This window comes from Aptenodytes patagonicus, chromosome 1 (assembly GCF_965638725.1).
Source record: "Aptenodytes patagonicus chromosome 1, bAptPat1.pri.cur, whole genome shotgun sequence".
NCBI classification, from domain to species: Eukaryota; Metazoa; Chordata; class Aves; order Sphenisciformes; family Spheniscidae; genus Aptenodytes; species Aptenodytes patagonicus.
In genome coordinates this window covers 193,342,662-193,414,750 of record NC_134949.1, presented here as the reverse complement: position 1 = coordinate 193,414,750, position 72,089 = coordinate 193,342,662, and the positions used below count along the sequence as shown (strand labels likewise).

The following is a 72,089-nucleotide window of genomic DNA, read 5'->3' as shown; positions in this document are numbered from 1 at the left end:
CATCTCCCAGCAACCAAGCTCAAATTTATCAGCAAAGCCTATGGGCTGTCTGGTCATGGGGCTTAGATTTCTGAGAAATGTGGAAGAATTGTGACGGGTCCTAGTTGGATGACAGATATCCTGCCTCAGTGTCATAAGTGTAGGTTTGGACTTGTGAAAGCAGCGTTGAGTCCCACAGGTCTTGACTTATGCTTATGGAAACCCCACCCAAAGAGGCCACCCCAATCCTAAATTAATTTCAATAAATTGTTGGCCCTTTAAGTCCTAGAAGTGCAAGGGTCACTTCAAGCCAGTCCTACCTATATGCAGAAAACCGAAGTGCATCAGGCAAAGTTTTAAAAAGGTGGTGGAGCTTTCTGGCAGCCACAGCCAATCACTCAGACACACCTATGTTCTTCAACCATACGTCTGCTCTGGTACCACCAGACCACTCAGCTGTTGGCAAGCGGATAAGCAGCTGGCAAACTGTTTCACACATGCGGTCAGCATTCATAATACTACTTTTCTTGCTATTATTTCTATTACGTCTAATCCACTACTAACTATTTGGTTCATCTACTTATTGCATCTTACTTTTAGCAAAGTTTATAGGCTGAGGGCTGCTTTTGCTTCTCACGTGTACGATACACACAGCAAAATGAGGTCCTGTTTTGATAGCAGCTACTGAATGTTACAAATAATAGCAAAAATATAACTGCTGCTACTATTTGACATGACCTATTTCCAGATAGGAAATGGTCTATCATAGCATAATTGAGAAGATAACCCATTATTAACTCCTGTCTCCAAAACTTCCAAGAAGACTGATTATATGGTTCACCCTGAAACACTGCAATTTCACTAACATATTTGTTGGAGGCAATTATAATCTATACAGTACTTCATAGATCTTGGAATACAATAGCTTTAAATGGAGTAAATGGCTTGCGTGCCCTGATCTCAAATGAAATGTGACACTATTATATCTTCAGAGGTTTCCAACAAATCTCTTTCTCCTGGGTAAACAAAGAAAATCATGACGAGGAGAGAAAAAGAAAATATTTTGAAAACTTGTAAGCCCAGTTGCTCTCTGCCAACAGCTATGCAGACACTGGGGCTGACTTGTTGCCAGAGTCAGCACACTAGCTAAAAGTCTCACGTTCTGCAGACAGCAGCTTAACGATAAAAAAGGAAAAATGTTTCCCTTCTTGCTGCTTTCGGCAGATGACCCCAGCCTACAAGGGAGCCAACCCAAGTGTTTGCAACAGCAATTTGTCAAGTTTTCGGTCATTAAAAACTTTGCCAGAGCTTTACTCCATGACCTGACCGACTGGCTGACTGAATGCCTCTTCCCGGACTGAGGAGGGTGACCCGGAGAGGTGATACTATCTGTTAGCCTTATGTCTTAAAAGGGCAAAATGAGGGTTTTTCACCTCTCAGCCAGACAAGGCTACGATGCAGAACTGCTGACCTGCTCACAGGCACCAGGGGCCACCTGGGGCAGGGCAGGAGGTGCTGTTCCACCAGCACAGCAAGCAGTTCATCCCTTGGACACATGCAGCGAGGGCCCCGGTATGCTGCATTCAGGGGACACTTAAGACTAAGCAATGGCTTAGGAAACTAGAGAGTTATGTTTTTGTCCTCTCTACCTTTCACATCTCTTCCCCCAACTTTCACGGGCCTCGCTGTGCAGTAGCGTTGACCAGGAGGGCTAGGAAAGCAGCAGTGCAGGCAGGCTCATGGTTTTGACATAGCAAGGAGCAGGTCTGAAAACAAGGCCCATGTCCTGACTTCCCAGTCCTACCTCTAGCACTGGGCCAAGAGAAAAGAGCCTGCCCAGTATGGCTGCCAGGAGAGAAGCTGGCCCTCGGGAAAGGATTTAAGGCTCTGGACCCCAAGCAGGTGGAGCAGTCAATGCAACCAGTTGCTCCACACTTGTTGAGGTGATCAGGGTTCATGGAACCATAGAATCACAGAATGGTTTGGGACAGAAGGGACCTTTAAAGATCATCTAGGTCCAATGCCCCTGCCTTAGGCAGGGACATCTTTCATTATATAAGGTTGCTCAAAGCCCCGTCCAACCTGATCTTGAACACTTGGCTGGAGAGCAACCCTGCAGAAAGGGATCTGGGGGTGCTGATTGACAGCAGGCTCAATATGAGTCAGCACTGTGACCTGGCAGCCAAGAGGGCAAACCACATCCTGGGGTGCATCAGAGTATAACCAGCCGATCAAAAGAGGTGATTATCCCGCTGTATTCAGCATTGGTGCAGCCTCACCTTGAGTACTGTGTGCAGTGAGCCCCACAATTTAAGAAGGATGTGAAGGTCCTTGCTAATGTGTCCAGAGGAGGGCAACAAAGCTGGTGAAAGGGCTGGAAAGCATGTCCTATGAGGAGTGGCTAAAGACTTTGGGTTTGTCTAGTTTGGAGAGAAGGAGGCTGAGGGGCGACCTCATTGCGCTCTGCAGCTTCCTGAGGCGGGGAAGCAGAGAGGGAGGTGCTGAGCTCTTCTCCCTGGTATCCAGTCATAGGATGCGTGGGAATGGTTCAAAGCTGCACCAGGGGAGGTTTAGACTGGACATTAGGAAGCATTTCTTTACCGAGAGGGTGGTCAAACACTGGAACAGGCTTCCTAGAGAGGTGATCGATGTCCCAAGCCTGTCAGTGTTTAAGAGGCATTTGGACAATGCCCTTAAGAATATGCTTTAATTTTTGGTCAGCCCTGAATTGCTCACGCAGTTGGACTAGATGATCATTGTAGGTCCCTTCCAACTGTTCTGTTCTGTTCTATTCTATTCCATTCTATTCTATTCTATCACTCCCAATGATGGAGCATCCACAACTTCTCTGGGCAACCTGTTCCAGTGTCTCACCACCCTCATCGTAAAACTTCTCTTCCTTATGTCCAATCTAAATCTACCCTCTTTCAGTTTGAAACCACTGCCCCTTGTCCTGTCACTACAGGCCCTGGGAAGAAGTCTCTCTCCATCCTTCTTGTGAGCCCCCTTTATATGTTGAAAGGCCACAATAAGGTCTCCCTGGAGCCTTCTCTTCTCCAGGCTGAACAACCCCAACTCTCTCAGCCTTTCTTCAGAGGAGAGGTGTTCCATCCCCCTGATCATTTTCGTGGCCCTCCTCTGGACCTGCTCCAACAGGTCCATGTCTTTCTTGTGCTGGGGACCCCAGAGCTGGACACAGTACTCCAGGTGGGGTCTCACCAGAGCAGAGGAGAGGGGTAGAATCACCTCCCTCGACCTGCTGGCCACGCTGCTTTTGATGCAGCCCAGGATATGGTTGGCTTTCTGGGCTGCAAGTGCACATTGTGGCTCACGTCCAATTTTTCATCCACCAGTACCCCCAAGTCCTTCTCTGCAGGGTTGCTCTCAATCCATTCATCGCCCAGTTTATACTGATACTGGTGATTTCCCCAACCCAGAGTTCGATGACTATTACTGTGTGCCATCTGCCATCCCTGAATGAAGATCTGTTGGCTTAGCCATTCATCCCGCCACCTTCTGTCTGTGTTATGGGAAATAACATAGGTTTAGAACAAAATAAAATAAAATAAAATTACTATGAGTGGGGAGTCTAAGGCACCCCTTCATCCTCAGCCCCTCCTCCTGACTAGATGGAAGTAGCTCCCCAACAGCATGTTTGTTCCTGGATCCCAGGTGGAGGCCTGTAACTCCATAATACAGGATGCCCGGGGTGACCACCTCAGGATCTGGGCTCCTCTCCTGAGGACCAAAAGCTTACAGACATCTACATCCCTTTCCACTTCTGGTTGTTAATGTCTTCCCAGTGAGGAGGCCTCCTTTTTCCCAAGGCTTAATCCGCAGATGAGGGGAAGCGATGGGTTTCTGCTAGTAAACCGTGGATGGGGAGGAGGAGGAACCTAAAGAGGTGATGGCTGCTTCCCCCTTGGTGAAATAGATAAGAAAAGATGACGTTGTTCTTTCTCCATGAAGTATGATTTTGTAGCCCGCTTTCCAAATGTGTCAAGCAGAAGCCGAAGTCATTTGTCATGCCTCTTCCTGCCTGTCCACAGAAAGGTGAGCTGTGTGCACACCACGGGGCAGAACCTGCTAAGAGGAAACATAGGGAGGATGTGATCTACCACAGAGAGGCCAGGGAGCTTTTGGTGGTTAAGATACACACCTCTGTCATCAGTTCTTAGCAGAAAATGACAGTCAAAAGACCAAAGTAACTATGAAGTAATTTAGAGAAACTAAAAGGTCCTCAAAATAACAGAGGTTTGTCTCTGTAATAATATTGTACTGAGGAAATCCATTATCTTATTTATGGTTTGTTTTTCAGGGTCAGAGCGGACACAGTACTATATATTGTGAAATACAGGTTGCAATGTTGTAACAGGTTGTGTCACCACTAGGGGTTTGTCATACAGTCCTGTATAGTTTATTTTAACTGGTGTGTACTCATAGAGTATAAGAAATCAGTTGGTACTTTAATGAAAGCCAACATCAGCTGACTTGCAGTGTTTTAATTCCGTAAGGCAGTCCAAAGGAGGCTTTGCAAAACTGTTCCAAGAAACAAGAGCTCAAATTTAAGAGAATGGCAGCTAAAAATATTAGGGCACTTAGTGTGTTTCATCTGGTCAGGTGAGGAGCTAACCAATTTTATTGAAAACATCTGCAAGGGATGGGTTGTATCTGCAGGGCTGTTAAAACAAGATTCTCACATCGTATCAACAGCTATCAACCAGATATTGCCATTCACAAGCAAAGTGGCATTTTGCAAGCACATCATGTCTGCACAACAGGAATAAACCCAAGAAACAAGTCAGTGTTTATAACACCACACAAACTATCCTCTGCTTTCTCACTTGCTTTCACAAATGGAAATACCAACACTGACTGTGCCCTGCATCTCACCTAGCTTTAGATCAGTTCCGTGTAGTAGTCAGCACTTGAGCTAGCCTCCTACTACAGTCATCCACCCTATTCTTCTGGCCTACTTTACACGACACGTGAGATTAATGTCACCATAGAAGTGCTTCTTCATTGACCATAAAGGGAATCAGTGGTGATGAAGGTGACTGAGATCTGCTAACATGAAAGCTACAGAGAGAGATGAAGCATCAGTTCTTGGCTATCCAACTTGGGGAAGGTAAAACAAGAGAAAGTTCAGATGTGCCAATCCCCTGACTTTCCCAATGGCTTTTCATGGCAGCTTCTGAGGAGTCATTTGGACGTGTGGTCCTAAATGAATTGATCAGATCTTTTGAAACTGAGTGATTCCTTTCATAAATATATAGTTACATGACTAGGCCAGGATCATACCACACATCAAAGGACACAGCACTGTACAGGCAAATTGGGAATAGAGCTGGGCATGTAGCAGTATGCTACAGTTGGGGTGACAGAAGTCCGCCAGGTTAGAACAGCCACTGCAAATTCATTAAGCCCTTGGCAGCCCTTCAATGCTTGTCACCAAATAGCCCTTTTTTTCTGTTAAATTTTTAGGGTTTTAATCAGAAGGCCTTTTTTTGTTGTTGTTATTTGGCACCACCTTACTTTAAACATCTCTACTGAGAAAAATCCAACTACAAGAACATACTGCAAACAAGCAAAAAGAAGCAGTATTCAACTGAAATTTCATGTGCAGAGTCTTCATGACTATTTATGAGTGAAGGTAGTTTTAACAAATGTCTTAGGGAAAATGTGGATAACTACATTTATTTGCATGTCCAGGGAGAGAGAAAAGGTCAAGACAGAAAACCTTCAATGCCTTAAAATTTGGGGGATAAACACTAGTGTAGTCCAAATAAGCTCATGGGAGGCAAGGTTCAGGCTTGCACTCTTACCTTTCAGCAGCGACTCCTGGCCTAGCTATACTTTCAGTGGAGCTCCCCATTCACAGTACTCCATAGTGAACCTCAGTGACTTTCTTAGAGAAGCAATCACCACTTTATATCATCTGTGATCCAGGTAGAGTGGCCACCTATTTAGAACAGATAGGGAGTGGGAGGTGGGAAAAGGTAAGGAGCTCAAGCTACAGCTCCTTCACAGGACAGCAAATATTCAAGCATATGCAGATTAATACTGAGCTGCCACTAAACCAGCATTGATTCGTGACCACCTAGCTCACACCAAAAAAACCACCCCAACCTCGTCTCATTTGCCTTGCATTCATTGACTTAGTTTGTTTATTTGTTTGGGCAAAAGTCACCATTTCCCATCTTGAGACATCTCAGTGGCTGACTGAAGCCTGGTCTGTCAGCCTCCAGAGGAAGAGGCAGTCAAACAGCACCTGTGGGACAAGGACAAACACATTAAAAGGAAATTTTCATAGTCAGTGCTGTGAGTAATGGTAAGCTCTGCCGTTCTGCAAACAGGTCAGGTCAACATGACCCCCAAGGCTCTAGTATGTTGTCAGTGAAAATGCTGGAAAATAGTCCTTCTGGAGTGTTATTGAGAAATGATGTAATAGGGTTAAACTCAAATGGCTCTGACACAAACCCACTCAGGCCACATGCAGTGGCTGAGGGGGGGCAAACTCATGGCGATGGCAAACCATGCTCGTAGATGGGAAGCACACTGGTGAAGAGAGTTGCCAAACTTGTGATAGCCACCAGGGATGGGAAAAATGCCAGGACAGTGCGATGTCGCTACTTGGGAGAAGGCAGAGAAAACACAGGGGGGATGTTTCCTCTCCGTCTTGATCTTCCAGTCCAAAAGTTGAGGAAGGAGTGAACCCAAGAGTGTGCATATTTTCAAGAAAAGCATCCATCTCTCATCTTGGCTGTAAAAGCCATGCAGAAACACTACCTTGTTGTCAGATAGGCCTTCCCATCTCCCTGGGCAAACGTCCAAGCCTCTTATTGGTAACCAGCCAGCCAGAATGAGAGTGTGACAAAAATAATGCAAGAGGGGGGAGCAGAAAACTGTGGATATACCCAACCTACCTCTGTTGTGGAATAACAAGGAAGGAGATTTGTAGGATGACACCAGTGTCATCCCCACTGGATGACACAGTGGGGAACGATCAGTGATGTTCCTCAGCGTTGCATATTGCTTTGACCACTGGACTTGTCTTCTGAATGCAGTTCTGCTGAATAATAACAGTAACTATACAGCTACTTACTTCTTAAAACACACACAGCAGGCCCTTCCCATTTTACTCATGAGAAAACTGAGGCAGAGTGAACTTAGCAACTCCCTTACATTTGCCTGGTAGAAGTGTCGAAGCTGGGTCTACATGTGTGATCTGTATTAAAAGGGGGCAGAGAGATTGTAGAGGCATGGCTGCTCAAAAATTAAATTAAGCAAACCAAAAAACAACCCATGTTATGTCCAAACACAGACTTAAGAAATTGGCAGTATCTGAAGAAAGTGCGCAGCTGAACCTCTGGCCCAGAGGGCTCTGACATTGCTCTCTGACAACTTGGAAACAACAAAAAAAACCTCCTAAATGACTCTTGAAATATTGCCAGTATTTGTGGTTTAATGGTTGGGCCTAAGCATATTTGGTTTGTTTTCTTAAAGTCCCAGTCCCTAGAATCAGGTTATTACCTGAGAATTTCACCTACTTCCATTTGAAAGCCCTTGTAATCACAGGGGGAGCAAAACCATGAGGGAACAGAGGAAGGGGAAAGCATGTGAGAATAAGGGAAGAAAGTAAAAGTAGCCCAGAAGGAATTATTTTGGAAGCCTTATGATTTTTAAGCAAATGTCTTGATTTGCTGGAGGCTGACTCAGGTTTTGAGCACATGGCGCTATTGCTTGTCACTAATAATTTGACTGGTTCTCCCAGTCCAGAGGATTTTGGGGACCCCAGCCCTCTGCCAGGCCTCCAAAGATGAAGATGTGCACCTGAGAAACACGTTCTTCCATATTACCCAACTTCTCTTTAAAATTAATATCCATGGATAATCTAAAAGATGAGTTTCATTGATACCAGTTTGGCTGCTGTTTACCCAGAACTATTCCTTTGCTGACCCATGGTCTCTTCTTGCACGTCAGCACAAATTGCTACAAACATACCTCATGCACTGAATGAACTGGCACATCGAGGACGGAAAGTTTCCAGATTTCCTGCCACGAAGGACCATGCACCGCTACTGCCTTGGGGTGGCGGGTACATGGCATTTGCTGAATTTCCGCCCTCCCCTGCTGCTTGCTTTCAATCTGAGTAAGTCTGACTGATACTGTGACTAGGCTGGTTTCAAGCAAAGGCAGAGTGGGATGGGGTGGGCGGCTAGGGTAGGAATTGAGATACCTGGAAATTGAGTGTGAGATGGCTGGCGTTCACGTGTGTCAAAGACACCTTGTGCATCCCACCTTCTGGATGCAGCACTGTGTTCCCCTGAACCGCTAGTGCCTGTTTATAGCTGTTTTGGCACAGAGGTGTCCTGGCATGGGCAGAATGTGTCGCAACATGAAAAGAGTGACAGTGTGCTGAATGGTTACCTAAGCAATCTGTTCTTCCATCCATCTGGTTTACTGATAGCTGCCTCCAGGTGCATTGAAAAGTGCTGACTGAAGATCACCACCCAAGCCACAGAAGGCAAAGGCGGGGACTGGGAGAATGAAGAGCCGCCCACTGTGGGAGAACATCAGGTCCGAGACCATCTAAGGCACCTGAAGGTGCACAAGTCCATGGGACCCGATGAGATCCACCCGCGGGTCCTGAAGGAACTGGCGGATGAAGTTGCTAAGCCACTATCCATTGTATTTGAGAAGTCGTTGCAGTCCGGAGAAGTTCCCACTGACTGGAAAAGGGGAAACATAAACCCCATTTTTAAAAAGGGAAAAAAGGAAGACCCCGGGAACTACAGGCCAGTCAGTCTCACATCTGTGCCTGGGAAGATCATGGAACAGATCCTCCTGGAAGCTATGCTAAGGCACATGGAGGACAGGAGGTGATTCGAGACAGCCAGCATGGCTTCACCAAGGGCAAGTCCTGCCTGACTAACCTAGTGGCCTTCTAGGATGGAGTGACTACATCAGTGGACACAGGAAGGGCTACAGATGTCGTCTATCTGGACCTCTGTAAGGCCTTTGACATGGTCCCCCACAACATCCTTCTTTCTCAACTGGAGAGGTATGGATTTGATGGGTGGACTGTCCGGTGGATGAGGAATTGGTTAGATGGTCACATCCAGAGGGTAGTGGTCAATGGCTCAGTGTCCAGATGGAGATTGGTGACGAGTGGCATCCCACAGGGGTCCGTATTGGGATGGGTACTGTTTAATATCTTCATCACTGACATAGACAGTGGGATGGAGTGCACCCTCAGCAAGTTTGCAGATGACAGCAAGCTGAGTGGTGCGGTCGACATGCCAGAGGGACGGCATGCCATGCAGAGGGACCTGGACAAGCTGGAGAACTGGGCCCACGTGAACCTCATGAGGTTTAGCAAGGCCAAGTGCAAGGTCCTGCACCTGGGTTGGGGCAACCCCCGGTCTCAATACAGGCTGGGGGATGAAGGGATTGAGAGCAGCCCTGCCGAGAAGGACTGGGGGGTACTGGTGGATGAAAAGCTGGACATGAGCCAGCAATGTGCGCTCGCAGCCCAGAAGGCCAGTCGTATCCTGGGCTGCGTGAAAAGAAGCGTGGCCAGCAAGTGGAGGGAGGTGATTCTGTCCCTCTCCTCTGCTCTGGTGAGACCCCACCTGGAGCCCTGTGTCCAGCTCTGGAGCCCTCAGCACAGGAAAGACATAAACCTGTTGGAGCGGGTCCAGAGGAGGGCCACGAAAATGATCAGGGGGATGGAACACCTCTGCTATGAAGAAAGGCTGAGAGAGTTGGGGTTGTTCAGCCTGGAGAAGAGAAGGCTTTGGGGAGACCTTATTGCAGCCTATCAGTACTTAAAGGGGGCTTATAAAAAAGATGGCGGCAGACTTTTTAGCAGGGCCTGTTGCAACAGGAGAAGGGGGAATGGCTTTAAACTAGAGGGGGCTAGATATAGACTAGATATAAGGAAGAAATTTTTTACGCTGAGGGTGGTGAAACACTGGCACAGGTTGCCCAGAGAGGTGGTGGATGCCCCATCCCTGGAAACCTTCAAGGTGAGGCTGGCCGGGGCTCTGAGCAACCTGCTCTAGTTGAAGATGTCCCTGCCCACGGCAGGGGGGTTGGACTAGGTGACCTTTAGACATCCCTTCCAACCCAAACTATTCTATGGTTCTGATTAAGGTACAGAACTATAAATCCCTGGTTTGCCATTCAAAGCCTCAAGGAAAATAACAACCTAGCACTCTGTCCTGCAGACTTTGTCACTTTATGTTCCAAATGGACATCGATGTCTCAAATGGGCTATCCGTCTTCAGAACTATGTTTTATTGGCAGCTCCCTCTGATACACAAGGTCTAAGTGTGCATGCCTGGCCTTAAAAATACCTACTTGAAAGTTTTCTGAGAAAAGTTAAAACGTCTGCCTGGCTGGTGCCTTGGTTTCTTGCTCCGCTTACAGTAACTTTACATTTGCTGTGTTACTGGAAGCCTATATTTATTAGTCAAAAGGTTCTATTTCTCTTTGGAAAGTTCCCTTCCTTCTCCAGCAACCAACAGCCTTCCACCTTCATGGGAGGAGACCCCAGCCCAGCTCCACGAGAGCACCGGGCCAGCACTAAATGCTGCAGGTTTAGTTCAAACCAGTCTGTAAGCACGCTCTGCCACGGCAAATCAGGTTCTTTTCAATTATGTTTGCTAGTTGAATATTCAAGCTGCTGATGGGAGTGGCCACAGGGCCACAAGAACCAATGCCAGTGTAAGAGAGGGTGCAGGGAGGCCGAGGTGGGTCTGGCAGGGAGGGCAGCAGTGTGCGAGGAGCAAACACCGATCATGAAACCCCAGCTTTACAGCTTCCCCGGGTTAAACCAGCACACGCCATCTGCATGCACCAACTGTGCGAGTCCTTGAGGCTCTCAGATCTCTTCACAGGCACGCTACCAGAGCCAACAATGCTGCTGACTTTGCCAAGGCTTGTGAACCTATTTGCTCCCTACAGAAGACCAAGACAGGACAAAACAAAGGCCTCCCCATTCATTCGCTTCTCTCATGGCTCCCACGCCACATTGTAATCATCTCTGGTGTCCTCACAGACTGCTGGGGTGCAGGAGATCCTGATAAAGTAGCTCATTGCCTTTCCTCCGAGTCATGCAATTGTCTTTTCTTCCTTCTGCATCTGTTGCCTTTGATGCCAGTGCTTTGATCCAAATGCTTTTTAATTCTCTCCTGTGGGACTGAGCACTGGGGAAGATCCCAGTTTTAAAAAAAAAAATCATTCCTATGCATGATTCATTTTGCCTGTGTCAGAGTTTACTTCTTTCATCTTTGCAGATAGGTAAATGTGCATTTGCTTTTCAATCCGGCACTGTAGGCTCATCCTTTCTCACAATATTTATCAGCAAACGAATGGGATGGCTGCCTACTATCAGGAACTACCAATGTTAGTGGCAGGAAAGAGTGAGGATGAGGGTTTTCAGTGATGAACCAAGTTTAACTGTTGCTACTGAAACACAATGATAAAAGTGAGGCATATAAACATGTAATTCCCCCAGAAGCACGTGCATAATCTGCAGGTCAGAACTATGTCACTTCTTCTCTAAACACCATCCTTAGAATACGGTTGTCAAAAATGTTCCTGAATAATCTTTTTCTTACAGGCAAGAGTATTTCCAGCATAATGGCTGATTAAAGTATTCTCTAAAATGTTCTGAGGAAGGAAAAACCAAATGGGATATTCCTTCAAAATCCAAATGTTGTGTAGGGGCTGTGATAGGAAACCTTTGCTGCCCATGATACTAAAGAAATCTTTCTTCCTGACCATTTCTCTGCATTACTGTATGCCCAGGTACATGTCTGCTAGTTCTGTCAGCCCAAAGACAAGAGGCACGGCAGAATTCATCTCTGCACAGATTAACTCTTCCATCCCACAACAGCACCACTTCTTCCATGCTGTTTGTTAGCAACAGTCCCTTGGCCATACCATCCTCCAGTGCCTGGAAAGTATGTGCTAACTGGTACAGGTGTTGCTAGTAGGGAAAGCCCAGGTGATATCTTTAAGGTTTTTCATTTGATTTCTAAATTGCCAACAGCTAGCGATGAAAACAAAGCTCAAGAACTAGTATAAAGCTCCACAGAAAAGAGGTGGATCTTTCCCTGTGGTTTTTTTTTTTTTTAATTTCAGTAACTAACAGCATGTGGGAATCACAGGCAATATGCTTTTTAATATCACTACTATGACACTCAGTAAAGGTGTGAAACTCAAGGACAAAATTTTTCGGTTCCCAAGCATGCACTGAGGAAGGAGGGCAAATGCATCAAAGCTCAGCTAAGTGCACCAACTCAGTCATGGGCTGTGAAGTCGAAGGTTGAAGCTGAGGTTGAAACAAGGTCTTCCACTCTTGCTCAGAAAGGCTGGACCGCGTCAAAGCTTCCTGATAACATACAGCGTACTCAGCTGCATAAAGGCTCCAGCTATCCATGCCAGCGCAGTGTGAGATGAGACACAGCAATATATGCTGTAACATTTGCTCATAGGAGGGAGACGTTGGGACCCCGATGCTAGGGATCAGTCAGCGTGCCTATCATCACTTCACTTTAGTGATACGATACACATTTATGAATCTTCCCTTGATTCCCTGGGTGAAAAAAAATTATATAAAGGCTTCAATATGATTTTCAGCTGCTGCTGCACGTGCTATATAGGATGCCAGTGCAAGGCCTAGAGCTGAATTGCAGACACGACTATAGTAAGAACATTGGTATTTGGCTACTGTAATTATTTGCAGCAGTTAAAATCTATGCAGTATTTTGTGGACCCCATAATACGCTTGGTGACTTTCTATAAAATGAATCTTGAAAGAAGCTGAATATCATTAAAACCTAGGAAATTAATGGGAAATCAAGATAATAAGAAATAAGGGAAAAGAGGTTTGAAATGCTGTAGCCCATGTCTCTCTCCCACATCCACAATCACTACATCAGCTCCATTGCAGGGATAGGAAAGAAGAATCTCTCCCTTCAGAGCAAGGAAAAGCAAGCAAAAGCACTGGCCAGGTTGACTGTTAGCTGCGTGGAAAAGCAAGACACTTGTGCTTCCTTGGGGGGGGGGGGGGGGGGGGGGAGCGGGGAGAAAGAAAAATATCAGCTGCAGTTCTGCAGTTCTGTTTTAATTTCTCACCTGGTTGAGATCAATGTACCTCTTCCTGTATATACAAAATCTAAAAATACCTCATACCAATGAAAGCATGGGAATGCCTCCGCACCAAGACTTCCATGGCCCACGGCTTCAATTTAACAAGCTAAGTAACCTCTTCATCATCTTCCTGTTTAGTGAGTTTAAAAACCATGCTATATTTAGCCCTGGAATTAGCAGATGCCTGGTTACATCAGAGATTTAGTTTGTTGGAGTCAAAATGCGCTAATAAATAACGGACATTCATTCCCCATGGCTCAAGGTAACAGGGTTTGTTTGTATTTACAGAACATCCTTATATAGCTTACACAGCTTGCCTGAGCAGGGAGGAGATGAGCTGCCAGCGACTGCCTGTCCTCCTGACAGAGTGCCAGGACAGACTGTGCATCGCGGGGCGGAAAACGTAACAGGAGACACGGGGAGGATGTCATGTACCGCAGACAGGGCACAGGGTTTTTAGTGGTTAAGATGACAACAAATGCGCACCTCTGTCATCAATCCCTAGTAGAAAGCCATATCCATGGAGAAATTTAGAGAAACCAAAAAGGTCCTCAAAAACAACTGAGGTTTTGTTTTTTGAATAATGATAATGTACTGAGGAAAGCCATTATCCTATTTATGGTTTGTTGTTCAGACTCCCAGCCAACAGCACACCATACTCTGTGAATATATACATTCTAATGATATGATGGGGCAGGACACAGATGTTACGGGTTTGTCACACAGTCCTGCATGGTCTGGCTTAACCAGCATGTAATCACCAAGCATAAGAAGCATTTGCAACTTTTAATGACTGCCAGGCCAGCGTCTACTAATTGCTGTAACATGATTGCACATGACATCAAGAGAGAGGGAGGAATAAGAAGGAAGAGATGGAGGGAAGAGTTCGGGGTACCAGTCCAAGGAACAGAAAAACTGAACTCAAAACAATTCAAGTTGAAACCGCGTAGCAATTTTGTTCTGTTATGTTAAAGCAGAACTGTGACTAAACTGATTGACTAAAGGATGAAGAAAGAGTCTGATCTCAAATACTGTCAAAGACCATCCACTGCTCTTCTCTAGGGATGGCCAGTCAATAGGAAACCTTAAAGATTAGGATTATATATCACTTTGCCTCTTCCCAACAGAACCACTGAGGTGCAGATGGGTTTCTGAATCACCGTTCTCATCCTCCTTTGCTTGTGTGCTTTTGTAGCCAAAGTTTTCCAAGATTTTAAAAATTTGAGCATTCTAAATATAGGTGCCTTGCCTCTCATGCCCACCTAACATGTGACATCCTGAGCAGTGCTTTTAAAGGTGATAACTATTTGCAGTTCCCCTTGACTTTGATTGCAGATTCCTTTAAATTTTTGGTGTCTAGTCAGTCCTCCAAATATTGGAGGCGCTGAAAATTAGAGGCCACTGTCATCAGTTGAGTTTTTCATTAATAGTCCAGGACTACACAACATGACAAATTAGACAAATACTCAGAAGAGTTTGATTAGAAGACAAAAGGTGAATTGTTGATACAGCATAAGTAGGGATTTGCTTGTATTTGGGGATGGATTTCCAAAGAGCATTGAGTTTTGCAACATTTCAATGTTAGATTCCCACCTCTTCTGTACAATTTTGTGTCTTAAGAGATAAATGAAGAAAGGCCAGATGCCTGAACTGGGATCTGAGGTCAAGATGGACCTTTGTCCTCACTGCACAAATCTAAGCCCCCTTTATAGCAGGTTTGCCCTGGAGACAGCCTCTGAGGGATGTCCAGAACAGCGCTGAAGAGCAAGCCAACTCTTCAGCACTGTGGTTGCTTGGGGCTCAGTGCTCAAGCTCACTTCACAACTCTCTTTTTTATTTCGCAGTGTAGACATACCCTTAGAATCCTTCCACTGTCTGTGGAAATGGACAAGTACATCCAGAAGCCAATTCAAACTTTCCCAAAGTTGCCTTGTCTTCTTCTGGAGGTGCCTCTGTCCCTCCATTGGGTATAGTGGGAGCCAAGGCAATTTGGTGATTAAATCCTCTTGTAAATCTAGTCATTTACGAAAGAAAGGAACAAACTGAGATTCCTGTGGGATTTTAAAATATTTTTTTCCACAAATATTTGAAGAGCCATCACGTATATATGAAGATGTTAAAAAGTCAGTAACATTTCAAGCACTTTAGAACATATTAGCTTATCTGAAATTTTGACCAGAAATACATTTGTTTTCACTATTATCTGGCTCTAAGTGTTTCTAATCAGAAAAAGAAACTTTTTGTATGACTTTGATGGCCAAACACATATTGCCAGTAGGCAAAATGAACAGTTTTTCAACAATCTATAAGCAGAAATGTCTTTATGCAAACAGCTTCAATAGTACTTATGAACACAGCTGACCAAAAAGAGAAATTTCTGTCTAGTGAGAAAACTGGATATGTCCAAATCTCTTCACACTTCCAAATAGGGGAAGAAGCACGAAAACTGTATTTTAGGGAAGTTACAGCTCAGGCAACCATCTAGGCTATCAGGTCAGATAGTACCTCCATGCTGTGTGACAGCCACAGATATCGGTGATGCATCTCATAGGGAAGACAAATCGTAGTATGTCATGAGCCTTTAATGGCAACTGGAAACCTCTGCCCTTTGAAAACAATGGGGCTCTAGGACTCAAAAAAGAATCCCTTTAGCATTTCAGAGGACATGGATTAACAGTAATACTAAATTAATCAGATTTTTTTCATTTGGGTTCTATCAAGCAACTTACCAAGCATCCTGGGTCCTTCCAATTTGAGGCAACAGATGTTATGTGTAGATGGAAACATTTCAGAAAAAAAAAAAAAAATTAAACCATTTTCCTGTGGTAAATTTTGATTTTTAGGAGAACCACATTTTCCATTTTTAAGATAGAATTTCCAAGCAACTCTTAACTATGGCTAACAAACATATCCATAATCATCAGGAATCGTTGGTTAGCAAACGGAAAGAAATCTCAGGTTCAAAACAAACAATGTGGGTTTGCAACCTTTTGCGGTTTCATCATAGGTATCACGATAACTAGCCTTTTTCCCCCCTAACACCCAACAGCATGAATTCATTCACTGTCTCAAAATCTTACAAAGAAAACAAAAATGTGAGCCCTGAATGCTCAACCACCAGCAAAAGAATAAAAACAACACAAAACACATTCTTTGTACCTCTCTCAGTTTTGACTGGTTGGGGTCCTGACTCATGAGTGTCGAAAGTCTGGGGTTGCCAAAACTGCTTTTGTTTGTCACTAATAATCACTCATCCTGAGGAACATGTGGTTTACTGTCTCATGCCAGGCCTCCAATGCTAGGGGCTGAGGTTCCTTGGTGAGACAGCCTCTCCCAGCTCCAAGACATGTTCTTCCGCATTATCGGAATACTTTATTTTTTTTAAGCATCAAATGTAAAATAAATAGGTCTTTCTCTTGATAGACTTTATGATTTTTTTTTTTTTTTAAAGATTAACTTTGTTAGCCACAGAGGTTTTGCAATATTTCAAGACCACTGATAACTGAGCAGGATGGAAAAGAACACAAGTACATCCAGTCCGCTGTTTGTTTGGTTTTAATTACTTTCTTTGCTATGGCTAGAGACTTCTGGAATTGTCCTCTTGGTGGAAATAAAGTTAAACAGTTGGGCTTTTCCATCAAAATACTTAGCTGAGTCATAAGGGTTGGGGAAAAAGTAATGCAGGATGAGCTGACAGTTGTATTGAGTCATCTGGTAACCAAAGGTACATTCTTCAGAAGTGCCCAGATAAGTTGCATTTTCTAACGTGATTTCATTCTCTACTCCACCCCTGCTAGAACAGTCCCAAGACTAGTCACTTGGTTTTCAATATTGCCTCTTGCAGGCAGATTCAGGCTGTCTATAAATACCACCTGCCCCAGAGAAAGCAATGCAGAGTCCTTCTATGGCAGCCATTCTAGGAAAAAGCTCCCACAAGAAAAGACTCCAGTCCATTTTCTGCTTGACAGTATCTCTGCACTAACAAGCAAGTCCACTTCAAGCACTGACCACAATCGATATCCATTCCCTCCTCCCAATTTCTTCCAGGAATATGGTCATCTCAGAACTGGCCCCAAAAATAGTCCTACAAGCAGGTCATATAGACAGAAATTTAGTGCAAATACCTTATGGGACTGAGCAATTGAGCCAAAGAGCCAGATGCCCAGAGCGGACTCATCTCTGCTAACATCAAACAACTGCTATATAATCATCCCGATATAAGAAAGAAAATTATTACAGTGAGTACAGTCATTCACTGGAACAACCTCCACAGGGACGTGGTAGAGTTCCCATCACTGGAGGTTTTCAAGATGCAGTTGGACAGGGTGCTAGATAACCTCATTGAGGCTCCCTTTCCCATGAAAGGTTGGACCAGGTGATCTTTTGAGGTCCCTTCCAACCTGGGCTGTTCTAGGATTCTATGATACAAAACAACAGATAAGCTAGTAATCCAGACTCCTTTATGGTTAAAAGAAATAGAGCCCAATTCATTTGACCTGTTTTCAAATGTCTACATGAAAATGAGATTAATCATGCCCCGGAAGGAGACTTTTCTGTTTGTTTTTGTTTTCACTGACTACTACAGGGAACTTATGGCAACTGATTCCAACATATGCTGCAGTCCTCCAGCAAGGTGAGTCACCCCTACATTTCTCACAAACAACGTTTCAGCTCTGATAGGACTTTGCTTTTGAAGTAGGAGTCTTTTATTACATTGCAGGTTTTATGGTCAGGGTCTCAGCTATACCCCAAATCTCTGCTGCAGTTCCAAACTGGAGAGGGAAGGGCTCCAAAACCCTACTAAATTCACTAGGGAGGCCAGATCCAGTCTGCTCAAGCAATCCCTAAAGGACCTGGACTCACAGAGATCCTTTCAGAAGGCAACTGAGATGCCCCTCACTTTTCACATACTTGCTTCTTGGTAGGAACATTGTTCCCAGAAAGGATATGCCTACTACTAAGCTTGTCTTATCTAAGGGGGGTTTAAAGTGCCAAGGTCTTGCACTCCAAGAGGTGGTCCTCACTGCTAGACTCTATAGCAAAATTTGACTTTACAGTTTTAACCAAGCCTCATCTACTTGCTGCAAAATATCCTATGGATATCACGGAATGAGCACTAGAAATAAGAGCAGCAATCTGACTGTAACCCCATAAACCGGCATCTTCCCTAAAGACAGGCAGTGTCTTGGCCTCTTGTCTAGGCCTGCTTATGCAATTTTACACCTTCCATTTAAGCTGCTTTGGAGAAAATGCATAAACAGTTGCAATAGGGCTGCCAAAAGGCTGTCTCTGGCCCACTTCCAAAAATAAGACTTAAATGCTTTGGAAAATGTCTTTCCCTGTCCCTCTTAGCAAAAAGATCTTGGCCTGACTATTCATCTGGCTGGAGCTTTACTGTTGTCAGCCATACCAAAATGAATGAAGAGGAGACGTTATAAGACAATAAAAATATCCAGCAGCAGAACAGGTGTTTCAGCCTCTCCGCCCTTCAGAAGTTTTCAGTGGGGATGCCTGTCTGAACCAGACTCATGGCAGATACCCACCCTGTCCATCAATGGTCTCAAGCTGTCTTCATATCTGAGGACAAACGAACTGACAGAGGTAGTCAGTGGTGTGCCTTGGGCTGGGATGTGTCTGTGTTCCTCTATTGGGCTGATAATGCCGTCTTCAGCATGAAGCAGTGCGTGCTACTATATTGTCAAATACTGATATTTATACACAGGCTAAGAACATTGTCCTGCACGTTTCTGGAAAGTAAAAGTGAAGTGCTGTAAAAGTAGTCTTTAGCAGAAGAAACAGATTCTGTCTACATAAACACACAGCTTTTAAATCCTGCTAGTAATTTTTCAGTCTCATAAAATAAATCTGACAACATCTCTGTATGTTTATTTCTGACTCTGAACCTCAAAAAAGCCAATAACCCAGTAAGGAGTCCTAGCTATTTATTTTCCTCTGGATTCTTACCCATTAGTGTACCAAAGTGGCCATTTTCCAAACAGTCATTCATTTTGACAAATGCATTTTACTGACCCCTTTTACAGAGGCCAGGTATTGGAGGATATGTAGAAATTTCTGTAGAAAAGTACCTCACTGTTAAGTAGCAAGGACACCGGATGTCTCCATCTCAGCCATCCATAAGTCATCTTGATTTGTCAGATGCACTGGTTTTTAAAAAAGCTCAAGATAAGAATAGCCACCAGAATAACAAGCCTTGTCAGCTTCATTCTGATACGTTCTTAGCAACAGTCAATAACAAAGGTGTCGTCTTCCCATAGGATTCTTGTACTTCCAAAAACCTTCCTTTATTTACATAATGCAATCAGTCTTAAAAGCTTTTCCAATAACTAAGAATGATCTCACAGTTTAAATAATTGCTAATTGGAAATCAGTACCAAAATTTTCAGCATCCTATTTTGGCTTTGAAATACCTAGACTGCGACCATCTGTGATGTCTACACAAACGCATCTCTCCAAGTAACCCAAGTAACCCAAAAGCTCTGTGAAACTGTGAACTTGAGAACTCTGTTTATCTTCCTTCTCTCCCTATCTAAAAAATCCTGCCAAAAGCTGGAACTGGTGACACTGCACACATTCTCTAAAGAGCTAAAAACTGTGGACTGCCAAGCTTCCAGCTGTAGAGTCTATACCCTAGAGTTAGATATGCAGAACTGTGTTTATACCATGCACACATCTTAAGCTGGGCTTAAACCTGGGTATTTGCACATTCATAGCAATTCAAGCATTCAACTAAACATGAGCTTACGCTCATAGCCAATTTGAAGAACAAGCAGACAGACATAATGGAGATGATGCCAAATTTGATGACATAAATAAGCATGTTCATCTTTGAAAATCCGTTACTACTATTGGATTTTACTAGGCCTGTCGTTTTAACTTAAAACCTCCATCTGGACTTCTATTGCTGGTTCCGCAAACTTTCTTCTTTCGTTGTACACTGGCTGGAGGCGTGCATGTACAAGTTAAAAGATCCATACCTTTCTCCAAAGATTCATTAATGAGCACTCACCTTACAGCAAAGGTGTCTGGTTTCATTTTTGCACCAACACCTCTTTGTTGTTCCAGTAATCTCTGCCTTTCTGCTGACCCATATCCCTGCAATTTGGCAATCAAGCTATATTGGGTGCGCCACTGGTGCTTGTGGGTAACCTCATCCACCTCTTGGCCGACTGCTCTTCTCACTCTCTTGCAACACTGATCAAATGGGAAAATCCCCTTTGCAGAAACCAACCTCTGTCATCTTCGCAGCTGGGTAAATGTACATTTTCTTTTAAACCTGGCATCGAAATCACAACCTTAATCATAACATTTATAATAATTTCCTATATTCTGGAATTGCCACTCTCACTGTGGTGAAGAGAAAGGTGACAGGGTTTTAAAGCAAAGCAAGGGTTTTAAAAGTAAACTCAGCTGTGAGCCAGGTTTTACTGTCATTTCTAGAGCAAAATGATTAAAAGGAGGTGCAGAAGGACATAAAGAACTAGAAACGGGTCAATATTTAGAGGATATATGGTCCCTGAATATTGTTCATGAGATGTTGCTGATGCTGAGTCTCTCTGATATTGTTTTGGTACAAAATATTTTCTTCAAGGTCAAGTGGAATGTTTCTAATACAGGGTGGGAGGCAGGTGGAAGATGCAGAAGATCACTTAAGGCTACTGAAAATAAAGATGCATCTATCTCACAGATATGGTTCACGTGTAAGGATTTTATAGGAAAGGTTTGCTTCTTAAGATGTCAAAAAGCACAACTTTACTTTAGACTTCCAGGGTTGTATGTTCACCCTTAACGTAAGAAACACGTACATTTGAAACTTCCTGCCTACTAAGAGATCATAACTCCAAAGAAAAAAAAATCTGAGTAATCAGACAATCTTTCTATAGCATTTTATAAAGTCTTAATTTTGTGTCATTCTTCTCCTTAAAAGGCTGTCAGAATTGTCAGTGATTAGTGCAAAGATTAAAGCTGAGCAAAAGAACTGGTATAAAACCACATACAAGCTAGAGAGGTACAGAAAAATGGAGTAATATAAAATAACAATAAAAACCAGACCGGATGTACTCACTCATCACTAGACATGTTACATGATTAATCGCTTGTCCTCATTGTAACAACGAAGCCAGGAAATCCACAAAACCTCAGTATGTATGTAATAGTGCATTTCAAGCTAACAAATTACAGCTATCAAGCTAGAGAAAGAAGCAGGCACTACACTTAGTATAATTTAACATACTGGCCTTCTCTGAAAACCTGGCAAAGTTTGCTACCATGCAAGCCTATAGCATCAAAACTATATATTTCAATGAGGGTAAAAATTTGAGCGTTTAGCATTTACATGAGATTCAGTCAGAAAGACCAAGATGGCTCAGTGCAATTTGTATAAAGTAGTTCATCGTGAAGGTGCTTACGACAGTCCAGCTAGGCCAACACATCCATCACTAACCATAAAAACAGAGCAAACATTATAAACAGGTTGTGGTGGCGTTACCTGGAGCCAAAGCACAAGCCTGGCTGCATTTCATGTCAAACCACTGACCAGCCCTACTGCCCTTTGGAAAGTATGGCTGACATCCGATTGCGGGCCGCCCCGTGAGGTTCACCAAACCACCAGCAGTAGAGTGGTTATGCTGCTTTCTCCAAAACATTTTTGTGGCTTTCTTGAGGACACAGTATTCGTCAGGTGAGTAGCACAGCCAGGATGGTTTCATGTCCTTGTCGACATTATCTGTGCTTCAGTACCGTTTCAAGGGCCCCCCCTTCCGCTCAGCCGTATATACAGTGTATGAAGAACCATCCTCTGGAGGGGCTGCAGGCATGAGAACAAATTTTAAGGCTAACAAAGAGCATTTTCAGTCTGAACTCCCATACACCAAGCAGCAAATAGCACCTAGTTATTTATATAACTCTACTTACAGTATTTTTTCTTTCTTTCAAACAGTACTTAAATAACACTTTTACCTTTTAAGCTGCAATTTTGTGGCAATCTATAACCAATACTTTCTCAATGGGAGAGGACTGCAATCCTGAAACGGTTACCTTCAGGTCTTCTCAAGAGGTGGTTAATTAGCTACGTGCACCTCAATTAATCCTAACATGCCTGTTAACATCCATCTGCCACACTCTGCCATCCTCTGCTCCTGACCTGTTTCCCTGGACCCTCATCAGTCAAATTCAGCTTGGCAGGAGACGACTCCTTCACATGGAGAAGAGAGGGAGACCATTCACACCAGCTCCCTGCGCAAAGGGCAGTAAGCGTCAGTCAGCTTCACAAAATGAGAAACAAACAAGCATAACACAGGAGACTTACCCAAAAAACCTTCCAGGAGCCCCATGTCAGAGCTGTGTAGGGAATTCCCTTATTCCAGCCAAGCACAGTGTTACGGACATCATGCACCTTATCGCAGTCTTTACTGCTCTGGCTTTTATGCCACGTAATGCCCTTAGGAAAATGACACAAAGAGGGATAACATCATATGGAATTTCAGATCCTTGCATTTCTCGTGTTATCTTTGGGAACTCCTAGACTTTCTGGCCACATAGCCATGGGCTTGCTACCACCTTGAAGGTAAGTCATCATCTAGAACAGGGAGAGAGGCATTTCATCCTTACAACTCACCACAGAAAGGTTTCCAAAACAGAGTCAGGTACCTGCCTTACAATGTGATCAGCTTCCAAATTATGAGGGCTTTTCTACATGAGACCAGTTTGGGACAGTGTCTGAATGATTTCTGGATTTGCATGAGGAGGCACACAATTTTCAAGCTTTATTAAAGGAAAGAATCTGAAATTGTAAAATATTCGTTTGATTATATTTGGGAGCATAAGAAAAATGCTAACTATTGTGGTAGCAAACTGGCAAATACAAGGAGTGTTCCTCATTTTGAAAGTCCAAAACTCTTCAGAAGAGCCCGGGTTCATTGTTCCACTTTACAGAGGGGGACATACAATGGCCCTTGAAGTGCCCTTGAAGGGCACAGTTTGCCTCAGGTCAAAACAAGGCATCAGCAGAGGTAGGTACCGAACCCACGTTCACAGGCAAACTGAAAATAAAGCCCTTCAAGTCTCACGTATCTTGTCTGTCTCTCCTCTGACACAGTAAGCTAGACTGATTTTTGTCAGCCATGTGACTAAGCCTTGTTCGGTGGCAGTTCACTGTGCACATTTCGAGAGAAAGGGAGAGGCTGAGCAGCGGAAGGCTGGCTGTTTGCCTTCTCCTGGCTGCTACACTCCTGTCCAGACTGACTCTTCCCAAAGGAGATGTCACCTTCTTTGAGGGTATCAGACCATCTTCAGGGTTGGAGAAGCGTCTGGAATATAGGACCTGAGGTTGGGAGACCCTTTAGGAGCAGCGGAGAGCAGCATCGAAGCCAAGTCAGAGAAGCAAAAGGCAAGAGAAATTCCAGGTCTCAGAGTACCATGTGGGGTCAGTGCAACCTACAACCCCTGCTGAAAGGGGGGTTGGACTGGGAAGACAGACTGGAGAAAAAGTCCCACCCAGCAAGGACACCACAACCAAGTAGAAAGAAAATCTTTGCAACCTTTACTCTTCTCAACATCCCAAGACTGTAGAAACTGCAAATATAAAAACAGATGTTGAATTTATGACATGTGTGTTTGAACATTGGACTTGCAAACAGAAGACAGTTGGTAGGAAATTAATCTATGTTCACATTAAGTGAGCTGCCAGGGTCAAGACTGTTCATGACCACAGTTCATTCTCTCTCTTTTTCTCCTTGTTAATTAGATACAATTACATGAGCTTTAGCTTTAGTGCACTTCCAGTCTAATTATCAAAAAAAGGTTCACATTTTAAGAAAGAGAATTAAAAATTAACGATGGTAACAAACAACCTTCTCATTGCTGACGTGTATTCAGATTAATGGTTATTTCCCTAATTAATCTAAACCACTCATCCAGTGTGATTTGGATGACTGGAACAAGGGTGACTTCTCTATGTACTTAAATTTTCTCTTAACAGTTGTGGCAAGCTAATACACAGAAAAAAAATAAAGTAAGTCAAATTTTAAACACACAAACTACAAGCTGGGCATATACCATTAAGCAGTAGCATTCCAACACTTTAAGGAGAAGAAAAAAATCTCACAAAATTTTAAACAGAAATTACCATTACTCCTTCTCTGAAACCATGTCTCTAGGAGCCTCTCAAAAGCACTTTCATCATACTGATGAAGGCCCTCCAGACTCCTTGGGGAATTTTCAACACCTACCTCTATTTTCTCAGGCAGTCACAGGAAAAGGTTTTGTTGAAGATGCCAGCATGTACTAGGCCCATCAAGATGTCTCAGGCTAAACCCTTTCATGACTCTGACCACCCTGAAGATACTATCTTCACATTGTAGTTTACGGCATTAAATTAGGACATAAGCCAAGTCCCAAACCTCCCAAGCTAACAGGATGAAAAACGTGTATCATTTCTTGCTGCAGAAATACTAGCTAAACATCTCACAGTCCTGCCACAGTTAGCAGGAACCTCTCTTATGCCGAGTGCCTTTTAACTCCAATAGAATTAACTGTGAACTCTAACTCTTCTCTGATACATACCGCATAACATACCATAAAGAGTTCTGTTCAACAGGACAGCCGAGTATTGCCGTTTCTCGACATAATTTCTCTAAACAACTACATTCTGATGAGCTTCTTTCACAGTTTGCTTTCCATAGAGTCATATTCTAGTTTCCTAAAGAAACATTACACACCTCCTCTAAATCTACGACTTCCAGCGTGAAGTGATGGTTCTTTGTTGTATTTCTGTCCATACTGCGTTAGCATTTTTGTAGCAGCATGAACAGTATGTCTGATTTTGTGTGGTTAATCAATCCAGCTGCAACATCTGCTCAGAGCACAGTATTACGGGGCAGTAATTATGAAAACTCGTTCTTCTCGGAAACAGAGACACTGAGAATTGTGTCCACTGTTTGTTATTAAAGATTTCTATCTGTCTAAACTGAGACCTGATGTAAGTGGGTGAGACAGCTGGGATTTTGCCAGCTTTCAAAAGGAGTGAGTTTTGCCCTGTCTGTGTCTGGAAGCTGCTGTGATACAGCACACTGAATATACATCTGCATGAATAACGTAGTATGTTAGAGTTACATTATACTTCAGTATCAGCTTAAAAGTTACTTTCAGATCAGCATAAAATCTAAGGGTTTTGCAAGCAGTAAGCTGGGTTCCAAACCAAAGCGACCACAGATTACTTTCCTACAGGAGTGAAAAACTCAGCCAAAAGCAAGCTTAGCTCTTCTTCACTGCTTGATGATTTCTGGTAGGCAAGCCTTATTCCATAGCCTCTCAGCTAAGACGACTCTCCTTTCTGGTTTTTAACCACTTCCGACGGCCAAGAATGAGAAGGCCAGAAGTCACATCAGGACAACAGAGTAGGGTCAAGAAAGAAGCAGAAGATGACAGCCATACTACAAGACTGGACAAGGGTCAGAAAAAAGTAGAAACCAGCAACAGCCACAAGGAAAGTGTAGGAGGAGACTTGGAAGTTATACAAGGTGGAGACTGTACAAATTAAGAGACTGGCAGTAAGTGGGCTACAGGGGCAGATGGCAGAAAAAAATACCACATTATCACACCATTTCATTTCTCGATATTCATCTTATTCCTGACCGAAGCACTGGAACTTCAGGAAACCAAAGTCAAGTGACTCGTACAAGTGTTCTCTTTTGCCCATTCTTAATTAAAAACAAAAAGCAAACAAACAAAAAAAGCATACACCTACACAAAGCTCTTTCACAGTCCTAGAAGCAGTGGCAGCAGCAACTTTTGGAGGAATGAAGGCAAGACAGACTACATATTTTGACTACCTAGAGGCCCCAATTTCAGTCTTCACAATTCCTGTGGAAAGGTGTTGTGTGGTCACGGACTAGATAGCCAGTACCTTGACCACAGACATGGTCTCATGCTTGTCATGGTTAGTTCCCTTGCCTCAAGCAGTCACACGCTTTGTGGTTTGCCTTAACAGCAGGGGAAGAGACAGCATTTGATTAATATGGTGCTCAATAACCAGTAAGGTTAGTGCTCTGGGTACATTTCTTTGGCCTTGGCGTGACTCAGTTTCCGTAGCCACCTCCCAACCAGAGGCTCAGAGCAGTAACCAGCATGGAATTCAGTCACACCAGAAGCTCAGGCTAGGGAGCGAGAGGAAGGTCCCAGCAACAGCAGCAGGAGATGGAGTAGCACACATGTTGGGCGAAGACTATGGAATAGCTGGAGACTTAACTCTCAATTTAATACACCGAGGTTAAACAAAGTGCATGGATACTGTTCTGTGGTTGAATAAAGCCAGCCAGAACCAGACTGCTGAAAGAAAGAAAAATAAAGTCCAGGCAGGAAGAAAAAAGCTCAGACTAATCTTGCACTTGAATGCCCTCTTCTTTCCCTTCACAAAAATCTCTTTTTTTTGTTCCCAAACTTGCCGCCCGTCTTTTTTTGGCTGTACAACATTTTAAGAATAAGTTAAATGTTTACTCGCTTCAGTTAACGTATATTTTCTACTTGATTGCATGTGAGGCATTACCCAAACAAAAAAAGTCTTTGAAATACTTATGGTAATGAAACAAAAGAATGCTCCTTTTGGAAGTAATCTCATAAATACTGTAGAAACCTCCTTTAAACAACCATTGCAAAAACAAAGAATCAAGGAGAGTTGCGCATGCTTACTGATTTAAAAGTAACTCCAGCAAAAATTTCCTAGTTCTTGAAATAAAACCTTGTTGAGATTATTAGATTCACAACATACACATCAAAAACCATTAAGGCAGCTATTTGCAATGGCAGTACTTTTAAATCTCAGAAACCGTATCTGTGCACACATCCCTGCTCAGCATTACTATTTTGGGGTACTTGACAATATGCTGTTTGGTAGATTTCACAAGATACCAGAACACTTGAGGATTTTTAATAGGCCTACGAAATGTCATGTTTCATACAACATTTTCATTAGCAGTGTATTCTTGCATTTGCCCAGAAGACTCTAAAGCTGGCTTTTACACCGCTTCCCCAAATACTGTACCAAAGTACAGTACCAATACTGTGCCAAAGACCAACCCCAGTCCACACGGAGGTATCAAGCTAACCTAGCTTCCAGGCAAGATGAGATTGAGGTAGGCTGGTTACTACATCCTACTTGTGTTGAGATATTAGAGTAGATTTCTTGCCCAGTCTCTCCTCACAGAATCTATGCGACGCTTTACTTCATGTAACTGGAACTTCGTGTTTACCTTTCAACCCAAAGACGGTAAAAGAGTGTTCTCGCATTCTTCCTGGACACCAATTTAATTCTGTAAGAAGTATGCCATCTACTGATGCACTATTTACTATACCATTCTTCAAGCGCCTTCACACAACCACTGACCAAGACCAATCTTAGGTGTGTTGGCTGAAAAGAAAAATAATATTCCATGACTTTACAAGAAATGACAGCGCTCTTGAAGCCAGTGAAATGTGTTTTATTTTAAGCCACTGCTAAAACAAAGACAAATTTAGTGCAACCTGGAGTTCATAATCTGAAAACTGAATATAGTTAAATTACTAAAATGGCAAAACTCATCACCGTTATACAGTACAAGACCTTCATATTCATTGAGTACAGTTACATAAACATTTATAGTTATTCAAACTGCTTTTGGTATACAATTGCATCACTAACTGGGCTGTGAATTACTGTAACACTGCACAAATAAGCAGCAGTTCCAGCAAATTATAATAAATTTTAGTATTAAATACTACTCAGACATTACAACAGAACAAAGGCCCTCTAAAACTACGACTCCAGCTATACAATAGGAATGTACAAAGATGGTACAAAATAAAGTGACTACAGTGGCTGGGCTCTGTTACTCGCCTCTTCAGAGCTCAAGTACAGTAAATGCTCGACAGTAGTGGCTCTCGCTGAAAAGCCAGAATTCTTACACTAAAATCATTCCTGAATCTTGTATTTTTCTTTGCAAATCAACTGTGTAAAACTAGGGGGTTTTGCGCTGGTGACAGTGTTTGCTACTTACTGTGTTCCCATCTCCAACAACATGTGGCTCTTTATAGAAAAGGTCCCAGACAAAGTTACGTTAGAAAATGTAACGTTTAAAATCCGATACCATTTCTTGAGAGACCTAATTAGTCTCGGAATGTGGGTTGCTGGGTTTTTGGTTTTTGTTTGTTTTTTAAAAAGCTTACACATCTTTTAAAACTCAAGAACAAAGATATTACGCAAATTGCATTCAAGTACCTAGTCTTAGCTACTTTTTCACATCCTTATTTTGAGACAGCAAATCCTCTTTAATTTTAGCATACGAGTTTGAGTTTTGTTTGGTTTTATTTTAAGGCTTTATGCATACTTCTGTATTATTTATGTACCCCGTTCTGAATGTTTAAACTTGTTTTAAATATGGCCACTTTTAATTGTTAATTTATAGAGGGACTATTTTCAAAGTGCTTTTTCTACAGAATCTTACAAAACATCCGAACACTTCCATTTTTCAGAACACCGAATGTATTTATGAAGTGTTTGAGACAGTGTGTCTTCTGGAACAATAACACCATTATATATATATTTTCCTCAACTTATAAATTAAATTACCAAGTCAGGTTTCCCATACAGAAAAAATGCAAGATGAAACAAAGTCTACCTTATTATGTTTGTTTATAAAGCAGAGTTGTCTGGTTTAAATGGACCAAAATGTGGCCCTTCATGTTTTTACAGTTTTCATTTACACTTCTGTATTTGTGGTCAGGAGTTTTAAATAAACTACGCTATTAGTGAGTTTAAGACTCGCATTAGCAAAGAACAGCTTTCTCACCAATATGGCAGACAGCACCAGTTAGATATAGTCAGAGTAAGGTTTCCCAAAGATTATTAAAATTATTAAATTATAATAATTTTGCCAGGCTAGTTTAATGCTTTCCCAATTTTAATACCCAAGGAGAAAAGTCAAGTCATCCAGAACAAATTTAAAACAATTTGTGTAGAAAATTGGTTTGTTTTTTTGTTTAAGTGAAAAATGAAGTATTTTATGATATATTTTTCTCGTGTAAATTGGGAAACTATGCTACTTTCCTCAGAGGCTAATAAATCAATTTATTCCTTAATATAACACCAATCAATAGTTACATAATGTATTTGATCCAGTCTGAAAACAAGATTCCATTTATAAAAATCTTTTTTAGTGCAACTACTGTCTACTTAACTTTTTGAATAGTTGCAAGCTTTGGGAATCGCACAATCTTCTGCCTTTCTCCAAGAAAGTAAATAAAAAGAAAAACCACTTCACCAACTTCATAAAATCCAACGTACTGAATAAATCAGTTAAAAACTGGCTGTTCCTGTGGTGTGGTTTTGTTGTTTTTTTTTCAAGTGTACAGCTTTGTACATTTACAATGCCTTCAATATCTTTCTCAATTTGGTTTTAGACACGTACAGAGACACTGTACTAGTACTACTGTATCCTCAGTGTCCTGAAATTCCACTTGGTGAGAATGCACGGGTCCAAAACCCAGAGCAAATTTTAGTCCCAAGGCACTGTTTTTAGTATTTTATTTTCTTGACATTTCAATTTTATAGGTAAATTTGTACATTATTACTGTGTTAAAGGGAAGATGTTACAGCCAGAGAATGGTTTCAAATTTTTGTCTGAAACAACGTCGAAAGTCAACCTTAAAAAAAAGGAAGAAAGGAATAGGGGGGAGGGGCGGGGCAGAAATCCAGACAACTTTTGTACAACTCTTCAAAAAATATTTGTTACTAGCACCATCTTCCAAATACAGGAATTAAGATAACTTCCAACCCCCCCTACCCCAACTTTGGGCTCTAGAGAAAACCGATTCCTAACGCTTGGCATTATATAATTATATTACCTGTAACAAGACAAAAGACCTTGTAATGGTTTTTGGTCTTTTTGTCACATGGTATACATAGACCTTTCAAGCAGTGAAATGATATATGAAGTGAGGTAATAAACTATGAGCATAACAGAATTTTAAGTTAGTGGTAAAAATTTACATTGTAAGTTCATATTGGTGAGATCTCATACACATATAGATACATATACATATCTATGTGTGTATGTACATGTGTGAACACACATATGTGCATATACAGAAACGTTAAAAATCTTTAACTCCATAAGAAAGGTGAACTTTGTGAGATCCAAGGCAGAAATCCAGATGACAAATGAGGACTAAAACAAACCAGGTCTCCTTCCTGAAACACAAAAGATATTGCAAGAAGAGTGCTCTTGAGCTTACCAGTGTGACGCCTCATAGTAATTTAGGGGGTAGGGGAAATCAGAATTGTACACATTCCAATAAAATTCATGAATAGCTTCAGAGACTTTCTCTCTCCTTGTTTGGGATCAGAAACTTCTGCACCATATCAACAGTATATTTTTGTATGAAAAAGCTATTAAGATTCTTTTGTTCATCCAAAATAAGTAAGACTCCATGATTCTCTTGCAAGTGATACGAGTTTTGAGGTGGCAACCTTGTAATTATGAGCACGTGCCTTTTTCTCTCAAAGGTTGTATAAAAGAACAAAACCCAAAAAGCATTTTCAAACCACAGGATATGTGAAGGTCCAAATTTCCCTTCAGACAGAAAGGCAAGTCAGCAGCACTGGTGAGAAACCTGATTAGACTGCTAAAAAGACTTGATTAGGAGTGCCTTTAAAAAAAAAATTCAGTGAAGGTAGTTAAGAAAAATGAAAAATCAATTTGCGAGAAATTTCCCCTTTATGTTTTATTTAGCTTTCTTTGCTAAATGCTTAAGTGCTCACTGAGTAACAAAATTCTCTTTATTACTGACAAGAAAACTCATATATGGAGGCTAAGACATAAATAATTAGACTAGTCAAAAAGATGGCCAAAATCTTCAGAGGAAGAAGTTTCTATCTCCTATTTTTAACAGATCTACATGAAAGACTAACATACAAATTCTTCGACACAGAATTAATGCCATAGAAGTATCTGCATACAAAAAGCTTCAGTAAGAAATTTAGCAATTTAAACTTGACTGGCAAGCTCCAGGAAACCTTGCTGAAGAAGTATGTATGCTCAGCTACCCACTCTGCCCTTCTACCAGAAATTACCAGCTCTACAGTAGTCAACAAAAGGGAACATGCATTTGCACCTCAACAATTTCAGAGCACACTCTCACATCTTCACATAAAGTTAAACTTGATAAAGGTGGCTATGAAGCCATGTATGTATTAAGGGGCTGCTTGGGCAGGTCACAATTTTCTTCCTGGCAATGGTGCCCTTGGGCACATAACACCTAGCCAATGTCAGTAATCTTCTCCATTGTCTGCAGCAAGGTATTCCAGAACGGATTTTTGCAGAGCATCAGTGCTCTTAGTCCCTCTGTGAATATAGCACACGTACAAGTAGGAAAAAGAGCTATCCTGGCACAGCAGGGATCCTGAACATCATGCCTGAGACTGTCTCCTCTGAACTACTATCATAGACAAGGGATTTTTTTCATAAATATTTCCATGGTCTGAACACAGCAGTAAATACAAGTTATGCATGGGTGGACAATACCGATTATGGACTGAATAAACATACCATGTGCACAGTATCACAAAGCACAGCACAGCTATTTTGACTTTCACCTCGAAGTCTTTTAAATGCTGACAAGTACTTGAACATTCATTAGTTGAATTTTACTTTACATATCTGTGTTCTTCCTATCTCCTTTCAGAAGAGGAATGAAGTGAAGAGTGTTGTATCTTTGGATTTTTCAGACATTTTCCAGAAGCCAACCAACCAAAGACTTATTTAGAGCTTGCTCTCCATCAGACGCCTTCTCTATCATTTCACAGTATTTCAGCATTGCTTGCAAGAGATCTCCAACTTTCCAATCTCTTTCTCGCAGTCTTCTGGAAAGCTAAAGGGGAGACACAGGGGAACACAAAATATTTTGACCGGCACACCCTGATTAACAGTTACAGAAGTTATTCTTGAAACGTTAGCTCATAAGAGATCAATTGTAATGAGTTAATCGTTATTCCCACATCTATAAAAACAAAAACTTCCGCAAGAATCAGGCACTTTTCTTTAGGGCAGTTTTCACAAAATTTTCTTCTGGAGGGAGTGACATTTTCAAATGATGTGGTGCCACAGGTATGAGGCCTGTGGTTCATCAAGACTGCAGAAAACAGGAAATTCTGAACACAAGATTAAGACATTTGCCACCCCTCCCATGCCAATAATGCACGTATAAAAAGACAAAACTCAGTCTTAATAAAAGGATGTGGATTTTCCTTTCACAACATATAGTGTGGTTTGGGTGGCACAGATGCTACCCTCAATGAAAACAGCGTCTTCAGAGTTGGGAAATTATAACATCTTGGGGAAGAGGAAAAGGTGAGGGTTAAACTACCACTTGGGAGCAGAGATCAGTGTAGCTGAAAACATTTTTTTCTGCCCAGGAGTCCAAGCAAAAGTCTTCCTTTGCTTATGTGTCAAGCTCAGCTATATAGAGAAGAAAGCCTGCCCAAAGACAAGGATGAATTAGCCGGTTTGCCTAGAAGTAAAAAAATCTTTTAGTTTAAAAACAAACAAACAAAAAAACCCACAACACTCACACAAACAAATTTTATTCTCTGTAGCTTTCTGGACAACTGTCAATGCTGCATTTAATAAAGACAATTTAGACACCCTACTTATTCTTTGGAACTGTAAAATTTTATTGCCTTTTATAGTCCTTACCACGATAGTCTATAAATTAAGTTTAAAAAAACAGCATTCAGTGAAATCACTTTCACAGCTACAAAATTAAAAATTCATAAGGTTTCTTCTATGAGACCCATCAGATTGAAATATGAAATTCTATCAAAAAAATGAAAAGTAAGACTCTCTCTGCTTCTTCACCTAGGTGATGTTCCAACTGCAATAAGGCAGGTGATGGAACTGACAGGAAGACTGTGGGCATAAAAACACGTATAAAACAATTAACTTCTTGAGAAAACAAGATAACAAAATTAACTTGAACGAACAAAATATCCCCTCTAATCTTCAGTACAATATATCCTGCACTTTTTTCACTGAAAAAAATACGTATTTTCTACATAAAAGGGGACTGAAATCTGTAGTTATTTCTGTGAATTATTTCTGAATTTTAAAATAGAGCACAGGAAGCAACAGCTTTGTAGTCTACAACAGGCAATTTTGTAAATTATGTTTGTTGGTTTATAAAAGAATGGTCATTTTTCTTATGCCAGAGGAAAGTTTGGCTAATGTCCAAAGACCTACTTAAGCAAATACAGTGTAAAGTTTCTCTCCAAAGAAGAAGATACCACCATAGTAAGATGACAGATTTGGCACCTGGCTTCACTAATCTTTCTATTTTAATTTAGAGTTCAAATTCAGTCCCACTATTTCTTTAGCCGATTGACCTGTTTTTTACTATCAGACAAGAAAAATATTGGCGTTTACTCAAAATCGACACCAGGAATCCTAAAACAGCTACATAAGGTCTGATTAAAAATTGAACATATATGTTTTTTTTAATCCAGGCACTTGCATATCTACACTGTCCGGCTTCTCAAAAAAGTTAAGAACTATCTATTCTAATTTACTGGCTTCTTGTTCTAGCTCCTAACAAATGTATTTTGTTTCATACATAGGTATTCAACTTCTTTCTGCCTTGCTGAGCGTAATGTGTATCCTTAAGTAAGAGTTCATACCCAGCTGCAGCAAGTAATACCTTGCCTGATATAGGCTAGGAGTATTTTTGTCTTTTATACAGCCACATCACATCAGTGGCTCATTATCCTGCTGTGATTAGCTAACACAAGCCTTTCCTCCCTTCCAGAACTCACCAACTGCTTATAGTGAAAATTACTGTTTTCAGTGTGATCTAAAGCCCAGGTTCATTCCCCGTGTAACTGAGTTAACTTTCCAAAGTACCTATGAGATGATCAAAACTGGAGAGAGATCAGTATATAGAGGTCAGTTTAGTTTTCTGCTGGGCTGTACTGCCCTCTGGAGGTGCTTGTCTAGCTTTACTAGTGACAGAACTGAGTGACTATTGCTAATTTAAGACCCGCAGTTTGGGTCAGAGATCACCAGGATCAGGCTGGGACTAACTGCAAGACTTCGTATTTTGTACTACTAAATATCTTGTTTTTATTAATACAATCCTGAAAGAACAGTTTGTTTTCAAAAGGACCTTAATAAAATTACAAGCACCCTTTCAGAAACTCTTCATCCTCTGAATTCAAATCTGACAATTTTTGAAATCTATTTTAACTTCAGAAACTAATTAAGTGATACTTGTATGCATCCTAATCTTTCCTATACAAGATTATTCAGACAGAGACTGTGCTCTGAAAATCCTGTACTTTCTTTTCAACTCTAAGAAACGGTGAGAGATGCCGAGTCAGACTGACACAACAGGTAAATGTCTGGGGTTTGGCAATTCAGTTTAGATACAAACAGCACAAGGGACAAGGGCACAAGTCTGTAGAGAGACAGTGTTAGACATTCCAATTGGGAAATGGGATGGAATAAAAAACAGGTAATCCTTCCCTGCCTCCAGGGGGGGAAAACAGGATTTCAATTCATTTTAACGTAAGTGCAGTTAGAGAACTAAAAATTAATCTAAGTGAATCAATTAACTATTTTAACATTTTCAGGACTGCATGACTACTGCCTGCCTGAAGGTCTTACATTTTATCTTTAGGTGTCAACTCAGTACCAATTTATGACTGAAGTGTCAAGTAGAAAAATATCACAATTTTTTAGGAGTGCATACATAATAGACACTGCTATTTTCCAGAGTGCTCTTCTCAGCATATGCTTTTATTAGGGTAGCTAGAGTGGTGTTCAGATACACAACTAGCTAATAATATCTTTCCTGTGTGTCTTCAGGCATTGGCTCAAATAGTAGCATCACAACTTTGAAATCTACTAAGTCAGAGCTGGCAGAATGACAGCCTCAAGGAAAAAAAAAATCTAAAAAAAGAGGCACCTGCCATCTATTTTTTGTCTTACATGTGATGTTGCAGTGTAAGATACACGTGTCCCTCTCACATACACACACAAAGGAGATTACTATTAACACTTAAGGGTCCCACCACTATTCTGCCTAAGTATTTGCAACACTGCAATCCACATACGACAACATGAAATAGATGGGTAGATCTTCAAAAGATGGCAAAAATGACTCACAAGGTCAGAATGATTGTAGTCACTAAACTCAACTCATTCACATCAAAAGAACTTCAGAGAATGCTGGGGCAGGCATGTGAGAACAGAAAAAGTGAAGTATTTTCTTCTTCATGTTAAGACACTTATAAACCGTAACAGGGAAGGAACATATGAATATAAGGACTAAACCCAACAGTTTCAAATAAAAACAGAAATGGAGAAAAGTATTCTCAAACTGCCTTCTAGTTTATGAAAGTATGAAGTCCACTATAAGTGTCAGAAATAATGTACAACAAAACATATTTCTGAAATAATTCTAAATCAAACATACCAACCTCCAGAAAAGGAGCATAGAGTATATATTTCAACTTGCCCAAAAGACATTTCCCCAATTTTCTGGGTTATTTTAAATAAGAATGCAAGACTTCCTACTCTCGAGATCAAATACATATACCACACAATTACATAGGCAAAAGAAAAACAAAACTAGTATTCTTTTTCTGGGCTAGAAAGGGAGAAGCCACTCTTGGGAAAATTCAGCCCAGGTACGATCTGGACTGACCTCTAGGTACCTTTCACACTCTTAACACAAGTCTACAGTAACTAAGCACCACAGGTGCACACGTTCATCTAAGTTTGGGAGTCTATTTAGTCATACTGACCTCTACTTCCTGGTCACTCCCCTTTTCTCCTGAAATGATGATTTGAGCTTTGGAAAGCACCAAGTTGAAGACTCAATACTAAATTTTGGAACTGACAGCAAGCTTTTCCTTCCTTAATATATTGATACATACGTTAAGTTGTTTTTGCCAGATCTTACTTATTAAAAACATACTAATGGCATCATGTTAATGCTTTTTCACGTTACCAGGTCACAAGACAAAAATCTTTGATAATTTATCATTCCTATCACCCTCATCGTTAGAGACAATGCCTATATATCTGTTAAGTTAGCCTTTCAGTAGCCAGGTAATGTTAAAATAATTCCTTGGTAGAAGATTAAAAAAAAATAGGTCAAATGTAATAAATGCCAGATTATCATGTGCAGTTTGGTGTGTAGCCCAAATGAATGATTTTTATGATTTTATAGAAATAAGAAGTTTCTGTTATATGTTTGTGATGGAAACACTCAGGTCAGCACACATACAAAAATTCTGACCCTTCCCTAAGAGACGCTAATTAGAATCATAGAATCATTTAGGTTGGAAAAGACCTTTAAGACCATCAAGTCCAACCGTTAACCTAGCACTGCCAAGTCCATCACTAAACCATGTCCCTAAGCACCACATCTACACGTCTTTTAAATACCTCCAGGGATAGTGACTCCACCACTTCCCTAGGCAGCCTGTTCCAGTGCTTGACAGCCCTTTCAGTGAAGAGATTTTTCCTAATATCCAATCTAAACCTCCCCTGGCACAACTTGAGGCCATTTCCTCTCGTCCTATCGCTTGTTACTTGGGAGAAGAGACCGACACCCACCTCGCTACAACCTCCTTTCAGGTACTTGTAGAGAGCGATGAGGTCTCCCCTCAGCCTCCTTTTCTCCAGGCTAAACAACCCCAGTTCCCTCAGCCGCTCCTCATAAGACTTGTGCTCCAGACCCCTCACCAGCTTCGTTGCCCTTCTCTGGACATGCTCCAGCACCTCGATGTCCTTCTTGTAGTGAGGGGCCCAAAACTGAACACAGTATTCAAGGTGCGGCCTCACCAGGGCCGAGTACAGGGGCACCATCACTTCCCTACTCCTGCTGGCCACACTATTTCTGATACAAGCCAGGATGCTACCGGCCTTCTTGGCCACCTGGGCACACTGATGGCTCATATTCAGCCGGCTGTCAACCAACACCCCCAGGTCCTTTTCCAACAGGCAGCTTTCCAGCCACTCTGCCCCAAGCCCGTAGCGCTGCATGGGGCTGTTGTGACAGGACCCGGCACTTAGCCTTGTGGGACCTCATACAATTGGCCTCAGCCCATCGATCCAGCCTGTCCAGGTCCCCCTGTAGAGCCTTCCTACCCTCGAGAAGACCAACACTCCCACCCAACTTGGTGTCGCCTGCAAACTTACTGAGGGTGCACTTGATCCCCTCGTCCAGATCACTGATAATGATATTAAACAGAACTGGCCCCAATACTGAGCCCTGGGGAACACCACTTGTGACCGGCCGCCAACTGGATGTAACTCCATTCACCACAACTCTCTGGGCCCAGCCGTCCAGCCAGTTTTTTACCCAGCAAAGAGTACGCCCATCCAAGCCATGAGCAACCAGTTTCTCCAGGAGAATGCTGTGGGAAACGGTGTCAAAGGCCTTACTAAAGTCTAGGTAGGCAACATCCACAGCCTTCCCCTCATCCACTAAGCGGGTCACCTTGTCATAGAAGGAGATCAGGTTGGTCAAGCAGGACCTGCCTTTCCTAAACCCATGCTGACTGGGCCTGACCACCTGGTTTGTCCTGTACGTGCTGTGTGATGGCACTCAAGATGAACTGCTCCATCATCTTCCCCGGCACTGAGGTCAGGCTGACAGGCCTGTAGTCCCCTGGATCCTCCTTCCGGCCCTTCTGGTAGATGGGCGTCACATTTGCTAACCTCCAGTCAACCAGGACCTCCCCGGTTAGCCAGGACTGCTGATAAATGACAGAAAGTGGCTTGGTGAGCACTTCCGCCAGCTCCCTCATTACCCTTGGGTGGATCCTAAAGCCTAATTCTTTAAACTTCTGCTTTCTCTTTGGTCACATACTAAATTCAATCTATAAAACCAAAATAGGGCACCTAAAAATGCCTATCTTAATAGTTTTGGTTGCAGTTACTTACAGAATAAAAACATACTTAATATTTTATTAAAACCTAAACTTCTTTCTGATAAGAAAATGTGCATTTGCTAGCAAAAAACCTGAGGCAGAACATCAGAATATTAAGTTAGAAATTAATTTGCATGAGCAAATTCTCAGAAAGATTCAATTTATAGACTAAGCAAATAATATAATTTAAATACTAAGCAAAAAATGCTTGAAAAAAATATATATGTCACTAAACAAAAATGCTGTAATTATATCCTCTTTGGAGTAAAACCAGGAAAACAACTTGTGAAACAAGTTAACTCAGCTTTGATTAATACTGTTTTATTTATGGTACATGCACAGGCTAAACAGGCTGCTCCACTTTGACCTCTCAGGATTTAATGATTTTCCTTAACAGCAAATACCTAATTATTATTGAGTGGCAAATAAAGTAGTAGCAGCTGGTGTATCACAGCAAATGGAAATCAAGCAAATCTTTCCGCTTCCCCACCACCCACCAAATCCATGTACTTACAAAGACAAATTCCCTTGTAGCAGTGTCATGAAAGTGAAGATCAGACACCTCTGCTTCAGAAGCTGCCAGCCACTGGAGTGCTGCTCTGAGCTGGGGGTCCACTAGATTTGGTTCCAGATCAATATTCGCTATTGCTAAAGTCTTTCGTATTTGCTCCAAACCTAACAGTAAAAATAAAATCATCAAATCTACAGCCTCAAATTGTTTCAAAAAAAGTCTCTGTAGTTCACTGTTTAGACTATATTATCTCAAAAACCTCAATTTAGTACACACAGATAATATGATAAGAAAAAAATCATGCTGGTCTGAAGTGTTTCTGTATTTTCACATAAGGAAGTATAGTTTATCCCATTAACAATTGTATGCAAACATAGCTGAGTACTAAAAGACATCTAAGCTTTAATGTATATTCCAAATGACAAGGAATTTAACACAGCCTTTTATAAACTGAACAGCAATGGCTCTCATATTGTCTATCAGTCATTTCCGTTTCCAACTGCTATTGTTTGCTACGCCTTCATCTACTAAGTTTTTAAAAAGTGTGTATTTCAGAATTCTTTCCTGTACAGGCAGACTGATCAGACTGCCTCTGAGTTCTTCCAAAATATAGTGCTGTTTTTACTGAGGCCTATCCAATTTTTCAATACTTCCTTTACAGCATGAGTTCCAAAAATTAACACGGTATTGAAAGAGCACTTGCATTAATAACACAAACTACAGTATTGTCACCTTCTGTTCCCACTCTGAATTTCTGTATCCAGCTACCACAGTAATCCTTTATCACACTCTCAGAATCAACTACGCGTATGTGTAGTGCTCTCCAAGTTGTTCTTGAAGTCTCTACTTCTAGACTACTGGACTTAACTCTCTAGAAACAAGGAATATATTTGCAATAAAAATATATGTTCATATGCAGTTTACCTCAATCTCACTACGCTTCCAATCAAGCTTATGAAGATTGAGGTATATAAGGTATTCATTCCTAACTGGCAAAGTTAAGCAAGACAAAATAGATTCCCCCAGGCAGTAAAAGAGAGAAAAAATTAAATAGTGGAACTGTCAACATAAGCGTGCTTTTGGTGAATAACAGAATATCTGTCTAGGAGCCCCAAAACCTAACATCTTTATAGGAGAAAGAACCAATTATAAAAAAATTTATGACACTTAGTGGATGGAAAGCATTGTGGTAATGTATCACTGGGAAATTTTGATGTATTTTTTAGTTTTATAAAATAGATGTACATTATGTAACAACAAGGCTTTGTTTCAAATTCTTTCGTGAACAAGGCGCAGTCAGCTTAGAAAAAGCCAGACATTTCTAGGTATGACATGAACAGGACTTCCAAATATACAAGACCAGGTACAAAGACTTTCTACCTAGAATACTATTTAAATGGTCCTACAATGAAAGTAAGAGAAAGAGTCTTTTCAAAACAATAGTGAGATGGTGAATAAATTAAACTGGAAAAATTTCACTAGAAAATCCTTAACACAGTATAAAGCAGTCTGTCGCACTCCAGGAGACACCTAAACTGTGTAAAGAGGAATGGCCTTAAACCAAAGCGGGGTAGATTTAGACTAGATATAAGGAAGACTTTTTTTTATGCCGAGGGTGGTGAAACACTGGCACAGGTTGCCCAGAGAGGTGGTGGATGCCCCATCCCTGGAAACATTCAAGGTCAGGTTGGACGGGGCTCTGAGCAACCTGATCTAGTTGAAGATGTCCCTGCCCACGGCAGGGGGGTTGGACTAGGTGACCTTTAGACGTCCCTTCCAACCCAAACTATTCTTTGATTCTATGAAATAAAATCAAGCACTATTTTAATCGAGCAATTTGAACATTTGAGATGCTAGAATTTTTTAAAGTCAAGACCAAAAGAAAGCAATGGTATATTGATAATCTAGATGAAACCACCAGAGCAGAAAATATTTTAATTATAATTATTTTCTGAGGAAAAACACTGAATAATTAGTTTAGTTTCCCTATAACCTTACAGTCAAATCTGATTAAAAAAAAAAAAAAAAAAAAAAAAGACGTGGTTCATTTCCATACATTTTTCCAGGAGTTAAAAAAAAGAAAAAAAAAATAACCACACATCTTTCTGCTTACATCAAGACTATTTGAAGATGTGCAACATGGCTGAATATCCTCTGTAAGTGCAGTTTCTTGAAATGCTTATTTCATCTTCAGAATACACCCAACACAAAGAAAAGCTCTGTTACAACTTGCTCTAATGTCAGCTCATCTTTAAATCAGCCTCCTACACTGTGTATTCAGGCGGTTCTCATTTGAGTTAACAACTTCAATCCAACTGGAACCAGTGCAGAGATCATCTACAAACTAGAAAGCTGTAACAAGATTCTGGATAGACCCTATTTTATATTTCACTAAGAAAGAGATTATAGCAGATGTATCGAATCCAAGCTTTTTCATTGTTTCTCCAAGGTTAATATGGCCTGTTCGAATAACTTCTTCAGTATCTCGAACATAGCCATGCAGATGCATTGCCATGGCTCCTTATCAAATATTTTACAAAGAAGTTATTCTATGCATATAAATTTATGCTTTCAACAAGCTGATCAGAGTTCATTACCTTACATTAAGTACATGTGTGAGCATCAGAGACCAGCATTTCCCAAAGGCTGTAAACTTCAGTGCATTAAGAGGTGTATGTAGGGTATTAATCTAAGAATATATTCTGACACTTGACTGACATGCATTATGATGAACAGGGATAATAGGGTTGCCACCTTGTTTTGCAGACTACAGAAGTAAAGAATTAACAAAAACAGTTCATGTAGAGTGCACAGGTCAAGAACAGTAGTATATGCTGGAATTGACATTACCTTCTACAGCATCCTTGGAGTCCTCATCTTTATCTTCTGTTCCATCACTGTATTTTAAAAATAAAATTAAAATATACAATCCAATACGTGCACAATAAATGTAGTCAATCCTAAGACTGTAATAAAGGTTAAAGGACAGGAAGATCACAAAAGAATTAAGAAGTGATCATGAAAAGAAGCTTTGCTTCTCACACCATTTCATGTTGTAAACAGATTTATCATGAACTTCACAAGATTTGCTCTTAGGGAAAGAAGGGAGAAGAGAGAAACAAGAGAAGGGTGTTAAAAAGAAGGACTGAAATATGAAAATATTTTAAAATAAGAAGAAAACTTATTGATTTTAATTAAGGAGGACAGTTTAGTTTTGCTTCATATGTGAAAAGGTTGAGCCATCTTATGTCACAGGTATAAAGAGCTACAGGTTATTCAAAGCTGTTAAGCCAGAAGTGTTCTACAAAAATCAATTACCAAGCAATTTTGAAAGTTTCCACAAACTAAAGGAAAAAACAGAAATCCTGTAGGAAGCAAGCTCTAGTTTGCATGAAAAAGTAAATCTAAAGACTTGGAAAATTGCAAGCAAGGACATGCATAAAAGGGACCTTTCATTTTGCAAGCAGAACACATTCATCAGTTTAGCACAGGAAAATTTAACCATTCAGTATGGATTAATTAATGAAAAAATCATATTGTGATTAACTGAGAAGAGTGTGAATAATGTATCAGCATAAAAAAAATGCACTGTATTTTATTTTCCAAAATGATGATTTCATGCATTAATTATGAGGAACCCATCTGGTTTATATTTCTCAACTCAACCAACCTGTCTGATGTTGGAAAGGATAAATTCTCCTCATACATATCCCCTTCTAAACCAAGACTGCTCCAGCTACTGCTGTTACCATTACTGCCAGGAGAAGAAGAGAACACAGCTGAACTAGAAAAGAACAATAGCTCAAACTAGAACCTTCATTTTCCTTAGAGCTGGTTTGTCAAGACATTTAATGCAAGAGCACTGAAACCTCCTAAACAGGTTTGCTAGAACAGACTACAAACATGACTGTCAGTGCTATTCAGAGCAGCAATATGCACAATAATGCAAAACTGGTAAGTTTCAGTACACAGCTGAAAGTATTAATTTGTACTCATTAATTTTCCAGACCAGTGCTAACAGTAATTCTGCCCTCAGGTCTAAGCACACTGCTCGTTGTTTATACAAGCTCAACAATTTCAATATGATTACTCATAGGAATATGGATTACAACTATAGTATTTGCTTAAGGACTAGCTAAGAGTTCATAGAATTATACATTGTGAAGACAACTGCACAAATAAAATCCTTCTGTCTCATTCCAAAAATCCAGTAACGATCTCCAACAGCCTGATGAGAAGGAATTCTTAGAGTAAATAATTTTTTTTTTTTAACTTCTGAATATTTTTCTACATGCTGATCTTTTGAAAATAGGGGGGTTTATAGATCAGTGAAAACAATACTAAAAAGATTACTTCACTTACAGTTCATAAATACACTGCACTTATTCCATGACTACATTCAAACCAATGTGAAGAACTGAAAACATTGAGCATGTCCTTACACTGGTACACTTTAGGCATTACAATGAGCAGAGTTTGTTAAGCCTGTGCTTATGTACAAGATTGAGCTACCCATGAGATTAAATCTCTGTTCCCCAACTTCATACCTCCCCCAGAGCACATCTGGAAGCCTTCCAAGAATAGGATTTCAAGACAGCCAGCATTCTTTGAGAAAGCTAGATTGTCTACTATAGATGGTATGACAAGCCATGAAACAACTCCAGAGAACAACTGCTGCAAGAAGATGCTTTCTTCACCTAAGTTTTGTGTGACTGTTAAAAGCTCTTCTTTTCCACTCATTCCACTCAAGGCAAATAGTAACATTTAAAACCACAAATGGTGGAAAGAAACATTTCAAGAGACAGACATTAATCTCTTTCAAGAGTCTGCCAGTAACAGCATCACCTATCAGTGTCCTTTGCTTTCCAATATGCCTGCTTGGATCCTAATTTCAAAACAGTAACAGCATGTTAGCAAGCCTGCAATATGAACACATCCTAACAGGAAAAAAAGATAAAATTAAAAAGTTGCAGGTGCTTCATTCAGAACGTTGTTGCTTATTTAGATTACATGCACAAAGAACAATCAAACAGTTCTCTCATTATGCAAAAAAGAAAAAAGAAAATTAAAGAGCAGAAGCTTCCAAAGAAACCAACTTGATTTGCACAGAAAATGCAAACCTGGTCTTAAGAACATTTCTCAAGCTACTGTGTGAGACTATCACAGTATATATGAAGTATTAAATTTGGTTTGAATTACATGTATAGAAAAGATTTAACATAGCCCATTGATACCGATATTTTGCACTCAAACAGCCTCTTTCACTGAAAGTTATAGATGCATAACATAAGTGGAAGTAAAAGCTGCCCCAGTTCTCAGACTAAAAGAAAAAGTAAATGCAACCTAACAGAATGACCTCATGCATACTACTATTCTGATTAGGTAAGAGATTAATATATTTCACAGAGACCAAACTTGGTCTGAAATAATCATATATTTAACCATATGATTACAATGCATAGCAACGTATGAGACTTTTTTGTAATGTGACCTTTATTTTGTAGTAAGATGCCAAATTAACAGCCTTGAAAATAGTCCTGCAACCGCAGAACAAGCAATAAACAGACAAAGGCATTATAATGCTTCTATGATGTTTCATGCAGCTCTTCAACATGAGCCAGCAGAATAATTACAAGAAAAGCTTTCAAATTTATATACATACTGTATATATGGGAACTGTAACTCAGATCATCTGCTTTGAGATTTTGCACTATGTACATACAGGCAAAGGCAAGAGGCTTCTGCTCTGAATTATAACCTAACCTGGATGCTCTGATTCATCCCCTGGAAAAGCCTGTGTCTATGCCTATGCCTATACATTAACTATAGAGAAAGCTTAAGACTTTTATTTCTAAATTCAAGTCGCTAACGTTAGGCACGCAAAGCAGAGTATACAAGCACTCCCCTGCAGAACTAACTTTACCAAGTCCGCTAAAGAACTTTCATTCCTATTTCCATTCAAATGGAACTGCAGGGATCATGTTTTGATAATTCTTTCCAAGTTGTCTTGCTCCCTTGTTTACAGATAGTTTAATCCTCTCTGAAGTATTGAAGTACAATTTTTATACTGATCTGAGACGCAGAGGGCATGTACCATTTCAACAGAGCTACTACAAAAAATGTCTTTTTTTCCTAAGTAAAGCAAAGCATGGTAAATTGAATTGGACCACTGTAGCTTGTATTGTTGTGTTGCTTTCTGGGGATTGTGATCCCGTGTTTCAAAAAAATTGCAACTACTGTTGTTATTATTATGAAGATAATTTCCAAATGTCAGCTAAAGGAGCCTCAAGTACCAGTATCCATCGAACACTGCAAACAGCCTGGAAAATACTGGGGGAAGGGAGAGGTCCTCCCCCACCAAGTAAAACTTGCTTAATGTTCACTATGTCACTTAATTATAGCACTACAAACAAATTGGTCTAATTTGTACCTAGTACCTCAAAGATGGTACAAGCAAGGCTGCTGATAGCTTCTTAGACACAAGAAAGCCACTTGCATTAAGAAATAGCTGCCAGGGGAGCAATGCTACCTGATACTACATTTAAATGTTTCAAATTGACATGGTTTACATATAACCAGCAAAATATTTTTTAAACAGATGGCCCTGACCATAAGAAAAAAAAAGAGGACAAAAAAAACCCCAGAACAAAACCCGAAACTTTCAACTGTTGTAACTGCATAATGAATGCCCCCTCTATGACTGAATGGCATTTTCCTGTTTAATAAAACAGTTTATGTTAAAAAGAGAAGATAAAAGCAATGCATCTTCATCACTGCCATGCAATTTTTTATTTCCTTAGAAGATGCTAACACTGTTCCACAAACAGTGTTATTACTGAATCTTGTTTTGTTACAGAAGGTCTCCCCCGCCCCGTATCTTTTTACTCAGGGCAATAACCCCAGATGCTGTTACTTCCACCTGCTAAACCTCAGCAACACAAACAAACCCATGTGCTGTTACCAATCTACAGTTAGTTTTGTTAAACTAGCTGATCAATTTGCGCATGCCAGTTTCTTCTGCCAACACCTCACTATCCAAATTATGCCTCCCCTTCTCTGAGTTAAATGCTAATTTAGGTCATTCCTCCTCTAACAAGCCACAGATTTTCTTGCAAGTTATAGAAATTACTTTCTTTATCATCCCCAAAATAGATTTAAATGAAAACAAACAACAAATACAACATGGGCACTACAGGTCCAGCAATTTTTTTTATCCTTTTTTTTCCCAGCATCAACTAACCTATATTTTATTCACTATTTGGAACTGCCAATATGCTGAATATTCTTCCTTATACTCTGAATTTCATCATGTAAGTCTAACTCATTTTCACTCATTCAACAAATGATGTTTTATTAAAATAACTTTAAGGCAATGTATTCCCTTACAAAATTATTCAGTTGTATGAGTGATAAATTGTAGTAGCGGTTTGATTAAAATATTTAGTTAAGCAAAACATGAAAAATATTCTAGACATTTAAGTGAGCAGTTTCAGTTTGGTACCAAATAACCTATTTGTACATTACATAAGAAAGCCTATCTCCCATATTTTCTTTAATCTCAGTGATGCTGGAAGTACTAACTAAAAAGAAAAAAACCTCTCCCCCATTTCTGCTATTCTTCAACAGAAACACTGAACTTTCTACAGTAATATAAGTGGTATATCGATCATAAAAAATTAAGTTTACTCATTCCTCATATATTCCTTATATAGAAGCTCGGGCCACAACTCTCAGTGTAATTTTCCCTGGCAACAGGCAGAGACATTGCAGATTTTTAAAATTCCCATTCTAATCTTTGTTAGTTATCAATCAGCCAGGGGAAGCGTAGAGAGAAACTCTGTGGAAAAAGTTACTACCCTGAACAGGTAAGTTCCAATGTTACACACCTGTAAGCTCATCGTTAGTAGTACATAAATATCCCACCAATATCAGTTAGAACAGCTTATAAATTCAAGTCCCAAAAAAGACAAAAATAGCTGTTAAAGCTCCTTGTGCAAATTAAGCTCATATTACTTTTCAAGAATAGATGAATTTACATAAAACACATTCTTAATTATTAAGTTTTAATATTTCATAGCACAACTTACAAACAGTACTTTCAAGTTGTATTTTATACACGGCGGTTGTTTTTAAAACACCTGCATCTTTAGCCAATACTTAAATTATCTAAGTACAGTTTTACTTGATGTGACTCCCTGACATCAATCACAACGCATACTCCACGTATTTTACAGACTGTATAGTATGAACATTCATGGGCAACAACATTTTGTACAATAACACAAACATAATATTAGAGCTTTTTAATAAAAAAGTCATTGTGTGTTGAAGACTAAATAGTCTCTCCTCCCCCAACCCCCAGGAGAAAACCACTTGATGCCAAGTTATTTGACGTCAAGATAACTGTTTAAGTATACTAACATGCTTATAGTTACCTGTCACTGAGGTGAAGAAAACTGCTGCTCTCATCAGGATGTTCATCTTCAAAACTTAGATTGGACCAACTCCCAGTGCTATCGTCACCAATACTAAGACTCATCTGCTGGCTAACAATAGATTCAACAGAGTGAAATCCTTCTCTTCCAACAGAGCTAAACAAAAATTCAAGACAAAAACATCACTGCATTTCATGCCCATCTGTGTTAGTTCATTTACAGCAATTTAACACCATTTCAAAGACATTAAATTCCAAGAAAAAAAAAGGGGGGGGGGGGAATCCATTAATTTGTACCCTATTCTCAACACAAGAAATGGAGCAACCAAATGAATTTGAAATTTCAACAGGCTTAGGTCAGGGATTGCTATGTGGAATTCTTTCACTAGAAGACAAAGGTAACGGCAAAAATAATTCTCTCATTTGGAAGATTATTTGCTATAAAGCATAGAAAGCACTGTAGCCTTACAGGCTGTATATCAAGGTACACTTTTCAAGCAGAAGACTTACCATTTTTGAACTTCTTCACCATAGGACAGTTTGGCTATTGTCCCCTGCCTGCTTTCAGTACAACGAGCTAGGTGGCTTGCTACTGTAGGCAAAGTGCTTAAGTACACGCTAGTGTTTAAAATGTTAGGATTCCATTATTTAAAAAGGTCTGTCTCTAGATAAAGATTTGTCTTCCTGCTTCAAGAAAGTGTAGCAATGCATGAATCATACAGAATTTTTCCCTCAGGAAATAAATTTAAATTTTTTATCCAAAAAACAATCAAGCAGGTATGCTCGATAAAAAGTAGTCTTTAGAAGACACTTGAAAGGATCCAGTTTGATAACTTTAAAGAAGTCTGAACTCCTTATAAAAAAAGTTACAATATGAGAACATGCAGTTATAAACTAAGTTTCAGGGGCAAACTGGGATTATCTATATACAGGTGAAGTGGTAGAAAGTTCAAGAAAAATAATCATCCTACTACCACCATAGCAAGCAGCCACAGTAACATCATTCACTATTTAAAAAGCCAACCTTAACCACATCACTGGCAACACTTTGCACCAGTGAGCACAGATTTGTGCAGACAAATATGTAGCTTGAATTGGAACCCACCTGGGGAACACAAAGGTGATTTTTTTCCCCATTTTTATTTACAGTTATACCAGCACTAGCAGCAGTTCTTTTCACCACGCAAGGCAGCTTCGCAAGAAACATATGCATTACATACCTTATATTAGATGACAATGTAAGAAACATTTATAAATTTTGTCGTAGTAAAACCCTAACATCGCCTCCTTGTCACAAATATAATCAGTATCTCTTTGAACGCCGCATTTTATTGCTGTCGTATTCTAACTAGAATTTTTAAATAATATTTTTAAGAAGCAATTCAGAAACAAAGTGTCATCTTTGATACTGTAGGTGTAGAAAAACATCACCACATTACTTTTTTTTTGGTCACACACTAAGTAAGGACTCAACCCTGTTGTGCGGAGAGCCACAATATACATCTTACCAGCACTTTTATGCTGCTAGTATGTATGTGTTTCATATCAAACCTTGAAAAATTTAGTTCAGTCCCATCGTGGCCTTTAGCCACTGAACATATAAAAATCAATTTTATTATTCATCATGATGCCCCTCTAGAAACCAGGAAAAGAAACCTGTAGATAGTGTGAGGAATTCCCACACAAAAAAAGTAGGAAAGTAAGTATTACTATAAATTGGAAAAACCAACATGGTAAAGATTGCTCTTGGACCTGAAGGAGATTTCAAGTCACTCTGATCACTGCACCGTCTGTTTTAAGAAACAGTTGTTGTTTGCCACAAAGTTACTGTGGCAAGTATTTCCTATTTATAGGCCTACTAAAGGAAACAGTGTATTAGCCTTTGCTAAATACACAAGAATTTGAAAGTCAGTTCCTTATCTATTGTATTACTATTTTATAAGCTAAAGTGTGTTTTAGTAAGTTGTTTTTTCTTGAAGTAAGGGGTTGTGGGTTTTTTTCCAATAATAAGGACACTATCACCACACAGCCTTTATACTATAAAGCAATGGCTAGTTTGGCCAGTACCAGATGTTGGTTCTACTGACAAAAGCAAAAATAAATTACTTTTATTTTTTAGCACAGAAGAGGAGATACAGGTAGGGAACAAACCTGGATTCCATCATGGCTCACAGATCAACAAAACCCATAAGGTCTACTATTCTCTACTGTAGGTAAAAATAACAGCATTTCAAGTTGAAATAATAAGTTCCACTTATTAGTCACCTACTGGAACATATGCATGCTGATATACATAGAAATGTTGGTTTCAAGCTCACACGGGTGGAAAAACATCTTTTTTTTTTTTCTAGTTCTAGTAAATATCACCAGAGGAATAAAAAGAAAACATGCAGAACAAAGTGCGTATTTCTAAAAAAAAGAAAAAATTCCTCCTGAGCACATATTTGTATTAATAATCCTTCTTTTTCTGGTACAGAATGCAACAAAGAAGAGAAAATTAATATTACCTTATGTTAACTGCCTGACCAATATTAGTCATAGCTGATGTCATTATTTCAGTAGTAAGGCTTTCAGCAAAACTGACTCCATCTTGTCCAATACCACTGTCAGCTGTCAGACTCATGTAACTCAGCTCTCCTTCTGCTTTCTCTACAGCCGCAGTAGCCCCCTTGTCAGAAAACACTGTCTTCTGTTCTACATCAACGTGAATTTTAGGAATATCAAGCTGAAACACTCTTGATTTTTGACAGGCACCACCTAATCCAGAATGAAGCAAATGCCTCACTGGAATGGAGGATTCTTGTGTGGGTAGCTGATGAGATGTACTTTCTGTACAGTACCGATGTTCCTTTGCACTGAAGCATCTACAGACAGTTCCAGAAAAAGGAGACAATTTCTCAGTATATGAGAGCCTATCCCCATTTTTCCTGTTTTCAGCCACATGGAGAACAGCCGACTCTATACTCATTTCTAGAGTATCATCAGCTACTTTCCTAGCATATTGTTCTATAGCTTGAATTATGCCTTCACTGTAGCCACTTTCATTTAAACTGCCTGTACTATGATACAGTTTATGATCTGGGGAGAAAGGAGGAAATGTCCTAGAAAATGTTGTTTTAATAAGATCCCCTGTGACTTCATCAAGTTCAGTCTTTTTATATAGACAGGAATCTGTTAGAGACTTTGGCAAACATGCTCCCGAGATTTTCAATTTCTTCCTGACATCACAAGTGATACTGCGAGCAAGGGATTCTGAAAAATGTAACAACTCTGTGCATTCTGTTCTCCGCGTGCCAATACTCCTTTCATACGTTCGGTCTTCACAGCAATGAGTGCTGCTTTTCACTTGCTGTACTGCATCTTTATTCACTGCTTTGATCAGCTCCAGCTTACCATTTACCTGTGCATTTTGCCCAGGAAATGTCTTTCTGTTGTATCTCAATCTGTTTTTTCTAGCAGCTTGCTGTAAGCCTGATTTGATAGACCTGTAAGCAAGTCTGCTAGCATACTGATCCATTAACAGTTCAGCATTACCACCTTCTCTTTTCAAAACTCGAATAATATGATCTGCGTATTCGTCAGTCACACTTTCACAGCTTGGGTATTTGGAAGTCAAACCTGTCATGCCTGAACCTTGTGGTAAAGGAAGTACAGATGAATCTCTCTCCCCCGGCCACTGGTCCCGCACTGGACCGCACTGTTCTTTTGAACTATAATCTTTATCGCCTTTTCTGAGATAAAGGCAATCCACCTGACAGTTAACCCGCTTCAACCTCAACAGTTTACAATGCCTTGATTTCACTATTTTCTTGGCCTCATTGATGACTTTTCCTGCCATATCACCTGCATAATTCCATAAAGAATTGCACGTCTCTTCTGGGATATTTATAAATGCAGTATATCCACATCTTCTGTTTTGCATACCTAACTGAACCTGCCTATCAGCTTCTCTTTCATTTGTTTTACCATCTAAATGGGAAGCAGCCATTTCAGTCGCTACTGAAATTATATGGCTAGCTAAGCAATCTGCATACTGAATTGTTTTTTCTGAACGCTCCTCTTTCTCAATGGGCATTTCAGAATGATCTTCATCTTCACTACTTTCCACTTCTTCAGAAAGCGACCGCATGAGTTTCAGCATAAATTCCTCATTTTCCAAAGAGTCATGTTCAGTTTCAGACAAACCAGTAACAGATGGATTGTATGGTGTAGAAGGTGGTGTTGCAGGTGCAAATTCCTTTGCTAATTCTCCCTTGAGTTTCTTAGATAGTTTTCTTAGATTTCTTTCAGAACTACCTTGACATGGTACTAAAGGAGTTGGTGGGGGTGTATCAGGCATTACGCAGGTATTTCCATCTTTGAGACTTGATTTATCTTCCATCTGCAAAGCATCTTCACCGCCAAACATCACTGAAGAAAACCTATTTGCGTGCAGAAAACAATCAGCCTGCCTGTAAGTCAAAGGTCCTGATGATGGTTTCTGAGTATCATGGTTTTTTGAGGCCTTGTTTAAGTATGTTATTGAGCAGCTTCCTGTGTCAGTGAAGTCCTCTAGAACATGCCTAGCTAAAGTCACAGTGGAACAAGGCGGTGGTGATTTTGAAGAAAACCTGTGTCCTTTTTGTTCCTGCCAACAATCTTTAGATTCTGAAAAACACTGAACAGAGTGAGTTGGAGTAAGAAGAAATTTACATGGATTATTCAAAGGCATCTGTTGTTGTTCTACAATTATAGAAATATTACTTTGTTTCTCAGCCTCTTGCTTCTTTATCACACATTGTTCTTTTCTGCTGATATCTGTGTAAGTCTGTGAGCTCACATTACATGCTAAATTCTCACTAGTGTTGCATAACAGAGTTTTACTTTCATCCACAGATTGTTTTATAACATACGTGGCCAAGTGATCTGCAAACGCATTCTTGGGGAAATCTTCACCAATACATTGCACATAAGGTTTTTTATCTATTATTTTTCTTGTTAAAAAATCTTTATATTCTTCTACTGCTTTTGTTACTCTAGATGAGGTTATGGCTTCATAAGCTTCATTTACTATCATATCTACCATAGTTCCAGAGAAAGTATTAATGCCTTTTGACCCACTTGTTAATTCTGAATTATTGTTCATTCCAGATCTGTTATTTGTTTGTTTGGTATCATTTTGGTTATGAAAGAGTGATGGAGTATTTTCAGTACTTTGACTGTGATCTGAAGTTAGGTATATATTTCTGAAAGAAGCGACTTCCTCCTCTCTCTTTCTGCTTGTGAAAAATGGATGAGTGGAGTCTTTGTATATTTTCATATTGTCATCAGAATTCGGAGCAGTGGATGCTTTTGCTTTATAAGCATCAGAGGAAACCTGATGTTGACAAAGAGCTCTTCCAGCTAAGGGCACAGGTATTGAACTTACAACACCAGAGGTGCAAAATAGAGCTTGCTGTACTGTATATTCCTTCTTGGAATCTTGGATTGGCTTCAGTGCTACCCTATCATTAAAATTAGGAAAAACTGTGGAAGTCTGTGTTGACTCTAACATACTTTCTGCGCTCACATATTTAATGTTGTCCATGGAAACACTGATGGCTGCTTGCGTTGTGAAGGTCACATCAACCTGAGATAGTTCAATAAAAGCCTCCTGAATGACAGATTCAGACAAATCTCTGGCATAGGATCTTACCACTTTGTCTTCATAATCAAATGATGAAGGCTGTGCAGCTATAGGTGTCGATGGATATGAAAACTGGCATACTTCCATGATTCCTTCAAACACAAGTTCTTCAGCAAGGTCTGCCGCAAACCGTGCAACGGTGTTGGTAAATATCTGCTTCTTTACATGCCGCAGTTCTTTCAAAGCACCAGTTATAGCTTCGCTCACCAGAAAGTTTGCTATCCCATTAATTGCACGCTCCTTCAGGGAGATTGCTCTACATCTCCCAATCTCATAAAAAGCCATTTGAAAGACCGAAGAAGTTAACCTAGCAGCCAAATGACAAAGTGCATTGGTGCATGAAGAAACACCTTTTTGCAGGTCTTTAAATGCACTGCCAAAGCTTTTTTCAACTAATTCAGTTGCAAATTTTTGAATGCTATCTCTAATCATTAATGACTTATGTTTAGATTTTGCTTGTTTATCTGGCTCCTTACCAGTTTTCATTTTGAGATCTGCAGCTTGACCTTTTTTCTCTTTCAAAGCAATCCCTTTGTGTTTCAAACCATTTCCTGTACATACTTGGTCTGATGAGGACTCAGAATGAAAAACAGAACCCAGTATTTCAAATGAAACACTATCAGCGTATGCTGAATAACTATTATAAACTGCATCATGGTGATTTTGACCTGTCCCATCTCCACCAAGATTAATTCGACATAAGCATTCAGAAGAACCACAGCTCCCTAGTGGACTGAAAGCTGATGATCTAATAGGGCTGAACAAGCCTCCATTCTCTTCCCCTGATGTTTTAACTGGGCGAGGGGAATCCGGGACATCAAATACGCTGCTATATGGTGATTCTGGTTTACGAGGAGTTGGTTTCTTTACATTGGCTGGGAGAGTGGGACGATCAAACTTGAATTTCTGAGGATTCATTGTAATGCTTGCAGAAGACAATTGTTCATGTGCAGTCCTCCTTTTCTGGGAGGCATGCCCTAGGATGGGATCCCTAATAACTTTACAAGAGTTTTCCAAGGCTTGTTCCAGCTCATCGAACTGATCAAAACTATCAAAAAACTCACTTACTTCCGAGTCTGAATCCTCTATACCATCTTTCACTACTGGAATTTTTGGCAGCTGAAGTTTTGCCTTCAAGCTTTTTTGATACCCTTCTTCATCTAAGAAGATAATGGGGCTTGGGCTGGAGCAATCTGACTCAGAGGATTCAGCTGGAGAGGAGGAAAACAATGTTTTACATAAAAAATTAACACCTTGATCAGAAGGATTATATGGCTTATAGAAACTCCTTTGTATCCAAGGATCAGAAATTGAGGTTGTAACTGAATTTTTTACTGAGGACAGTTCCTTAAGTCCCAAAATATCAATCAAAGTAGAAGATCTGGCAGATGACTTTCGACGTGCAGAACCCACAAGGACCTTTGAGTCAACAGCTTCTAAACATTGAGCAGGGATGGTCTGTGAAGCAGCATCTCGATGGTTTCGAGAAGTAAAGCTGCATGCACCTGGGGACAAAAAAGAGGGGAAAAAAGATTGCTTCAAAACCAAGAATTTTCACAGAACTACAGAAAACTGGGGACAGATTTTGATGGCAATTGCTGGACTTGTTATTGTTGCAAAATGCTAGCTGATCTTTCATGATTAAAGCAATCTTTCATTTTTTTCAAATCTCATTATACTAATCTAATCACTGACAAATTAATGTATTTTTAGCACACAAAGTAGAACAAGATTCTATTTGATCTGCATCTGACACTGAGTTTAGAATCTTTGGTTTATGAGTTGATAAACTGTTGTGAAAACAACAGCAAAAAAATTTAATTTTCAATTGCATAATACCCCTTTACAAAACATGATTAATGTAAAAAAATTACTATTTACTTATAGTTACTTTCCCATTAAATCCCAACAACCTGAATTTCAAATTACAATTTCTACAAGTCAACAGCATGCAAGAACTTACCAGCACTTTGTATCTTTGAAGGCTCATCTTCATCTAAGTGTTCGAAAGCAGTGACGAAATCATCCTCGATTGAAGAAACTGACTGATTAGTGTCATCATCTTCTCCATGGGATGTCTCTATTTGATGTTTTTGCAATGAGTTTATTTCCACTGCATATCTTATGCCTGTGGTATACTTGCTCAGCAAGGTAAATATATAATCAACTTTGATCCTTGGGAATGAAGGAGACAGTCTCATCACACAAAACACTTCAGGAAGTTGATTCTTGAATAAGAGAGCAACAAGAAAACAAACATAACAACCTTGAAATGATTTCAACTGTCAGGAGTAACAAGGGATTCCTTCAATGCATTTTTATGAGCAGTAAACAATTTACAAATATTTTAAAGATAAGAGAATGAATGGAACAGTTTGTGTAAAGAGATAGTTAAAATCACTTACTCATTTTCATAACTTCTGCATTCTGAATAAATCATTACAATAAAACAAACAAAACGTTGTATAATACAACCCTCATAATATGTACTCAAGAATCTATTAAAGAATACATGTTAAAAATCTGTAGAGGAAGGCAGTATTTCAAAGTATGTTTATGCTGAATAGTACTTCAGTTTATAGGATATTTGTTTCTTCAAGGTATTTTTTACCTTATATGCAACATAATTAAATTTAACATGCATGATTAGTCAATATGGCTTTAAGAAGTTTGCTTTAACAACATTTATAATTGGAAATAATACAATTAAAAACATAATAAGAATAATATTGGAAATAATATTGGAAATAAAAATAACAGAAATTATATAACTAACATCATTTATAATTGTAAATATTTTTTTAATAAGAAAAGAGCCCACTGAGTTTTATGAATGCCTGACTTTCTCATAATTTTTGGCACCTCTGTTTCAAGAAGAAAAGTCTGCCAAGGATGAAAGCTCTATCTGAGCAGAGCAGAGATAGGTAACTTGACAAGTTTCATCTTCTTTCCAAACTGGCAGTGAAAGGGACTATAGTCTAGCAGAAGCATGGGATCAGCACCATAATTAAATATTTGTTAAATATTTTCTGTTAATAACACAGCACATGAAAGCACCAAGTTTATTTTGAGATTTTCTAACATTCATTTTAAAGAAACCGCAGAAATGTAACAGCATTAATACCACTGTGGCTAAGATGGCCCAAAAACACAAGCAAGACAAGGCGTGGTATGACTAAACTCTTTATGAGGCCAAATAAAATGCTTCTGTAATTAAGGCATGCAAGAAGATACAAAATGTTTACCTGATGTTTCATGACATAAGGTTTTGCCAAGGTTTTCTTTACATCTTTTAGAAATATAACCTCGTTTTCTTTTAGTTTGCACAATTGGAGCGATTTCAGAACATCTGGGAGCTCTGCAGAAACAGCTGCCAACTCCTGATTTAAATATACAAACACATTGAGAATACAAAGTGAAAAAAACCCATGTAAATGATGATGGTTTTGATCTCATATCTTCCCTAAATAGTAACAGCTGTGAAATTTGGTAAAGCTTCTCTTTTCTCCCCTATTTCTTGCCCCACTTATTCTCTCAAACTGTGGTGCAAAGCTCATGTAAACAAGCTTTAATTCAGTCCACACTCATCTCCAGCTCACTGTTCTACCAAAAGAAGAAATTCCACTATTTCTCAGGGGCCAGAAGAGGCTTAAAAGTCACAAAGGAGAATCTGGTAAGCACTGAAAAACAGCTGCACATCCTACAAGGTACGCAACTACAAAGAGAAGACTGAATGCAGCTAATAATGGATCTCAACGGATCTCTAAATGCTCTTAAGTGTGCTTTATTGGAATGGTGTTTTAGCCCACTATTACAAAAACAGGGACAAGGCACTTCTTTAAGCATGATCTTGGATAACTTTTAGATTTACCTAATACAGAAAAGGCCTATGAAAGATTTATGGGGGTTTTTTTAAACAATCTAAACCCTACTGATCCATATGATACAAAGCAAGTCTCCATAAGCCTATTCAGCCCAATTTTCTCTAAATTTCATCTAACTCTAGACAATCAAATAGTTCTTACCCATACTTGAAACAATGTCTAGCACTATTATCATTTGATTAATTAGCAACATTGATACAACTTTGAACACAAATGTATTGAGAGTTTCTGTTTTTCATTTTTAAACATCAGAAAACTATTACAGCAATCTCTGTCTACCAAGATCTAGACAGAGTAGAAGTGTGGAGTTGCAGTGTAAACATGTATGTTATGGGTTATACTGATGTGTAAATTGCACGGGAAGATTAAATCCTTAACTTCTTAAAATGGCATGGCACAACCCCACTGGTTTGCTACACTTCCCCTTTTAAAATAACGTTTTCTCATCTAGCTCTCCAGAATAATATCTTAAGGCATATCCATAATACTGACTCCTGGTCCCCCACCAGCAATTCACAGCTAGCAGTCAATTCAGTAAAGTTTTAGCTTTGCAGATGACAATTGCACCCTATTAATAAGTACAACTCTACTAAGAAGGTTACAAACCAAAATACTGATACACACAGGTTTTTAACAAAAAACCAAAACACCCCACCCACCCCCAAAAAACCCACACCCAACACAAATCCCACCCACCCCTCCCAATTTAAGTAAGCTATTCCAGACCATTCCAATACAAAGCCCGGCCCAGGTAATATTTTAATATAAAACACTGATGACCATATTAAAATAATTATTTTCTAACGTTTCAATGATATTTAAAACTTAGGTTTTTAAATGTTCAACGTACACGTATTTTTCTCGAATACCAAAATTCCTCCATCTAAAAAATTACGTACTACTGAGAAGAAATCACCAGTGCTGAAGAAGGTTATTTTCCAATATAGATAGATATATACTGTACCTGCAAATAAGCAGTACCCATCTCTTCAGCAAAACCTATAAATGTGATCTGTAAAATAAATACATGAACATATTGAAGTACAGAAAAGAACTTTTCCATTTTCTGCAGGTACTTAAGAGTAAAAATTCAGCAAGCTTTACCATAAAGCTTCATTCTATGGCCATGAAAACCGTACCTTAGGGTACCATAGCTTGCTCAAACAGCAGCCCATAGTCTTACATAAAGAATAGTACTGCTATGCTATCTGACTTATGAAAGGTCAGATCAAACTAAAGAGCATATACAACATTTAAAACCCACTACATAGCAATTTTTATAGTGGCCTATTGGCTGGTATACACTGAGCAACACATATAAGTCTTATTACATCTGTTAAAATAAACATGATTTTGCAAAGATCAGTGCTCATCTGTCCTTGCTTCAAGCTCGATCAATATAAAACAGTTCCAGCCTGAAATCTGTCCATGCTAACTGTGATGCATTTGGATATCTGAAGAGAGCGTAATGGCAACACATTATACAGTTTACCATGTAAATTGATTAGCCTAAGGCCAAAACACAACAGATTACTTAAACCACATGTTTGCATGCAATATCCAAGTAGATAAACCCCTAAAGTAAAAGAATTAAAATATTCATTCTCAAAAAAAGAGGTCTTGTCAGGCTCAGGAACCTGGAATATGTCAGAAATGTTAGCTGCTTGTAGACAGGGGAGATATTTTATCACATATTCTCCCTCACTTCTGTCTACAGATGTCTTGTATCATTCAACATGAACAGACCAAAGAGAGTCAGTACTTTGTCTTACCTTCATTTTTCAGTGTCAGATCATGATCTATTTTACATCCCACTACTCAAACCTTGTTTCAAATGTCAGATTTCCTCAGTTCCCATTTAGTATTTCCCTAATGACGAATCAATAGGGTATCTGCGTGCTCCAAAAAAATCCCAAAGCATTTATTTTCAAAACAAGGTTCTAAGAAAAGAAAATTTGCTTCCATTTTGTAGATATGGAATAAAGCACAAAGATTAAATACTTCCACTGATGTTTGGACTTGTTTGATAAGGCTTGGATTCAATTATTTCAGAGCACTATGCAGTAGACTGAACTTTATGTATTCGAGTCACAGCTCATACTAAATTTGTAGCAGCTACTCCCTGTTACTGTAAGGTAGTCACTTGCTTCTCAAGTTTAAAAACAGCAAAGAACATCACTATGTTTATAATCACTTCTTATTAACTGGTTCAGCTACTTGCTTGTGCATACACAGAATCTCTGAGACACCTTTCAACTTCTACATCTTTTTATCTGTACAGTACCTACAATATGAACTGAATTCCTCCACAGAAGAGGCAAAATAGCAAACAATTTAAAGGACTTGGAAAAAAACCTCTCTGAAGAACATTTTGGGAGGCTTTAGGGTTTGTTGTTGGTTTTTGGTGTTTTTTTTTTTTATGGGTGTATGCTCTTTTGTCTTTTTACATGCCCTTTCCTCTTCCTCAGGATAATGATTCCAACCCTTTCCTTCTCCCACAGGATAATTCATTGTGCAAGATAGGGCAGTATGCAGGAGTTACAGCTTCACACAGATGAAGGCCAACCAGTCCATATGTACACTGATGGGCCAGCAGACTGCTGTCAAAGAGACCACACCACTCCCAAGTCTGCTTATTTTTGCCTCAATTATAACACTCATTTGGATTTCTTTATTGTGCCCAAAATCCAGTTTTCACAGAAAAATAATCACCTTTTAAGACATCAAACATGTCTGCAATCAGTACACCAGTTCAAAAGTTCTTGGGGAGTAGGCCAGGGAAATAGAAAGGCCAACAGTCGGTAACACAAGCCTTTTCTTTAAACTAAAAATAGTGTATGAGACACTGTATTTGAAGGTTATCATAATTCATGGGTACAAAGGAAATGAATTCAAATGGTACAGGAAACCTAAATTCTGTTTTTTGTAAGTCTGAGTAATTATCTGTGCAGACCTAATAGTGTTCTTTTAACGTTATTCTGCCGATAGGTGTCTTTCCCTATATTTTCATAAGAAAAAAAATACCTGTTCTGTGGTAGGATATTGACCCTCTTACATTTCAACCAGAGCGCTCTTAATTGCTTGAGCTAATAAGGTAACTAAATATAGTCAGCTATCTTTCTCCATAGGGACCATCATTACAGGCATATAAAACATGTTGCCAGCTACTTGCCAGGTATTTGCTACAAGGGGAAAAAAAAAAGGGCAGGGGGAGGGGCAACGTTTGAGGGGTTTCATAGATTATAAAGCATGGCCTGTCTGAACAGACAGAGACAAACCTTTGCCCACTCCTCCACTGCTTAACTCTTCTTCCTTACCTCTAATCTGTCACAGCTCTTCATCTTTCACAAATTCAGCTTCTTGCCTGCTCCCCAAACGTTTCATACAGTCACAACCTCACCATCCAGCCAGTCCCAAAAACCCTAGTGTTATCCAGGCAATCCTAACTCATCTCTGTTGATCACACAGTCTGCCTCTTCCCTTCCTCCTGCTACTCCTTATCCAATTATCAGTCTTCTCTAACCACTTCCTGAGTCTTTTTTGCTTCATTTTCCCCTATCTCAGCTCCTCTGCCTGGCCTGTTCAGGTCACCCTCTCCTTCTCTAAGCTCCTTGTCAAGCCTGTCAACTACTACTTAGTAGTCTTCTAAATCACTTAATACAAGATACATGGTACACATTGCTTCTTACTTTTTTCTTTTCCCTTTGGAGAAGCTGCTGTCAGTCTTGTAACTCAAACAGCTCTAGTCATTCCTCCTCACAGCTTGAAATTTACCTAGACAGTCCTGCATTCTGTCCAGGTCTACTTCTCTCCAGACCTTGTCCAGCTTTTGGCCCATCTGTATTAGTGTAAAAGAAGTCTAGATCTGCAGTGTTGAGGCTTCAGCTTCTAGCGCTGAGCACAGGGCAAACAAGAACAATCACTTTAACTTTTATCTTCAGGCCTGGATCAAAATGTTCTGCTACTTTGTTAGGATACTAGCCATACAACCTCGATCACAGGAGTGCTCACAAATGCAGTACACCCAGTTATACAATTCTTACAAAATCATCTATCAACACGTTTTGGTTTTTGAGTTTCACAAATCCTACAAAGCAGAGAAATGCCATCTTTTCAAGTCTTTTCAAGACTATAGTGACTGAATTCAAGAATGGCAATAGGGGGTACAGATTTTATGGCCAGTAACTTGCAGCATTGTTCACATTTACTATCCTGCAACTTCCCGTACTGCTTCAAGCTAAATCGTTTGCTACCATAGCCACAAAATATATATATAAATGGTCAGGTTATGCCAAACCTCAATAAAATTATCTTGTTCTTCCCGATTTAGACATTCCTCTGCTGATATATTGCATAACTCTTTTCTGCTGTGTAGCAGTGACTTCATAGAGTGCAGTACACCTTCACCAAAACTCTGAAAAACAATGAAAAACAACATAAGAAAAAAATGCATTTTTGGTTTTGGATACAGGGTCATCCATCTATCCCCTGCCCCCCATAGGTTTCCCTACTCTAAGTACGATTTCAAATTACGTTGTATATAAATCACCAGGTTTGAAGTTTAAATTTACTTCAGGACATGGAACTGAAACAGGTAAGTTGTTTTCTTCAAGCAATACTTTTATTCCAAAAAGAAGTTGACCATTCTGTATTAAAAAGAAAAAAAAAAAGTGAGAACATGCAGACTTGGAAAAAAAACAGATGAATCCAAGAAGAAATCCAAGCCCCATCTGTTCCTTGCATGAAAGCCTGTATACGGAACTTTTCCATCAGCTTTTCCTTAAAAAGGACGAAAAGCAAATTTAGCCAAGAAAACTAATGGCGGTGGCTTCAAAAGTCAGAGGGGAAGAAAACAAACAAACAAACAAACACCCCAAGAAAATCCACACACATTCTCCTTTCCCATTCCTTGAAGAATATGAAACAACTGTAACTTAATCCCATGTAAATACTTCTTGTAACATTTCTTATATTTACACTTACAGTGACATGCAAGCACCCACAGATGGCTAAAAAAAGCTTAAGAATCTAAGACTTTCTCCCAGTGTAACAAAGTACAGCAGAGCAAAAGAATTATCTTCACTGGTATCTGAAGTCAAATAAAACAAGACGACAGAACAACAACAAAAACTGGTTCACTCAGCTTGTAAAAAAGACAACATCCTCTCACTTTTTTTAGGAAGTCAGCAGCTTTTTCTTTTTTTTTAATTTTAAAATTGTCATCTTCTCTAGCAAGTGGTAAGGTTAAGAAGAAAAATAAGATCATGAAGTGGTTATAAATTGTTAATCCAGTTATTTATTCTCTATACAATTGCCCTGTTAAAAATGAAGTGAGAAATCAAGTGTGTCCGACTTATGACAAGTTACTTCAAATTTGCATAGCTTCTTAAACAATAGAAGAAGTGCTAGATAGCCAAATTTAGTCATAAATGTTTTGCATTTCAGATACTCCCACAGCAAAAACAATCCCTTTATGGTGAAAAGTGATCTTACATATTACAGTTAAAACTCAAGAAAGATTTCCCACCCCCACCCCACCCCCCCAATAGAAAAAATGGTATCAAATACTACTACAGCCAAATTATTATAGCATGGCCAGTGTCACCATGCCTGTGCTCATGGTGATACAAAATCAGGAAAGCATTTCTAGAATGAATAGACAAAAGCAAAATAGAAACTTCACTTCAGGATCCTTGAAATTACCAAAATATATTTCAGAATGTTAGCAAACAAGACCCAGACTACCACCCTGACAGCCAAGGCCAAGTGACATTAAAGCAGTCAAAACAGTCATTTTCATGGAAAAGTAACAGCTGAACTATTTTAAAATGCATTTTAGGCCGTTATTGGGTCATTTGAAATAAATTAATGAAGTGTTCATCTAATTTCCACTTTCATCTATTCCTTTGTCCTCACATGTTTAGTTGCAATTTATCTCCACACTTCAGTAATATATCTTTGTACTTCCCAAAGCATGCTGACAATGTCTTTCTCTTTGATTCTCTGGATCTTCCAAATTTACAGGTGGCTGCAATACCAATACTGCTCAAAGACTCTCCCCAGGTAATTCTGCCATTCGTCTCATACAGAAGTCATTTGTGAAGTCAAGCAAGCATGTTGAAATGTCTCATTTTCAGCTTCTACAATACCTTAATCAGTCACGGCACTCAAAATAGTAATTTAAAAAACAGTTATACAATGTGACCTGCTAATTTTCTGCAGACCAACGGTGATCCAGTCTGAGAAGGGTTTATCATTATTCTCTAATACTTAGCTTTTCTAAGGCTACAAACTATTACACGTACCTCATTTATAAGCAAGTATTTTTCCCTAGTTTAACATCCTGAAAGAAAAGGCAAGATGAACAACTAGAACAGGGGCATGGTATTAGGAGCTACTATAGTTGAGGTGAAGGAAAACTGAAGATTTTGGAGAATACAAAGTTGAAATGGGAGAAGAAGAAAGATGCAACAATTGGAAAAATCTCCTTCAGGTCTGGAAGAACCAACATACAAGACTATACGTAGGTCTGGTAGCACACTGATGGTGGCACTACATAACTGAAGAGATAAAATATCCATATTTAAAAAGGAGGAGGAAGGAAGTGATGTGTGGTTTTAAGATCATGTTAATGAATATAAAAGAGTTCAGAACACGGAAAGAATAAAGATGTGGAAATTAACAGGCACAGTACACACAGAGAAAAGATTTCATCTATCTGGACTTCCGTAATTATTTACACTGAAATATATGAAGAGTTAACAAAACCAGAAGAAGAGAGAATTTACTAAAAGAGCTGTTTCTTGAAAAGAAGAATTTGCCCGAATGGAGACAGCAAAGGGGTTTTTTGAGGATATAGTAGATATAGGTCAGTAACCCAGTAACCAACTTCCTCAAAATTTATCTTGAGACTGAAGTCAAGCATCATTATCATTAATAGAATCACAGAATAGTCACAGAATCATAGAATAGTTTGGGTTGGAAGGGACCTCTAAAGGTCATCTAGTCCAACCCCCCGGCCGTGGGCAGGGACATCTTCAACTAGATCAGGTTGCTCAGAGCCCCGGCCAACCTCACCTTGAAGGTTTCCAGGGATGGCGCATCCACCACCTCTCTGGGCAACCTGTGCCAGTGTTTCACCACCCTCAGCGTAAAAAATTTCTTCCTTATATCTAGGCTAAATCTACCCCCCTTTAGTTTAAAGCCATTCCCCCTTGTCCTGTCGCAACAGGCCCTGCTAAAAAGTTTGTCCCCATCCTTTTTATAAGCCCCCTTTCAGTACTGATAGGCTGCAATAAGGTCTCCCCGAAGCCTTCTCTTCTCCAGGCTGAACAACCCCAACTCTCTCAGCCTTTCTTCACAGGAGAGGTGTTCCATCCCCCTGATCATTTTTGTGGCCCTCCTCTGGACCCGCTCCAACAGGTCTGTGTCTTTCTTATGCTGAGGGCTCCAGAGCTGGACACAGGACTCCAGGTGGGGTCTCACCAGAGCAGAGGAGAGGGGCAGAGTCACCTCCCTTAACCTGCTGGACACACTTCTTTTGATGCAGCCCAGGATACAATTAGCTAATAAATTTAAGGGGAGGGGGAAGAAGTAAATATGTAGATGAAATCTGATGATAATTCAAAGTAAGCAGGTGTCATCAGTTAAGAGGAAAAATAGCATATCATACAGGAAGAACTTGCTCAACGTGAGAGTATTTTAAAATGGAACGGTATGAAGTACAAAGTTATGTCCTTAAAAACTAAAAGCAAGCTTTAAAAGAGAATTGTGAATTCACAAGCTGGGAAATGAAGAGACCTGAGCTGACTTCTTGATCATGGTATAGCAATGAATGGTCAATATGACACAGTATTGAAAATAGCAAACATGACCCTAGTACATATCCTTTAACAAAAGAACTGACATCATCAGAGTCACTGAGAAGGACATCCTGTGTAATTGCACGTACAGTATCATCCACATGTAAAAAGAAGATTAACTCACAACAAGCACAGAAAGTAGGACTATGATGGATAATCACTGGAATGCAGAGGCTTTCATACAAAAGCAGACTAAAACCTTAGTTTACACAGTTTCTAAAAACCAAGGCTAACAGAGGACAGATCACCAACTGTAAAAACATCACGAGGGTGAACATCAGCAAAAGAAAAAAAACTATTTAAGCTGAAGAACAACGTCATCCATGAACAAACAGGTATAAATTTGCTGTGAATAGCTTCAGCCTGGAATTCGTAAGATTCTTAGCTATTACAGCAGTGTGGTTCAAAGACGTAAAAACAACAGTAGGTTTTGTTTTTTTTAATCTCCTCTCATTAATTGTGAGACTATATTTAATAACTTTTTCATATTCTTATCAAAATATTGCTTCTGACAGCAAAGGACTGCACTCAATTACAGAGAAATCCTCCTATCCAACAGACAATGAAAGCAAGTTCTCTCACAAGCCCAGTCTAGAAGAGACACAACTACATTAAAAACTGAGAAACAGCAAGTTCGCAAGACTATCAGCTCAGTTTAGGTAAGGACAAGAGGTCACCTTCAACAAAAGGATGTAATTTGTTTTTATAAATAGTACAACTACTTCCAATATACATCGACATAAGGGCAAAAAACCACAAGCAATCTCTAAAGCTCTACTTGCTAGATCTGTGTACTCCTTCCTCACAGGAATTCAAAAGTCACATGTCTGGCAAGAAATCCTATTTCAATAGTGAGCACAGATTTCAAACTTACTAAATTGTACTAGGGGAAAAATACAAGTATCTTCAAATGTGCGCAGAGCAAGACAGACCTGAACAATGGAAATCCTTGTCACGCCTCTAGCTCAAATGACCAATTCAAAGTTTTCCGTTGTCCCCTTTGTGGTCAGCAAATCAAGAAGTCATTACCTATGGATCCTTCACAGTACACTGCAGGAAATTCTAAATCAGTCTCATGAACCATTTTAAACAACTGCTCTCTAACATTTCGAACAACCCACAAACCTGTAAGATGCCGTGATTTGCAGAGAAATCAAGTCCAGTGCTGGATAGTCATGTTTACTCTGCTCTTAAATAACAAAACAGCTCTTCCTGATTTCATGTGCTGTAAGATTTAAATGGACTGAATATTTTGAAGTAATTTTGTAACAATGGAAACTTGGGCTTTAAATGTGCATACCACAACCATGCACTGACTTTTAAGAGCTACTACTGCAACAATTCCTGTTAAGTATTACAAAGTATTACAAAGAGGACATGAATCAGACCGCAAGCTGTGAATCAACAGAAGATGAAACATAATGCGATTCTGACCACCCTACTGCCTGACTCTGTGAGAAAGAATGAAAGTTCCACACTATAATCTAAGTAGCCGCCCCTCAGGGAAAAATCAAGAGGAGGCAGCCACAGATCAAAACATTGGAGTCTGGCTGTATGAAAATGTAGAATTCTGCAAGACACCCGAGAAGGGTCGAATTCATGTTCCTAGAACCACACAGTCCAGAATGCTCAATGGTAATTAACGGAGCAGTTCACAGAGATAGTATTTTAGGCAACCGTTAGAATCAGTGAGGAATCACTGGTCACTGTCATTATTAGAAACATGTTTCTGCAACCCAAAGGTCTAAAAACCTAGGGCGGAGTTGTTGGTTTGTTTTTTTTAAATTGAAGAGAAAAAACAAATAGAGGGCAGACTAAAAAAGTCCTCTCAAATCCAGTTTGTGTTCAGGTTAAGAATGCAAAATGACTTGACTATAGTTAAAGAACTCTATTTGAGCTGGAGATTTCTCATAAACCAATAAAATAAAAGTTTTTATGCAGTGTTCCTTAAAGTGAAAGAATATCACCCATAATTACAAACTGTTTAATGTATGGCAGTTAACATTCCATATCAGGACCTGGAACAACTGATTACCTGCCTGGCAGTCTCATAATCACAGAATCATAGAATCGTTTGGGTTGGAAGGGACTTTTAAAGGTCATCTAGTCCAACTCCCCTGACATGAGCCAGGGACACCTTTCACTAAATGCTTACCTTTGCCTTCAAGCTGTTTCTACAGGACCTATACCACTGACACCGTTTCCTTAAAACAACAAAATCTGCCTATAGAATAAAACAATGCAATTTTCATGTGACAAGATACCTACTTGCTCAGTTTCTCCTCTTAAGCATTGCACACACTTGCAAGTAAAGAATTTATTAGTAACCAGGAAAGACCTAGAAAAATACTCATCTGTATTCAACTACTTTAAGAAATATGATTGGATAAATTTGTTCCTTCAGGATAAACTGCAACTTTCATTTGAGTAAATGCTTATAGAAGTTGCAAGAAAATTTGAGGAAGAGTATTTTTGTTCTCCAAGCTAAAGTGACAAAATTTAAAAGAATAAATAAATAAATACTGTTGGAAAAACACCACTAATATCTTTCATAAGTGCTACACTTATTTTCTTTTTCACCAAGGCACTGCCTAGAAGTTCACGTAAACACAAGGATAAGCTAATCAAGAAACCAAGATCTAAAGATAAAGATATTACAGTAAGTGCTAACAGACTTCACAGAACAGTTTTCAACGAACACTACACATTCATATTTTAATTTATTACATATAAACTTGAAAAATCTGTGCTCAAAATGAAAGTTATACTCCAATAAACAAGGCAAATTTTAGCTAATAAATACATCATGATTTCGTATCACCTTAAAACAAAAGGCAAAGACAAAAGGCAAAAGCATGCACCCCTTCCTTAAATTATTCTGTCTCCTAGTTCAACTACGCTAAATATGCCAAAGCATAAAGCAAAGGCAGTTTCTTTGCCTCCTTGAAATGTTAGACAACCAAAATTAAAACATATAAAGAAAAAAAATCACCCCAACCAAACCTACCAGTTCACTTGGTTCATTATTAGACCGTTGTGATAAAGATAGAAAAGCTCTGAAGTAATATTTTTTTTAAATACAGATAATTACCTTTTTCACAGATATTCTTGGTTTCATTCGATTGCCCTGAGCCCTGGCGTACACATCCATGATTTTACCAATCTTAGTATTCGATGAAAGAAGTCAGCTCAAGAATACCTACAAAAAACATTTATACTTGATTATTTTATGTTTCCCCATTTAGTTTGTATATATTTTGAAAAGGCAAGTAGACAAAACAAGAACCAATAAAAACAATTAAAAAGCATTTTAAAACTGAGAAAGATTAAACAGCACACCATCCATACCGATTGTTGCCTTTGATAAAGTATTGCCTTAACGATTTTTAAAACGACGCACGATATGTAAAACACACACCTTACAGTTAGTTCCAACATTTTTCTTTAACTAGATTTCAAGGCTGCATCCTTGTCCTAAGAAGAGCCACCTACGGGAAAAGCTGGTTTCTCACCTAGGGTCTTGTCAATTACTTGAGCTCTACATTTTTGGAGTGATCGCTCCTTGCAGCAAAAGCCCAGCATAGCAAAATCATGGAGATAACTTTATAACCATGTTGGGTCCCACAGTATTTACTCAGGCACAGTAGTCTACAGTTACACTGCCTTCAGGCAGTAGGTTAAGTATTTTCCTGTGGCATCAGCTAGTAAACTCTGGAGACCCGAGCATCAACACAGAGCCACCTGCAGCGTCACCTACCTCATGACACTAACAGTCTTGTAAATCACAGTACAAAGACTCTGAAAGATGCTGGACAGAAACTGTACTGGTTTATCAACACAACGCCATAACCGTTTTGTCTTGTCTTCATCCTGCCCTTCAGTACTTGAATTATACAGGTTCTCTCCACCACCTATTGCATCTCAGCTCTCTGTCATCCATTTCAGAGAAATCTAAAGGGTCCCACTTGTCCAACAATGCAACAAAACCTGAAAGTGTTCTTTTTAATATATAAAATTATTACCCGTTTTCAAAAGAACAATGGTCCAGTCATCTGAGAAGTACCAAAACTTTAAAACTAACTGGAAAGGAAGTGAAAGCACTGACAAACAGAACAACCTGGAAATAGCTCTTTTCTTGTGTAAATACAACCTACCGTTTAAAATTATTCTTACTTCTGCATATTGTATTTGACTATTAAATTTAATTTCCTCCCACTGTAAACTCAAAAAAAGGGGGAATAAGTGGCAGACGTATCAGATGGAAGAGGAACAGGACTTTCCCGTTACTGAGTAACTATCAGTAGGCACCCCCAAAAAAAATTTGATCATAAGAATAACTGATAAATACCCACATTAAGGTTAACCATCTCTACCTTTCTAGCAAGTTGGACCACCTTAAATCCATTTTTCCAGTGATTTGCTGAGGAACACCCTTCTCATCAGACCATGTAATAAGCATTTAGTTAGCTTTTCCAATCTTGTTTGAATATATGTAAGGAGCAAAATTAAATAATCAGCTTAAGGGAATCCAACTGGAATTTTGCCATGGATTTCATCTCTTTGTATAAATTTATCCTATGCCTAAATTTATTAAAAGTCAGTGTGCATTGACAGTCATTAGCTGACAGAAAGGAAGAAAATGTATCTTTTGTCTGTAAAGTGCAAATGTGCTGAGTAAATCTCTTAAATAGCTATACGGGCATATGTGTACATGTGCACACCTATGTTAAAGGCATACAAGGATGTGAGGAATTTGAACCGTACAGGCAATAAAGTTGAACTATATGTAATATGTTCTTATTAAATTAAATTTCTAATAAAAGATTCTAGATGATGACAACAGTATATCTATGTTTATGTTTCAAAAAAGTATTTTTACTGTAGTACTGTTAAAAAAAAAAAAGACATCTTTCTTTTAAAGAAAAAGTACTTTTTTTTTTTCTTCAACACAGTGACCTGAAGCAGCCAAAAGAACTTTGCTGGTGATTTGCAAAAGCCAGGTTTAATCAAATACTGAGCTCTGAAAGATTCATTCCAAATATGAAATTCAAAAATACCTTAAAAACAACAATATGCACTCTTTTATAACCTTAGCAGAACAATTGCTATGGAAAACCAAATTGAACAAGCCTACACTGACAAGCAGGCAGCATAGTCTAACGGATCCTTCTCTATTTCTCATTTCTAATGATTTATCACTTTCACTAATTGGGCTGGCAGTCTTGAGAAAGACCATTTATAGAATGACAAGTTGTCTTGACCACAGCCGCATCCACACTAAGAAAGGGGGGGGGGGGGAGACATGGGGGTGTGTGGAGAATACATCGTTGTTGGTCAGCATTAATGATAGTTATGAAAGGTTGGATCTTCTTTTTCTTGTTTGGTTCTGATTGTTTTACATTGTATTTTTGTCACATAGAAGCACGACATGACTACCAAGCTTCACCAGTTTCAACAGAATCCTTCATTTTCTCTGACTATCTCTGATCATTGCTAAAAATCATCACCCCCACCTTCCCCCCAGTCCTGGGTCTGAATTCTCAAGTACGTCCTGGGAAAAAAAATACTACTTTATGTAGCAGAAATATCCATTAGCCTAGATTTTACTGTTTGTGCAATTAACTTTAAGTTTCTGTACTTTATTCTGTTGTGTATTTCATACATAACACAACTAAACCAATTAAGTTTGGGGGGTATTATTTTCTTAGCAGTAGCATTTTCTCAAGCGGCCTTATTTCCCCTTAGAGAAAACATCACCAGAGAATACCTTGTTTAGGAGGTACTTTTTGGTTTTGCTTTGTTTTTTTTTTTTTTTAATTATATCATACCGAATGATTAACAGAAAGAGGGAATAACCTAATCTATTTTATTATTTTTCCACACCGAGTAAGACCTTCCACCACTATACTTCTTCAACTGCCAATAGATTTTAAAGAATCCCTGAAGGATAAGAAATTACGAGGCATCAACCAAGATGGCATAATTCAATTACCATGCCTCAAAAAAAATCACCTTGCCTGCAGACTAAGAAATTCCCCTGGACAAATGGGACCAACATTATTTAAAAACACTTAATTTCTCAAGAATTAATTAAATATTGGCAGTACCCACTAATAAAGGCTAACTGTACAATTCTGGAATAATCTTGCAAATACGAAGCAACGCAAGACTCTTCCCATGCATTACATGGATAAAGTGTATTGTGTTACTGTTGATTTTAGTACCACTGATCTTTCCCAGACACAGTAGAACTTCTGTTGTTTTTTTTTTTTCTCCCTATCTCATTCTGGTAATATCTCAGGGCTTCAATAAGAAGGCTATAATACCAGATCTGCAGTTCATAACTTCGCCCCCCCGCCCCCCCTTGGATACTGGGGGGAAACTAGAGAAAGATACTTCAGTCCTAATAAAGAAAGCCCCTCAGAAGAGCCAAGAAAGTAAACGAGCAATACTCGTTGTTCCTCCTCCCTTCAGGGAGGAAAGGATTTGGGAGGAGGACGTGGGGAGGGAGGGGGAGAAGACACTTTTGAAAAGCGACATGTTGAGAATGGGGTGAACTTATTTAACCCGAGTCCATCAACCACAAGCCAACCAACGCAGGAGGTAACGCGAACTTATTTAGCCTCCGTGCATCAACCCCCACAACACAAGCAGGAGTCAGCCTCCAGGCCAGACTGCAGACAACCCCACCCGAGGGGGTCACCGGACTTCCCACCGAGGCGCTCCACCGGCAGGCCTTCGGCGCAGGCCGCCGCGCCTACCAAGGGGCGCTCCGGGAAAGAAGGAGGGATGCTGCGAGCACTGCCCCCGCTCCCCACTCCCCGCGTCTCGGGGCCAAAGCGTTGCGTTACCCGCCGCGTCCCCCGTTCCGTGCTGCGGTACGAGGGCGTCCCGCGCGGCGCGGCGCGGCGCGGCGCGGCGCAGCGCGGCCGCCGCCCCCCCCCCCAGCGCCCTCCCCTCAGGTGTGTGCGGGCCGCCGCGGAGGACCCGCAGGGCCCGCTAGGAGGTACGCCGCCCCAGGCCACACAGAGCCCGCTGGGGTGGCGCCAGCAGCGCCTCCTCCCCGCGGGGAAGGGCGGCGGAGGATGCTGCGCCCCTCCTCCGCCCCCCGGCAGCGGGCCACCTGTGGGAGCCAGCCCCGCCTGACAGGCCGGGAGACTGCGCCCCGCCCTCAGCGCTGCCCCTCGCCCTGCGCGGGGACGGAAGCGGCGGGCCCCTCGCCCCCCAGCAGGGCAGCGGGGGATGGTCGGGGGGGGGAGAGCGGGCGCCCCGTACCTGACTGCCTCCTCAGTACCCGGCAGCCGCAGCCATTTCACCGCCAAAAGCGACGGAGCGAGCGAGCGAGCGAGGGCCCGGGCCCGGCCCCGGCCCCGCTACCCCCGTCACCGCCGCGGCGCAGCGCCCCGCAGCCGCCCCGCCCCCTCCTGCCCCGCCCCCGGCGCGCGCCTCCGCCTCTCGCCACGCTTCCCACTAACCCCACCCCCCTGCGGCCTCGCGCGCCTCCGGCGGCCGGAGGGCGTCACGTGGCGGCTGCCACCGGGCCGCCATTGGCGGGAGTTGGAGGCCGCCCCGGAAAGGGCCCCGGGAGGGTGGGGGCGGCTGGGTGCG

The 72,089-nt window shown here is 40.1% G+C and overlaps 1 protein-coding gene across 2 annotated transcripts; it reads right to left on the bottom strand.

Annotated features, from left to right (window-relative positions):
* Positions 1 to 27,619: 27,619 nt before the first annotated feature.
* Positions 27,620 to 71,843, bottom strand: AKAP11 (A-kinase anchoring protein 11). Of its 2 annotated transcripts, none has more exons than XM_076363437.1 (12): positions 71,757 to 71,843; positions 67,573 to 67,680; positions 60,917 to 61,033; positions 57,584 to 57,631; positions 55,981 to 56,115; positions 54,699 to 54,963; positions 49,578 to 54,240; positions 47,072 to 47,227; positions 42,307 to 42,420; positions 41,487 to 41,533; positions 38,640 to 38,800; positions 27,620 to 32,061 (listed from the first exon to the last, which is right to left on the bottom strand). In XM_076363437.1, exons 2-12 carry the CDS (start codon positions 67,630 to 67,632, stop codon positions 31,915 to 31,917), a joined length of 5,913 nt encoding a protein of 1,970 aa, XP_076219552.1. In that variant the 5' UTR covers positions 67,633 to 67,680; positions 71,757 to 71,843; the 3' UTR covers positions 27,620 to 31,914. The 2 variants fall into 2 exon arrangements, with proteins under 2 accessions (XP_076219552.1, XP_076219560.1); XM_076363445.1 differs by having other exon boundaries at positions 42,307 to 42,390.
* Positions 71,844 to 72,089: the final 246 nt, after the last annotated feature.

Bases quoted from the DNA above. Each gene is read 5' to 3' on its own strand.
- AKAP11 (XM_076363437.1), bottom strand. From the start codon at position 67,632: ATGGATGTGTACGCCAGGGCTCAGGGCAATCGAATGAAACCAAGAATA. The intron at 57,632-60,916 runs GTTTGGCATAAC...TTTATTTTACAG, and splicing joins AACAAGATAATTTTATTGAG to ATCACATTTATAGGTTTTGC. The intron at 54,241-54,698 runs GTAAGTTCTTGC...TTTTGTCCCCAG, and splicing joins TTCAAAGATACAAAGTGCTG to GTGCATGCAGCTTTACTTCT.